The sequence below is a fragment of the Coffea arabica genome, chromosome 4e (assembly GCF_036785885.1).
Source record: "Coffea arabica cultivar ET-39 chromosome 4e, Coffea Arabica ET-39 HiFi, whole genome shotgun sequence".
NCBI lineage: Eukaryota > Viridiplantae > Streptophyta > Magnoliopsida > Gentianales > Rubiaceae > Coffea > Coffea arabica.
In genome coordinates this window covers 8,709,699-8,770,145 of record NC_092317.1, presented here as the reverse complement: position 1 = coordinate 8,770,145, position 60,447 = coordinate 8,709,699, and the positions used below count along the sequence as shown (strand labels likewise).

Sequence of the window (60,447 nt, the reverse complement as noted above, 5' to 3'; positions counted from 1 at the left end):
TTTTTTTTTGTAGAAATGTGAACAAATATACCCACAAGCCACAATAAAACTTAAATTTATCACTCATCTCTGAATTTGGAGTTTTAACTCAACTACGAGCTATCTTCAGTTAATTTTTCAAACCACCTAATATTTGTCCCCATTCTTTTAATCTATTTGATGACAGTTTCACCTCATTTAAAAAAAAAAAAAAAAAAAAAAAAAAAACCTACACGTAGGTTAAAGCCTTTATATTCAGTACCCCTGGACAATTGCTAGACAAATGCTTTTTCTATTTTACAGGAGTGCATGAAAGTCAAACGAAGAAAGAATTGGGGGCATTAACCCCTCTACTCCTAAACTTAAACTAGTAAACTAGAAATTATGATGGACGACTTTCATTTCGTAGCCTCAAGTTTATAGGGATGATCAAACTAGATGCTAGATATAAATTTTGGACATTTTCCATTACTAGATAAATGTCTTATTGGCTAAAAAAAAAACTACCCAAGGTGGACTTCATAACTACTAAAGGCAACCATATACCTTAACTACTAAAAAAAAAACTACTAAAGGCAAATATATCTTAACAAAATCTAAAACACCTGATTGTGTACAGACTACAAGATAAACAAGATAATATTCACCCTGCAGCAAAAACATGGTGGACTTCATACTTGGAGATCTAAAGGTGCAGAATGCATGCCAAGGACATGTAAGAGCGTTAGCTTACAAACTAGTTGATCCTAAAGATGGATAGAGTTACATATATTTTGAGGGCTTTGATAAATCATAAACAGCTACCCAGCTGTAGTTTAATTTGGTATCAAGCAATCCATTCTCCTAAGGATCTGTATCCAAAACTACAGGTATCAATTCTGACCACTGCCAGATTTTTGGCAATTGGACCAAGGTGGTCAGGTATAGGGAACTTATACGTCGACAAACTCCCAATTATCATCGTCTGAGATGTAGCTTTCCTTCTTCGCAATCAGCTCCTTTTTCTCTTCGGCGTCCTTCCTCAGTAAGCACCTGATCCAGTTGGAATAAAAGGCTTAGCAAATTTACTCAAGAAGCAGGCAATACACATCAGGCAGTTTGTATGCAGGCATTAAATTTAACAATCAAATGGTTAAGCAAACACTAAACAAGAAACTTTCATATATATAAATATATATATATATATGTCCACTCGAAGGACCTGCAGGTGGTCCTGTTCTGCTAAAATAACAACAGATGAAATTATAACATTCTCTTCTTCTATTAGAACTTCCTTCCGCAAAAGCTATGTCCATCACAAAATACTTTTGAAACAGTGCTCTGATTAAACCAGCTCTAATTGATTCAAAATGCTGTATGATAAAGGGACGTCATTAGTACTTCGACTCTTCATCAAGATTATAACTTGAGGTACCAATTCAAACATGGATCCACTGTCTGACTTTCCACAAGTAGAAGAGGTTATGTATCAGTAATGAAACTCTGAGGCAGGTGGTTAGTTGTTATTCATATACTCTCCTACATGGCCACAATCATTAACAAAACTGAAAAGAAAATGTAGAGAACTAAAGTTGTATCTCCTCATGTTTGCTGCTATAGAATTGTCACCCAAGTCTGATCAAATTTTATGTCCACCCCACCCCCCCCCCCCCCTCCTCCCCAAACAAACAAAAACAATAAAAATTCCAAAAAGAAGATGTTAATGTATCTCCTCATTCCATAACAAGATGCACCCACACAAATAAAGGTTGGGCATATACAACGCCTATAAGTTCCTGGTAGTACAGATAAAGTAACAATTCCATGTGCTGAATGCATAGTAGATCGAGCTTAACTCAACATATCAACTATAAAGCTGTTTTATATCCACGGCCTAGTTTATGCTATACTAATCTTTCGTCAAGGAACTGTAACCGGCCATGTATAATCCTTACCTCGTTAAAGCAGTTTTTTTTCTTTTCGGTAATTCATAAACAGATGCCAACAGTTCCAGTCAAAAGAGGTTTTCATATATTTTTGAAACATCATCAGATAATAATCATAGTCAGTTTATGCACATTCCCCTTAAACACATAACTAAATAGACAAAATTTGAGGGTCCAGATATTCAAGCAAGAAGAGAAAGAAAAGAAATCAAACATCATATGATGGTTCTGATCAATTTTCTGGAAACTAAAACATCCTTCGGCTGATTCATTTGTTAGTATATCAAAATGTTTCAGGAAAATAGAAACTTCTCCATGAGCTTGATGGGCACTCTTTCAAGGTCTCTACAGAACATTTTGAGTATTTTGACAACTCTCTTAGAACAGGAAATTTCGACCTAATTCCTTTCTTTTCTTTTCTCCCTGTATTCCAAACACAAATAATTGCTGCTAATAATTCTCGCCCTTCCCTTTTAGCTTCCCATCGGTTTCCCATTCCATTAACTCAATCCCTCTCCCCAAAGAAATCTGAAAAAACAGAGGAAAGAACACTCAATTGAATCATCTAGCATTCTAATAACAATACAAGGAGAAATGTGGGTAAATTTTTGTTATCCGAGCAAATAGGGGCAATGCAAAAATCATTCTCCTTAAATAAACATCACTAAGGCTCAATTAGAAACCATAATTTCAAGCTCAGAAATTACAATTGGAAAAGACAATCATCAACATTTACAGGCATCTATTACGTCCAAACAGACATTTCAGCATTTATTATCCCAAAGAACAAACAAACAAGCACACCCACGCCAATCCAAAGACAGACTAGTTGAGTTTTAAACTAACTTTTTGGAGGAGCGTCGTTTGGCAGCAATTCGAGCATTCCTCTTCATCTCTTCAATTGGGTTCATCAAGATTCTTGGTTTCTTTGGCTCAGCTTCTCGGAACCTGGCAGCCCTCATCTTTGACCTAATAACAAAAAAATCCAACATCTGGGCTATCATTGATTATCCCAAAAAACACCCAAAAAAAATATGAGAGAGAGAAAGGTCCTAACTCCAAAGAACCTTTTCAGACGTTTGGCAGCGAGCTGAGACTTCATTTTCTTCTCCTCCCTAGGGGTTTGGAAGAATCTCCTGCGCTTCATTTCATAAAAGACGCCAGACCTCGCCGTAGCTCTCATGAAGCGGTCAGCAATCTGATGCTCAGATTCATTTTCGCCGCAGACAATGCGGAAGTTATCTTTGAAGAAGTATACATTCGCATAGGCAAGTGACGGGCATATGATCAGGGACTCAAAAGAGGGAGAAGGAGAATAATCAGCAGCAGGGTAAAATTGGGGATTTATGGGAGTTTTGGGAAGTGGGTTCAAAAGGGATTGCTGGTCGGGTGATGGGTTTGCAGTGGAAAGAAGAAATTGGGGAGGGAAAGACGAGGATGAAGAAAAAGGGAGTTGTGGAGAGCAGGGGTTTTGGTGGGGTTTAAGGGAAAGGGATGGATTTTGATCTGAGAGGGAAAGGAAAGAGAGGGATTTTAGGAGGGATGACAATGCTGCCATGATGGTGAGGTGAGGGAACAATGGGAATGGGAGCAAAATTCTTCTAGTACCAAAAGCATGGCATCAATACGGATGAACTTTTTGGGCAATTTCAGGTTGTTCAATTATTTGACTATAGACTAGTATTGACCTCAAGGTGCCAAGAGTGCTAATTAAAAACAAAATTGATTTTTTGATTATTGCTTCAAATTCTTTAGTGTTGAAAAGTCCAAACTCTGGTGTTTTTAAAAGGCTGATAAGAATTGAGAAATCAATCTTGGATGATTTATATTTTGGTGTCGTTTACTTCGTTTTTTTCATTTTATCTTCTTAATATGCCCACACTAATTATAACCGTAATGGACCTAATTTCATATTCAATAAACATTCTAAAATAAAGGACTTATATTATGTTACTCTCCTATCAAAACACGAATCTTAACATATCAAGTTGTGGCTGAATTTTTCCTCTAACTAAATGTATCATAGTGAATACATTTAGCAATTGCAGCTTAGAGAAGAAAACATAATTGGAGAATTGTATTTGTGCTATAATTTAGTCTTAGGATGCATTTGATAAAATTGAAAATTGAAATCTGAATCTGTTAAGTTACTAAATTGTTAAGTAATAAATATAATATATTTGAGTGTGTATCACATTAAACAATAAGTGAATAGCTTATTAGTACTTATTTTTTGGATCAACTTTTGTTTAGAAAATTCAATGCCACTTAGTGTGCGTTTGATAAAATTGAAGTCTAAAAATTGAAATCCAAAGTATGAATCCATTAAGTGACTGAGTTGTTTACTACTAAATGATTTGAATATATATCACATCAAGTGATAAGTGGTTAGCTTATTACTTATTTTTTGGAACAAGTTTTGTCTAGGGAATTCATTGCCACTTAATTAATTCAGATGTTCTATTTGTTTGTTATCAAATGTATCTGAATATATCAAGATCTGAACCTATTAAATTTAAATGGTGAATTGATTATCAAAGAGGATCTTAATTAATTCAGATGTTCTATTTTTTGATTATCAAACATATTTGAACATCTTAAAATTTGAATCCATTGAATTGGATTATCAAATAGGGCTTAATCTTAAATCAAAGCAAGTTCCTTAACATATCCGCATCATGAGTAATAAGTTGAAGGGTATTAGAAGTTGAATACCATTATATAAGTTTCCAATGATACTAAAAGTAGTGACTTTAATCAATTTACAGAAGTAACAATAAAATAGTTATGGGTTCACATAAATAATTATGTTGACTTAAGATCATCATGTCCCAAGAGTCAAAATAAGTTATAGTATTTCTCACTTGAACATGGATTTAAAATTAAATAATACGAAGCTTATCTCTCCGATTAAAGTTCTTACCGTTTGCATAGAAAAGAATAAGTAATTTAGAAACATTAGTTATTTGATTATTTTGATAAAATTCTTCATGAATGGAGCAGGTTTTGGTGAAATTGTTAAACTTTTGTGTTCTGTAGTGAATAGATAGATACTCATTAGCTTTTAAAGAGAGAGGGAGAAAAAGGTTATAAACAGAATGCCTTAAAAATGCATATGAAGGACTTTTGGTTTACTGCAAATAGAATTAGAAAGCATAATTAGAAAATCAATGAAAAGCAAATAAAATAATTTGGTTCAAAAGCAATATTTGTAGTTTTTATATAATTTAAATGGAAAAGGACATTTGCCAAAACTAGTTAATGATATAGAATGGGAAAAATACTTCCCAGTTTAGCTAACAGAAGCAGCTGCAGAATACAATAGGAGGGTTGAGGTCCCTTTTTGTAATTAACTCTTGTACTTTCAAGTGCTAAAATATATATACCAATATTGACGTTTGTTGAAAAAAATATGTTTTCCAATTGGGTTTAGAAGGTCTCAATTCTGCAAGAATCCATTGCACTGATTTTTTTTTTTCACTTTAAAATGTCAGATTATTAACAATAACGGTTATCTGATTATTCATCAAGAAAGCCCTAAATATGAAATTCATTATTGGACTCTACTTGTTCAAGTTCAAATATTATTCATCACAACCAGCTATGATAGGTACTACACATTGAGTCCTGGTTCATTGCTTTGCCAAGAAAGACCCAAAATCATGGTATTCATAGATGGAGAACAATTTTTTATGTCTTCATGTATGGACACTTTGTGCCCCTCTTACATAAACTACTAGCCATTCAATTTTGTTCTCTCTGCACATGCATGTATGATATTACTGCTACCATATTTTTATTTAGTAGAAGATTTAGGATGGATGTAGTAGTTCTTAAACAATGGTACCCTCAATACTTAGGAAGAAGCGTGGAAGCCTTCATATGAAGATTCTCCACTCAAGAGACTACCAACAAAATTTTCATCCCTGTCGCTTTGGAAAGAAGTTGCAACAACGGGGCTTCTAACTTGATGCACCCCATCATCCCACACCAAAGAGCCTGAAGTTACATGCTTGGTAACATTTGCTGTAACTGTCACAGTAAATGACTGCTTTTCCCCAAAAGATTCAAAGGAAAGAGCCGTGGGATTCACATGAATGTTTAGTTCAGGTGCAGAAGTAATAGTTGCCTTGTAAGTTGATCCAACATCGGCAACATTTGTGAGGGTCCTGTGAAAAACCCGAGTGACTAGTCCAGAAGGGGTAGAAAGTGTAAATGCAGGGTAATTCAGATCCCAGACTGATATATTCTTTTCTTTGCTGCAAGAAACACTGCTATCACCAGTGATGAGTTGCAGAGTTGTGATGTTGTAATCCTGACCGCACAAGAAACTCACAAAATCTGCCTCTTCTATATCGTAAACTAAGCCGGGATAGATAGCTTTCAGGGGATTTATTTGACCAGATCCATAAGCAAATTCAGCATCTACATCCCTTTCTGCACTTATAATTGTTGCTGTACAGAACGGTAAAGAAAGTCACACGTAGCCAGCATGATGAACATTTTCTTAGATTGTTTAGAATTTGTAATCACGTTCTTAAGTGGGCAAGAAAAGCAAGGAAAATTTATGAAAAAACTGGAGGGCTACAGGGCCTAATTAATTATTAACGAAGAGGGTATAATTTTGCAATCATTTTGTACATGTAGGATCCTCTTCACATAACATTTCAGCCTGCTCTAATTAATGAGCAGAAGACATTTTCTTGACCTAGTTCTTGATCCAGTAATTAGTTACCTGTCGTCATAAGTGCCGATTTGATAGCAGCAGGGGACAAGGTAGGATTATAGGATTTAACAAAAGCAGCTGCACCCGTAGCATGAGGACAAGCCATGGATGTCCCAGAGTCGAAGTTGTATTTAACTACCCTTTTATCTCCTGCGTAGCCCGTCACTGTGGTGGCCTCTGACCATGCAGCTAGAATGTCCACCCCAGGTGCACTTATGTCAGGCTGCAAAAGTAGAAAATGCTGCTAAAAACTTCCCAATCCACAAAAGCATGCATGGAGTATAAAAGACTCGAATAATTTACCTTGAGAATGTCAACGGTGATTGGATTTGGTCCCCTTGATGAAAATGAAGCGATAAATGGAGCAGGTATGTCCCCGACTTCAATACTCTTGTCGATGGTTGCAGTCGCATTACTGCAAAAAATCAGTACAATCCAATTATGGATTATCATGAAATATTAATAGTGGATTGCAAGTCTGACAATGCAAGGAAGGGATTGAATGCTCTTGTGTAAGGTTCAACCTTGTGGAAGTAATGTAATTAAGAACTTTATTGCCAGGATCTTGGTCCAAAACAGCTGCAGATATGGGGTAAGTCCTGGCATCATCGTTGCCAGAATCCCATTGCATTATACTTCCGACTGCACCTCCATCAGTTGCGAACTCCCAACCATTGGAGAGCTCGCTAAAGACAATTTTTCCGCTGTACTGAGCGTCGCCGCCCAATGATCCTGGCATGCCATACCTGCTTCAATTGATGAATTAGAGTAGCAAAAATTTAGGATCTGGTAAAAGATACAAATCGTTCAGTTTCTTTTGCATATTATTACCTGGTTTTATTTCCATCACCACCAGTTTTAAGGACATCCTCACCCTTGACGAGCGGGTAATATTCGCCATTGAGGTCGAAAGTATTTATGGAGACTCCCTGCTTGTCAACATCTTTTTCAGAATTAATAAGATTATTTCGATCTAATGAATACTTGAGTTTACACACCTCTTATCTGCGCAATATGCAGTAGTATATATAATGTCCGAGCAATCACAGCGGGTGTAAACACTTTTTGTCATTTTTTAAACTTTCGCTATTACCCTTTTAAAAATTAATTTTTATCTTAATCACCTAATTTCGTTTTGTCAATGTATACAATATATAGAGCATGAGAAATGATGATTGTTGTAAACACTTTTTGTCATTTTGAACTTTCAATTTTAGCTTTATAAAAATTACTTTTTATCCTAATCACCCAACCACAGTTTACCAATATAATTACTCATACCCACTCTAAATGTTGTCTTTAATTTTATAAGTCAACACATCAATTGTCTTTAATCAATAATTTTGACTTTGCATTTGGGTCTCCAAAGTTTGTGATTTTAGGCTTTTTTATTACAAATAATGGAAAATAATCATGACTAACGATCAACATAAAATAGTCCCCAATGTTTGTGAATTGAATTAAACATACGACAAATATGATCCTAAATTTTTATAAAACACTTTATATTGGTACAACATGATCATAGTATATATAGCATATCTTTGTTAAATAAGTTATAATTAGATGATAATATACCAATAATAAGTAAAACAGACAGTAGCGGAAGAAAAAGAGAATTCTAGTTTTATAATTTAAGTTTATTGTAGTTACTTCTACAAAAATTATTGTATGTCTTCTGTACATAGGTTTCAAATTCTTGTAATTAGCTAGCAATTGTACTTATAAAAACTTGAGATGATAAGTATCAATGTGAAGTAATTTTACAAAATTCTTAAGAAAGTTATCTTTCTTTTTTTTTGTCTTTGCTGTCAATTAAAGTCTAATGTTCCAATATTGTAGTTTTAAAGCATATATTTTAATATCTTTGATCCTTGATAATCATTTAATGATAATTTAACGTGTGTAAAATGTCAACTTCATTTCAAACTCAATTGATAGCTTATTAAAATGCCAAAAAAAAGATCAACACAATTTATAAAAAGTATATATTCCTCATATTTTAAAGAGATATTTAATTAAGTTATTTAATTATCATTAGAAATAAAAGTAATAAAACTCATTATCAATTATTATTAATAAATAGAAACAATAATATACATATATTATACTGAGTTTTAGACTAACAATGTAAAGAAAAGAAATATATGACACATTATTAGCATAAATAAATGAAATAAAAATTAAAAAAAAAAAGCAAAAAGATTAGTTAGAATTCTTAATACCCACTTAATACTATTTCATTCTAATTTGCAGCTTAATTCGTGCTAAAACCCTTAATATCACTATTTAAAATTTAGAAAAAACATAACGATTTGAAATCAAAATATTGTGGATCAAAAGTGTAAAGTCAAAGCGACGTTGATTAATGGCAATGTGATGTTGACCGTTAGTCATTGTTTCGTTTCCGTTAATTGTCCTAAATCGATTTAAAATCATAAATTTCGGAAACTAGATTTATTTTGACGGAAATTCTAGCTAGGGATCAATTTGGCAGTACACAAACCAAATACTAAGGATCAAAACCGCAATTCCCCATTCTCCGGGAACATTTTGACATCTTTCATCGCTCCACACAGTAGTTTTGCAGAGATGAAGTAAGAAGAAGCTATTTCCTGAGTAAATTAATTGAATTTTGCATACCTTATAGACTTCGCCATTTCCCAATCGCACATTTGTGACAAATTTCCTATCTATGGTACTTGCAGCGACTGTGAGGGACCAAGGTGAGTAATTAGTGAGGTAACCCCCCCGTGTACCGTATCCCAAATTACCAGCTGAGACTGATGTGAGGATTCCATGCTTCATAGCATGAAATGCAGCAATGCTGATAGAATCTTCGAAGTAATCAACAGACATTTTTCCTCCAACTGATATGGATATTATGTCAACACCATCGGCTATTGCATCGTCGAACGCTGCAAGAATATTAGCGTCCGAACAATGATCTTTCCAACAAATTTTGTAAACGGCTATTCTTGCAGAAGGTACCCCTCCTCGAGCTGTCCCTGAACGAAGGCCGTACAAACTTGCCCCTTTTACCATGCGTCCGGCAGCTATGGATGCAGTGTGGGATCCATGACCTGCAGAATCTCTAGGTGAAGCAAATTCTCCTTCATCTAATGGCTGATCCCCATCTAGATAATAGTGTTTTGCTCCAATAATTTTGCTGCAAGAAAAACGTCGAGATCTTATTTAACATGGCATTTGGTGTTGCATGTCTGTCCAGGTCAAATTTGTTTTGATATAGCCAATTTAGTCCTCTAACATTTTCACTAAAGTTAATTTAATCCCTTAATTTTTATTTTGGCCAAAATCTTGTCCTCAAACTTTAATTTTGTATCTAACTTGATCCTTTTATAGTGGCGCCGCCAATAAAAATTTTATCGAGACAAAAAACTACCAACTAATCAAGGGCATTTTAGGCACTACAAGCTAGGTTCTAATTAAAAAATAATATAAAACAAAAACCTTCAAACAAACAAGGTAGAAAATAAAATATCCATTGAGTTTGGGCAAAACATAAACTGTCAATTTTTTTCAGGGACTAAAATCTAAGCTGTCGCTTTAATCTTCTTCACTGCTCGAATCACCATCTAGTTCTCCCCTCACATGGAAGCAAGCACCAAGTACATACATACATGTCCCATTGAAGGGAAATCTGCCAATTTGGTCTTGCACGTTTTCAGAAAAAACTTTTTTAGTCCTTCACATTCAAAATTAGCCAAAATAATCCCTCATATATTAAAAAAAGAGTTTGCCTATTTGGATCTAAAACTCATTTTCGATCACTTATTCGGTCAAAACGCTGGGAATGGAATGAAAACGGATGAGTTTTAGAGAACAAGGCGTGGGACGGGGAAAGGGATCCTCCCCTTGCCCCACCGCCCCGTTGCTATCCCTAATCACATCCGTAATAGAGGCGGACTCCTCGTTGAGAAATGAGAAGTCTGTCTCGAGGGGTTAGGATATTCCACTCAAGATCAGCTATAAGAAAAGAACGCAACAACAATTAATGTGTTTACTTGTTACAGGTGAAGTTGTCTGAAGTTTCGCAAGTGCCTTTCCATTTGCTTGGAGGTGGACCGAATCCCGAGTCATCGAAGCTCTCAGATTCCGGCCAAATTCCAGTGTCTAGCATGCCTACGATGATATCGCTTTCAACAGTATTTCTCTCAGCGTTCTCAGGAATGCCCAAGAAGTCCCATGACCTTGATGTATGGAGTTGTTTTTTCCCATTTGGAAAAACTGAGACTACCCCCTCCATGTCTGAATTTCAACAGTTACAAAGGAAACCTTGCAAAAGTCCAAAAACAAGAGACGTATGTATATATATATATATATTTGTGGAATTATATACTTCACCCACCGGCTAGTTTTTCCATCTCTTCTTCAGTCAGCTTTGCGACGAAACCATTGAAGCTTCGCTTGTAGCTGTAGACTAGGGAATCTGATGCCCTAGTGCTTTAATATTCATTCCACCAGAGAGGTTATAAGATTCCTAGCTAGGGGAACAAAATGTTGAAGTTATGAAAATTTAATTAAAGATCACCTGCCCAGTGCTGCTTGTAGCAAGCTTGAGTGTTGGGATGAAGCTGAGAAATCTCCTTGGGGACGATCGCCCATGTAAACAATATATTGCTGCAGCTAAATATCACAATAAGTTTTTCTAATTCTATGCATCCCTTTTCGTTTTATAGGAAAAGAAAAAGAGAGAGAGAAATAATCCAATGCTATGTAATTTATGTCCATATCTAGTAAGTACTCAAGGATGAAGTTTGATAAGCTAAAACCTCAAAATCTAACCAAGAAATGTTGTGGAAAAAAAAATTGTTTTGACCTTTTTATTGCCATCAGGCTCTGCGCTAACGAATGAACTGATAAGTGCTGCAGCAAGAAGGAAAAGCCAAGGTCTTGATACTGGATTTGATTTGGCCATATGTAGATGATATCTTATGGATTTTATTGTTTGTTTAGGTTGTCTACATATATAAGTGAGTTTGATGAAAATTTTAACATGCAGGGAGAAAGAGAGTTATTGAACAAGAGGCTTCTTTTAGTTCAATAAAATTGGTACACAAACCTGGTACACAGTACATTCCTTTATATAGCCATTTGAGACCTTCAATATTACTACATGAAACTTTGTCCAAAGACATGCCACCGACAGTATTCTCACTTTCCTCATTTTCTTTTTTTTTTTTCTGGACATAATAAATTGTATTCTACACCTATTCTTATGTTATATTAGAGGGAGGAAGGGAGCCCAAAAAGATTTAAAATGCAGGTCAAGATATTTGATTTTTAGATGTACACCTAAATAGAGTTTTAAAACTCTCTTAGTGTCAAGAAATTTAAATATAACGTTTCTATTACGAAAGTATACAAACAATTGACAATACGTTACAACTTAGGTATTAAATTTCTTACATTGTTTAAAAGTACTTCGATTTACAATTGTTTCCTACCCCTTTACCGTAACAGTTTAATTAGTTCCTTTCTTTTTTCTTCATCCGTTGCCCCCAATAATGACACATTACCATCGACCAACATGCCATCAACCTTAGATAGGGGTTGCCTCAAGTCATGACACCACCTGCCCATCCCACGTATTCCCTTATCCATTCTCATTATTGTGAGCCCTACATTGCAATTATTTTCTTTCAAATCATCTTAAACTACTTTATTCCCAAACCAACCATAAACTTAATTATTGTGAGTCCCACATTGCAATATTTGTATTCATAAAGCAAAGACACGTCTTAAGTGCGGAAATTTGAACCTAGTCAATATAATGGCCGACGCTGTGTGCTGTTGGGGTAAGTACTTTGTTGTGTACCGTTTTAGAGATACCATCTATTGAGAGATTAGATATCTCACGGCTTGGTTCCAACCTGGTTCCAAGGGTAGACGAACTATTCGACCCAGCCGGGGCTTGGTCGAAGTTAGTTCCATGCTAACCTTGGGATTTCGTTCTTTGTTAAAGCTTTGATGAAATCTAAGTTATTTTGTTTCACTCGAGCTGCTGTGTGCTGTTGATTGATCAGCGGGGGTTAATAAGGGAAAAGTTAAGTGGAGTCTACGGTCTATGAGTACTTTGGTTGACGGAGTGTCAACAGGCGTTCAAGCTCGGGGAATTGAACTGGCTTTGGAGCCACCTGTATCCTACCATTGTGTTGTTACCTTTTTGTTATTGAGGTAAAATAACTTGATTACTTGTTATTTGGATGTGAGTTTACATTTATACCCCTAATTACTCACTAAGCATATAACTTACCCCATTCTATTTGTTTCCTTAGCAGGCGGCTCAAAGACACCAATATATTACTCTACAAGCTTTAAGATTAAATTTTCAAGAGCACCTACCCTCTCTAGAAAAAAATTCCCATTCTGTATTAAGTACTTGGTCATACAGATGTCTATTTGAAATGCAGGTGCATTAGTAAATGTTTTTTTTTTTTTTGGGGTGCTGAAGTTTGGCCTTGTTTAGACACCCATTTTTCGCCGAAAAATTGCATCGTTTTTCGTGATCATATTTTCTTATTACTTTTTTTTCTTACATATATCAAATCGTTACAGTAATTTTTCTACAAAAAATCTTAGAAAATGCAATCCAAACACAACCTTAGATTATGTTTGTTGAAAATCACAACACAACATTACTATATTAGTACATGGTTATCAATCGAGTTAGCAGGCATTTCTATAATCACGATAAATCTTTATAGTTTCGAGTCTTCTAATCTTATTCTACGTTAAAAGGAAGGGGTAAATGCAAGGGATCAATGGGAAATCCAAAAAAAAAAAAAATTTTATAGCTTCGAGTCCCCCAACTATGACTTTTAGAGTTGCTAAAAGTTCAATGGTCTTAGCATTAAATTATTGGTCACAGTTCAAATTGTGACTTGTCATGGTGTCAGATCACAGATGTGGCTGGTTTCTCTCTTGCGAGTCCGTCCACATAACGATAGAGTCGATGATAGAAGACTCGTTTATTTCATTTATTTTGAGGATTTGAGCCTTGACATATTTAGAATTGTTAATTATTTTCCCGGGTCCACCTATAAAAAAATGATTCTAAATCGTGACACAACACACCATAAATCCGAGAATCCATGACCCAAAATCCACCAACACAAATCTTTTGTGATACGCTTTTAAAGGTAAATTCTGTAGTGTATTCACATATTTCAAAGACAGGTGTGGAAAGTAAATTATATGGCAAAGAAGCAGGCACGTGGAAAGGTAAAAAATATGTCAAAGAAACTGACATGTACGGATGATGAAAGGAATATGTTTACAAAAGCAAATAGTGACTTATAACAGGCACGGGCCGGTTTGGAAATGTTGTGTATGGCAGAAGTTGAAAATGTATTGGGGTGTCACGGAATTAACATATATATAATGGGTCTAGAAATAAAACACCAAAGAGAAAGGGTAAGCAGTACTAAACACAGCCATGCTTGGTACATAAACTGATTTTTATGAAAGTAAAAAATATATTGCCCATAACATACCTATTCTTTATAATTTTTTTTTTTTGCATTACATCAACAAAACACTAGCTATTTACGGGTATTTTATTCTGAATCATTACATTTATATAAAATACATAAATATTTGTAACTAAAATTGAAAAAGTGTTACACTAATATTTTTACGAAAGGGAAACTAGTAAATTTTATATTAAACAAATTTTAAATATGTGAAAGTAAAAAATTTTTGCCCATAACATACCAGCTCTTTATGAGTTTTTTGCATTACATCAACAAAATACTAACTATTTATGGGTATTTTACTCTGAATTATTACATTTATATAAAATACATATATGTTTGTAACTAAAATTGAAAAAGTATTATACTTATACTTTTACGAAAGGAAAACTAGTAGATTTTGCATTTAACAAATTTTAAATATTTGAAAGTAAAAAAGATTGCGCCCATAATATACCAGCTCTTTATGGATTTTTTTGCATTACATCAACAAAATACTAGCTATTTATGGGCATTTTACTCTGAATCACTACATTTACATAAAATACATAAATGTTTGTAACTAAAATTGAAAAAGTAATATACTTATATTTTTACAAAAGAGAAACTGGTAAAATTTGTATTTAACATAAATTAAATATGTTAAAGCAATATTAAAGGTGATTTTATTAGTTACTTAATTTGTTGGTAAGAAACAAGGTTTCTTTTGCAAAATTTGTTCATTAGATTTTTTTTTTCAAATAATTAGGATATAAAGGTAAATTTTCACAGTCTTTTGTTAGCAATAGACCCCAATTTCCTCCTAGGCAGTGACGAAACCAAGATTTTTTCCTTGATGGAAGGGCCAAAATGATTGATAAATAAAATTATTTTAATATGTTATGTTCAAAATAATTTTCATCTATTTAAATATATGACATCCAAAAATATCAAATATTAACTTTAATTATAAAGGTATGTCTATTTAATAAATATGTAGCATAGTCATAACTAAAATTAAGACAAGAAATAACATTTGATTAAATATCTTATACGAAAAAATGCACTTTTCATCCTCAAAATTTCACCCCAAACATATTGCATCCTCAAAGTTTCGTAATTTTGGCCAATTAAGGACAATTGACGGGAAATGAAGAATTAATCGTTAGAACCAACGATTTTACCCAACAAAAAATGGGTAAAATCGAATAGAGCCATTTTTAATAGAACAATTGCAACGGACAAAAAACTCAATTCTTCTCCTTCTTCGCTCTGCCTTTCTGTAACCCCAAAATTTTTTTGCCAATCTTTAAAATTTTAACAACCGTTATACAAATTTCAAAACAAATAAATTCATTCTAAATTTTTATTTGGGATTATTTCATAAACCAAATCGCGGTCACTTTGTGTAAAGTATCACTTTCCCAAAAAAGACCAGCTCTTTATGGCTTTCCTCCATTATAAGAACAGAGTACCCATTTTTTCATAACTAAATTTATTTATCGAATAAAATAAAAATAAATCCATTTTCTAATAAAAAATCAGCTCTTTATGGCTTTTCTATATTATAAGAACAGAGTACCCATTTTTCCATAAACAAATTTATTTATCAAATAAAATAAAAATAAACCCTTTTTTTCAATAAAACACCAGCTCTTTATGACTTTCCTCCATTATAAGAACAGAGTACCCATTTTGAAGGCAAAAAGAAATTTGTTTATCGGATAAAATAAAAATAAACTCATTTTTCAATAAAACATCAACTCTTTATGACTTTTCTGCATTATAAGAAAAGAGTGCCCATTTTGTCATAAACAAGTAACTTCTTTAATTAGAAACCATCGACCCCATAGCAAAGATGATCAAATGCAGCAAGATGATTTTTTTGCAAGAAAGTTGCCAAAAGTAGCTTTGTGACTGTAGTTGCTACTTTTTTTTTTCAACCATTTATTTAGCAAGAGGTATCATTAATGTCAATATTGAGATATAGCAAAAATTTTATATGAAATAACAAACCAATTTGTCATTACAAATACAAAACGAGCAACAATATATTACAACCAATACTATCAACAGTACAAAGCACAAAGATACTCAAATCAAATCATAACATGCATCTGCCTCTCTCTTCCCTTGAAGAGTTATTCGAACTAAGTCTGCTCCTTTATCAGCTAACCCCATCACCTACAACAAGTAACACTTAACCCTGAGGATAAGTGCTTCAGTGGACATCATTAAAGGATGACAAGCATGCCATTGCTTCCAAACTATCAAAAACAAGTTAACTGCTTGAATTGTTTGTCACTCCTAGTTTATGGCCAAATTTATGTTCTAAAAAGTTTCAGCTTATATAAACAGTTCAAAAAATCAATTGCAATTCAAACTGCAGCATTCTTCATTCTAGAAATGTTAAGCTTAGATGCACACAAACTTTTAGAGGAGATGCGAAAAGTACAATAGGTGATTACACTCATGCTTCATTTTACAAATTGTCTCTACTTTAAGAAAAAGATGTGTTCTTAATTCACATTAGTTCTGCTGTCTGGTTTCATTTCCAAATCCCATTGTCGAGAACAGAGAAAAGTTGTTAACATCCAGCAAGTTTTCTTTTTTCTCCCGCAAAGTTTTATTGCTTGATAAACCCTATAAAAACCCCTATAAGTTTAAGTACCCCCAATCACACCTAGTAAACAATGCAAGTCAAGACTCAATCAAAGCAAATCCAAAATGGAACATGGCCATCTATACACAGGCATCAACCAGATTCTTCTTCGTCTTCTTCATTCCCACTTTGTTTGTTTGGCTGAGGGGGAATGGGCCCATAAGATGAATGAACTTTTAAATACGCCAAATATATAGCACACCAAGTAAAAACCTCACCAGCCAGATTCTGTAGAATCCAGCAAGAGGAAAGTTGCAGGCTTCCACAGTCTAACCATGTGATACCTGAGTAATTGATAGGATTGCAGTCAAGAAGTTCTCACGATGTAATTTCTTATAAGGATTAGAAGTCCATCAAAAACTGAAAATTACTCGAGATAGAAAGAAAAGATAACGATTCCATAATACTTACATTTCGTTCAGCCAAAAGAAGTACCAACAAAATAATGTATGGAACTATAAAATACATTGCTTGCTTGTTGATTGGACACAAACAGTTTCCTTACACCTCGGTCCTTTTACAAGAAAGCAGTCATTTTTCTTCAATCCTGTACCTTAACAAATACTATAAAATGCCATATAAAATCGGCAACTCTGCTCCAAGGAAGTTGATTCTGCAGCTAGCTAAAGAACTACAAGCCACGTCCACGCCCACCACCTGCTACCAACATTCAACCAGGGAAATCTTTCAATAAACAAACATAGGACTTGCTCTCCATATCAAGACGTATCACTGAATAAAAATGTATTACAGAAAACCATCATGGAAGCAGAAATAAATAGCACCTGTTCAACTGTTCCAGCAACATCTTTAGTGTCTATTGTAGTCATGGTTTGAACTCGTATAGGATGCTCACTACCGAGAGCCACGTTGCCAACCATCACCGTGCGAGTTTTTCTCCTGATAGTTTTGTGCACAGACTCACAATATTTTTGTCTAGGAACTACAATAAGAAATTTGTTATCAGACTTCGATGCAGGCAAGCACAATTACAGTCAACCAAACTTTCTGCTTTCCCACCATCAAGAAAACATTCAAAAGAAAATCAAATCTTGATGAGCGATTTAATTTTCATGTAGCTACCCAAAAATTTCTTAGTTCTCAAGCAAATTATTGTAGGTCCCAGCAATTAAAACCAAACAATTTACTGGGTCTGTTTAGGGATAGGGACATCTAAATTAATTAAGCAAGTAAACTGCGAATATAAATTTTCACAAAACTCCATCTTAGCATAGTCCATTTTGAAAAATTATACCTAATAGTGGACTCCCTTCTGATGCAGGCTGAAGCTCAACAATTTCCTGTCCAGGATTTGAATTTTTTATTACGGAAACCTTGGTTCGACGAAATTTAACCCTTTGAGTGTTGGAAACTCTAACAAACTCCATGCTTTTTGCAAAACCCAGTCCATTTTCCCTGCTCTTTAGACCTGTAAAAGAAGCCGGAACTGCTCCAGTCGCCATTTTATCTCCAAAGTCTGAACCTTTTCCCCTCCTAAACCATCAAAACAAAGGAACTCCATTACTTTTAGCCCAAAAATTTACCTTGCGCTCAATTAAACATGTAAAACCCATTAAATTCTGTAAAATGGTTTTTATTTGAAACTTAAAATCAAGCTTAAAACAATCAAATTCACAGAAACCTTCAACCCCACAAAAGAAGCTTGCATCAAAAATAACTTCAGCAGTAGAATTCAGCAAAGGACAACTGCTGAGAAAAAACTTACCAGAATCTGAAAAAACTGTGCTAAATAGCTAATCAAAAAAATGTATGATTTTAAGACAAAACCCCTCTTATTATGAAGCTTGATTCCGTTGGAGATGGAAGAATCAAGAGGGGGAAAAAGGACAATAAAGTTTGGTGGTTGGAGGAGTTTTGAGAGGAGGAAAAATCAGCAACGGGTTTCAGACAAATTTGGAGGCTTGGACTGTACTTATATTATTCAGTAGAGTTGGAGCCGCACTTCTTTTGGCAAGAATCAGTATTTGGAGGGAAGTTTTCCCGCACTTCTTTTGGCATTTGGCAAGAATTTTAACCGAAAAAAGTCCTTGCCCTTGCAGAGTATATGATGGATCCAATTTTTGGTGAAGTATTGTCCTTTTCCTTGCTATAAGCCTCTTAATAGCGTCAACCTTTCTACTTCTTGCTAAAGTTGTTGTCGCTAATACCCTTTTTTGTTGTAGTGAACGAAGGAAAACTATAAAGAATTGGTGTTTTATTGAAAAATATATTTATTTTTTCAACCAATAAATAAATTTATTTATGAAAAAATGGGTACTTTGTTCTTATAATAGAGGAAAACTATAAAGAGTTGGTGTTTTATTGAAAAAATGGGTTCATTTTTATTTTATTCGATAAATAATATTTTTTTAGAAAAATGGGTACTATATTCTTATAACGGAGGAAAGTCATAAAGAACTAGTTTTTTATTGAAAAAAGAGTTTATTTTTATTTTATTTGATAAACAAATTTGTTTATGGCAAAATGAATACTGTTTTCTTATAAGGGAAGAAAGCCATAAAGAGCTGATGTTTTATTGAGAAACGGGCTTATTTTTATTTTTTCGATAAATAAATTTTTTTATTTGATAAATAAATTTGTTTATGCCAAAATAGGTGCACAATTCTTATAATAGAGGAAAGGCATAAAGAGTTCAAATTTTATTGAAAAACAGATTTATTTTTATTTTATCCGATAAATAATTTTTTTTTAGGAAAAGGGGTACTTTGTTCTTATAATGGAGGAAAGCGATAAAGAATTGATTTTTTTATTGGAAAACGGGTTTATTACAATTTTATTATATATTTTACAAGGTTACTTTTCATAGTATTTTAAAATATATAAATACAAAAAATATTAAATTATACCTATAATCATTTATTATACAGGTATATTATGAGTACTTACTAACTAAGATTTATCCCCACATTTGTATAGTTTGTTGTGACAATCAGGTTTGTCCCCACATTTGTTTGAGTTTTGATTAGAATGGATATAAGCTATTCCCTCCAAACCCCAAATTTTGAATTATAACATTCAACCAAAACATGCTCAAACTCTCAGGCTCGGTCATACAAGGACAGCTAGTGTGAATATCCGTGCTACACACGGTGCTTACATTATTAAAATAAATCAAAAGATTATACCATTTTAATTTGAAAAAATTTTAAAAAATTATACCAACATAATTAAAATTTAAGATTTATCTAACAATAGTTCAAAGTATGAAAAAAAACTGTAAATGATTCAAGAATTGTGTTTTTGCAAAAGATGGATCTTAAATTAATAATAATAATTTATATTAGAAAATGAATGATTTATGGATAGAAATAAATGTAATTGCATGTTTTTTATTTTAAAATGAAATACTTACCAATATTATGCATTCGATTTGATAATCTTATATATATATGCATTATGAGAATATATATATATATATGTATATGTGTGTGTATGTGTGTGAATTAACTACCTTTGAATTAATTTTTATTAAAAAAATTATTTATTTTTAATGCCTTTATAATTTGTGAATGATTGTGAGAGTAAAATATATTATGACAATAAGATACGTTGAATTGTGAAAATTGTAATTTAAACAGGCTCCCAAATTTTGGATATTTGACTTTCGTAGTTACGAATTTCTTAAATTAACGGTTAGTTATTACTCTAAGTGATATGATAAGTGTCAGTAATAAATGTGAGATGTGAATTGGAATTTGCAGATATCATTTTACAGGGGTGGTTATTATCCGTTAGTTAAAGTTTAGGAGTTTGAATTTTATGGGGTAGTGGAAAAAACATGAGGGAAATGTGGAAAAAAATATAAGCATGATTATAGGATTTGTAGGGCCGGTTACATGATTAGTTAAGAGATAAATATTTTTTAATTATAAAAATGTAAAATTCTATTAAAATAGCATTCAGACTTTTGATAATTTTGGAAACTCCTTATCCAAAACCCCCTCAGCAATACATATAGATATAGATACTAAACGATAGTTATGATAGCGAAATAGTTTTTACTTGATATAACATATTGTTGCACTTTTAGCGATCATTTGATTTATTGTTGGACCTGTTCACCTAAATAAAATAACACCTAAAATTATGGAAGCAAGTTTCCTATCTAAAATAGTAAGTTAAGTGTAATAGATTAGTAACTTTTATACCTCAAAGGTAAATTGGAATAAATATTAAACTTAATTTTTAAATAAATAGATTACTACTTGATATCCCAAACTTACTTTTAAAAGAGTAAGTTTAGTTCAAATAACAGTAAGTTTTTATACATAAATAGTAATTCTTACTAATAACATGGCAATAAAAATGATTAAGGATCAAAATTTACCATTTTTTGGAATGCATGTACAATTTTTACATTAAAACCTTATCTCAAAGTAGTATTAGGAAGTTTATTTGAAATAATGATAAGATGTTTTTATTAATGATTAAAACTTAGATGTTTTTTTTAATGATTAAAACTTAGTACCTTAGTTAGTAAGCACTCATAATATACCTTAGTAAGTTTAATTCAAGTAATAGTAAGTTTTTATACATAAATAGTAATTATTACTGATAACATGGCAAATTTGATTAATAATCAAGATTTATTGATTTATGGGACGCATGCACTATTTTACTTTAAAACTTATCTCAAACTAGTATTAGAAAGTTTATTTGAAATAACGATAAGATGTTTTATTAATGATTAAAGTTTAGTACCTTAGTTAGTAAGTACTCATAATATACTCGTATAATACATGATTATAGGTATAATTTAAAATTTTTTGTACTTATATATTTTAAAATACTATGAAAAATAGTGTGAACTAAACCTACTCTCCAAAAAGTAAATTTCGGATATGCAGTAGTAATTTATTTTTAAAAATTTTAAGTTGCATATTTATTTCAATTTACGCTTGAACATACATCGATCGGTGCTTTCTGGATACGTCCAAACTCCAGTGAATGTCTTTAAACTAAATTCTAATCAAAGTAGTATCCAAAATGTAATGATTCAGAGTAAAATGCCCATAAAACTTAGTACAAGGACAACTAGTGTGAATATCCGTGCTATCCAAAATATTTATGTATTTTACATAAATGCAATGATTCAGAATAAAAAACCCATAAATAGATAGTATTTTGTTGATGTAATGCCCATAATCAGTGGTCCCAGGATGGCTTTGTTTAGTAATTATTACGGCTTACGCTTCCTCACAAATGTTTTATTCTTAGGCCCTTTATATTTATATTAATTTCGTGACATCCCAACACATTTTTAGCTTCTGCAGTACGCAACATTTCCAAACCCCGGTTATAGGTCACCAGACTCACCACTTACTTTTGTAGAAATATTCTCTTCTTGATCCATACATGTCAGGTTGCAACGTGCCGCCTTGTTTACCATATGTTTTACTTTCCATACCTCTTCTCTGATTACTAAACATACCGCAGCAACATCCCGCTTTTAAAAACAATAACCCAATTATTGTACCGCTGCCGCCACCTTTCTGTTTGAATTAGCTATTTTTGAGAATATTTTTTAAAAATTTTACTATAACTATATATATAAAAAACTTTTATTGTAAATATTTTTTGAATTGTTCTAAGATATTTTTTTAGGAATTTTTAAAAATATTTTAAGATATTTTTATATTTTGTAACTTTTTTAAGGTTTTTTTTTTTTTAATTTTATACCACCCACCACCACCACCCCCTCCCTCCTCGCCAATCTTTCCTCCCCCTCATCCTCCTACTCCCTCTTTCAACTCCCTTCTCCCCTCCCCTCCTTTTCCCTAACTCCAAACCCTTCTCATTCGCAGGTGGTGGTTGCGACTCTAATCGTGACCTTCTTGGTTGCTACCAAAAAGGTCGAGAGTAGAAGCCATGAGTCGTGGCTTTTGGCCGCGACCTTCTAGTCGCCATCAGATTTGGTCGTGACCAAGAAGGTTGCGGTCAGTAGAGGGGAGGGGGGATTGGGGAGCAGGGAAAGGGAAGGGAGAAGGGAGGAAGGAGAATGAGAGAGAGAGAGAGGAGGAAGAGAGGAGGAGGAGGAGGAGAGAGGAAAGAAAGATGGGGGGAGAGAGAGAAGGAGGAAGGAGGGTCGTAGGCGTGAGGGTGGTGATAGCGGTGGAGAGTGATGGATGGTGGTGTATTTTTTTATATATATTTGAAATTATTTTTGATATCTTGTATAGATATGATGTTTTTGGAGTTGCTTTTGTTTGTGTATTATTATAGCATTGTATATAAAAAATTTGTTTCTCAAAAATTGAGAAATCCAAATAGAGTTACAATAATTTCAAAAAATTTCTTAAAAATTTTAAACTACACATTTCAAAATATCTCAAAACACACAAAAAAATTCCCTTCAATTATTTCTTCTTCTTTTTTCCCTACCTTAATCCATCACCATCTCCGCCGGCGGCGCCAGCACCAACGCCTTTCTTTCTTTCTTTCTTTCTTTCCCCTTTCCCTTTCCTCCTCCCCTCTTCCTCTCTCCTCTCCTCTTCCTCCTTCCTCTCCCTCTCCCTCTCCCCTCTCCCCCGCCGATTGCTTCCCCCTCCCTTCTCCTAATACTTTGTACATCATTTTGAAGAATTATTACGAAATTGTCCCTGTCCCTATCTAGTATCCATGATCAGAGCAATTGTTAAGAAGCCCAATCTTGTGGACAGTACTTGTTCAAGTAGAAGTATTATTCATCACGATCATATTGCTTAAAAACAAAAAGAACAGACAGTTAATACTCTGCCTTAGTTTATTATGCCGAGGATCCTACTACTTATTCACCTTTGTTCCATCCGCGTGCTTGATGCATATAACTACGACAAAGGATAAGATTTAGAAGGGAGGTTGCTAGTAGTTTCAACTTTTCTGGGCATTACGAAAGCAATAGTGCAATACTAAGAAGAAGAGTGGAACCCTTTATATGAAAACCCTCCTTTTAAGAAACTTCCTGTATAATCATCTTTTCTGCGGCTTTCAAAGGAATATGCAACAACTGGGCTTCTAACTTGATGCACCCCATCATCCCATACCAAAGACCCCGAAGTTATATTCTTGGTAATATGTGCTTTAACTGTCACAATAAATGACTGCTTCTGCCCTGCAGATTCAAAGGTAAGAATAGTGGGATTCACTTGAACGCTTAGTTGAGGTGGAGCAGTAATAGTTGCCTTGTAAGTTGATCCTACATTAGCAGCATTTGTGACCATTTTGTGAAAAACCCGAGTAACATGTCCAGAAGGAGCAGAAAGAGTGAACGAAGGGTAACTCAGATCCCAGACTGATGAATTATTGTCTTGGCTGCAAGAAATACTGCTATCACCAGTGATGAGTCGCAAAGATGTGATGTTGTAAGCTTGACCACACAAGAAACTAACAAAATCTTTCTCTTCTATGTCGTATACTAAACCGGGAGTGATAGCTTTCAGGGGATTTATTTGACCAGATCCATAAGCAAATTCAGCATCAATATCCTTTCTCTGCACTTATAATTTTTGCTGTATAGCACAAAAACAATGTCACATATATCCAGCAGTATGGATAGATGGCATACTAGTAAAAGCATATTCTAACCCAATACTTACATTGGGATATCAATGGATGTAGTGCTTGTCATTTGCCAGTGGCACTTTCTTTTCATGCTAATGCAAAATATGTAGCTTCCAACTTAACAAAATTGGGAATATTCGAACACAAAATTTAGCTTTCGCCTTAGCACTCGTATTGTTGATTTACTTTTTACTTAGAAAAGGAATAAACAACAACCAAAAATATCTTTATGTTTCTTTATCATGCTTTTATCAATAGTTAATTATCATCATTCTTCTCTTTTCTGTACTAGAAAAATTTTGCTTGGAAGAGTAACAGTACAATACAATTGTAGTTAATCAAATTTCTAAGGATACTTCAGTATTAAAAAATAAGATTGGTGGAAACTTTTCAAAAAATCTTCCATGTTCTAGTAATTGATTTGAACTGTTAAACCGTCAACTTTTTTTAATCTTTACTGAGATCTTGAGCTAATAATACAATACCAGTTGTCATGAGTGCAGATTTGACAGCAGAAGGGGACCAGGCAGGATTAAAAAATTTGACATAAGCTGCTGCTCCAGTAGCATGAGGACAAGACATGGATGTCTCTGAAATTATATTGTATGGAGCTACTCTTTTATCTCCTGTGTAACTTGTTACTATGGTTGCCTCTGACCATGCTGCTAAAATTTCCACTCCAGGTGCACTCAGGTCAGATTGCATAAGGAGACATAATTCACACGATACATGTAAACCGGAAAGTGCACTAGTTTTTAATTGCACAATAGCAAAAATAGTTCATTTGTAAAATTACCTTAAGAATGTCCACAGTAATCGGATTTGGTCCCCTTGATGAAAACGAAACAATAGACGGAGCAGCTTTGTCTATAATTTCAATACTCTTGTCAATTGTCGCAGTGGGATTACTGTAAAATTAGTATGTACTTCATATTAGCATCCAATTTATGAGTCAAACTCTGGACTTTTTGATTCAGAGGTGAAGCGACTTACCAACTAGACTGTACCTTGTGGAATTAATGTAACTAAGAATTTGATTGCCATCTCTGTTGTACAGAAGAGATGCAGGTAAAGAGCAAGTGTCTCCGTAATCTAAAGGTCCCTTATCAGGCATCACAATACCAATTGCACCCGCATCAGTTGCTCTTGCACCCGCATCAGTTGCTCTCGACCAGCTATTCAGATGATAGGTGAACACAATTTTTCCAGTAACCTGATTAGTGTCGTCCAATGATCCTATCATGCAGTACGTGCTTTGATTCATGCATCACAATAATTAAACTTGGCAGCATATAGTACACGGATAAATTCCATATGAAAATTATCAGTCTAGATTTTGTGCCTCACCAAGATTCATTTCCATCATGACCAGCTGCTAGGCCATCCACACTATAAACTAATGGGTATAATGTCCCATTGAGGTCGAAAGTATTAATGGAGAATCCCTGTTTGCCAATAGATGGAACATCATTCAATTTATTCCAAATATACACTGCATATTTCACGTCAAAAACAGCCTTTTTAGGAAATGATCAGAAAGTTAATATCCAAATTGTAGAAATATTAAACCAAGTATCAATAATTAATGGCCATGTGTCTTTGTTTTATTGGTTAACTAGATAGTTGCATCGTGAGTTGGTAAAGTTGGCCACATTAGATTAGGCCCATAGTACTAGTATTAGAAGTCAGCTAGCAAGAGACCTAGTACTATGTAGCCTCTCGTCCGTCCTCTTTAAGGGATGGCTTTGTTGTTTTGTTTTCTTGCCTGAGTTTCGTTTGATTAATAGAAAACTTCATTTGCCTCAATATCGTTCTTTATTTGATTGTTCCTGTGGGTTGATGATTTATTATTTGTTTGGGTCCTACAAAGTGGTATTAAAGCTACAGTAGATTGAAATATAGCAAACCCTAACCCCAATATTATTTGTTCTGTTCAAAAACTCAAAACAAAGGCGGAGTTAATTTTTGCCAAAAACAAATTGTAACACATCTTAAGGCATGTAAATTACATCGATATATTGAATATGCACTTGTCCAAAATGCTAGTGAGGATGATAAGGCGAAAGACAACTTGGCTTTGTCACAAATTCATCGGGCAATTAATATGTCAGTTTTTGAAAAAATTGCTACGGCTGATACGACAAAGGAGGCTTGAGATATATTGGAGAAAACATACAAATGGATTGACAGGGTTCAACAAAATAATTTGATGATGTTGAAGAGGAAATTTGAACTTGTGGTGATGGAGACGTCAAAATCTATTGAGTCATATTTTTTCATTTGTCAAATGTTAAAAATGAGATGAAATTCAATCAGTATAATCTTCCTGACAGAACATTTGTTGAGAAAGTTCTCAATAGCCTACCCATGAAATTTGATCATATGGTAGTTGTAATTCAGGAAATAAAAGATTTGGAGGATTTGAGTATTAAAGATTTGCATGGGTCATTAATTCTGTATGAACAAAGAATTAATGAAAAATTGGAGGATACCCCGGAGAAGGATATAGTAGAGAAGGCGTTGTAGGTGTAGTTGAATTCGAGAGGCAATAATAAATTATTGTTAGGAAGCAAGGCGAATCCAGTCAAAGGAGCAGAGGTGGTTACAATAAAAAAAAGTGATTTTTGGTAATAATAATAGAGGTCGATAAGGTACATCAAATCCTGGACGAGGTAGAGGTAATAATTTCAATTTTAGAGGTAGTCCTGGTAGAGGCAGGGATGGTAATTTTAGCATAGGAAATAATTTTCAGAATAATTTTGGACAGAGAGTTCAATGTTATAATTGTGAAAAATTGTGCCATAGACAATTTGAATGTAGATTCGGAGAGAATGTAGACAGAAATTTTTAGGGTAATGTTATTGACAATCAGGTACAGGATAATAATAAAAAATATGATATTTTATTATTAGCCTATAATGTTGTTGATGTGGTTGATAAAAATAAATGATACTTGGATACGGGTTATAGTAACCAAATGTCTGGCAAGAAGGAATTATTTGTTGAGTTTGATGAATTTGTCCGTAGTGAAGTTAAATTTAGGAATAACATTGTTTTACCAATGATTGGTAAGGAAAAAATTCCTTTAGTCTGAAAAATGGGTCTACTGATTTTATTTTTGATGTTTTCTATGTTCTTGGGTTGCATCAAAATTTGTTGAGTATGGGCCAGTTGTCTGAGAAAAAATATGATATTCATATCAGTAATGGTATTTGTACTATTTTTTGATAAAAATATTGAAATGATTGCCAGTGTATCAATGACTTCAAATTACCTATTTCCACTGAATTTGAATAGTGCCAATTTTTCTTGTTTGAGTACAATGATAGATGACAGTAATTGGTTGTGGCATATGCGATTTGGTCATTTAAATTTTGACAGTTTAAAATTTTTGGCCAATAAAAGAATGATTGATGGATTGCCTAATACGAGAAATCCTGGTAGAGTTTGTGATATGTGCGTTTTGGAAAAACAACATAAGGATACCTTTCAGACTGCCAAATCATGGAGGGCCAGAAGACCATTAGAAATTATTCATTCAGATTTATGCACTGTGAAAGTTCCTTCTAATGGTGGTTGCAGGTATTTATTACCTTTATTGATGATTTTAGTCGAAAAGTCTGGGTGTATTTTTTGAAACAAAAATATGATGCCTGTGACACTTTAAAATTTTTAAAACTTTTGTTGAGAGGCAAAGTGGGTGTCAGATTAAAATTTTGAGAATAGATAGGGTTCAGGAATATTTGATGTGTAATGATTTTTTTGAGAAAAATGGGATACACCATCAGTTGAGTACCAGGTACACTCTCTAACAAAATGGAGTGACAGAGAGGAAGCATAAGACAGTTATGGATATAGTGAGATGTATATTGAAGGTAAAAAAATATACCAAATTTTTTTTGGATAGAGGCAGTTTCTTGTACAATTTATCTGTTAAATAAGTGTCCCACCAGAAGTGTTTTCGGAAAAACTCTTGAAGAAGTTTGGAGTGGTAGAAGACTATTTGTTGGTCATCTCAGAGTTTTTGGTTATATTGCCTATTCTCATATTCCTGATCAATTAAAAAAAAAGCTTGATGATAAGGGAGAGAAGTGTGTATTTATTGGTTATAGTGAAGTCTCTTGAGTTTACAAATTGTATAATCCTGTGACAAAAAAAGTGATAGTAAGTAGAGATGTGACTTTTGACGAAAGAGGTGTTTGGGATTGGTCTATTGAAAATCTTGAGACAGCAGAGGTGACTCTAAATTATCAACAAGAGGAGGATAATTATGATATTCAGCCATCAGTAGTTGCTTAGGGTCCATAAACTGATTTAACTGGACGTCCCCATCATCAGCGATAGATGCCAGCTCGTTTGCAAGATTATGTTCTTACACCAGATGATATTCCTTCTGACGAAAATATTGTTAATTTTGCTTCGTTTGCAGATTGTGACCCAGTTGTGCGTGAGAAAGCAGCCAGTAATGATCGTTAGGTGAAAGCAATGGAGAAAAAAATTCATGCAATAGAAAAGAATGACACATGGGAACTTACTTCTCTTCCAATTGATAAAAAGTCATTGGAGCAAAATAGGTGTACAAGACAAAATTTAAACCCAATGGAGAAGTTGATAGATACAAGGCGAGACTAGTGGTGAAAGAATACAAGCAGAAACCCGGGATTGACTATTTTGAAGTGTTTGAACTAGTTGCCAGGCTTGACACAGTTAGTATGATAATTTCTCTAACTGCTCAAAATAACTAGAGAATTTATCAAATAGATGTCAAGTCAGCTTTCTTGAATGAAGTTTTTAATGAAAATGTGTATGTGGAGCAGTCAGTAGGATTTGTCAAAAGAAGTCAGGAAAATAAGGTGTATAGATTGAAGAGAGTCTTTTATGGATTGAAACAAATCCCAAAAGCGTGGTATATAAGAATTGATTCCTATTTTCTGACTCGTGATTTTCAGAGGTGTCCATATGAGCACACTTTATATATTAAATCTTCTGTTCGTGATGATATTCTTATTATGTGCTTATACGTAGATGATTTAATTTTTACAGGAAATAATTCAGAAATGATTGCAGAGTTCAAGGAGATTATGATTAAGCAGTTTGAGATGACAAATATAGGACTCGTGTCATTTTTTTTAAGAATTGAATTCTTTCAGTCTGACAATGAAATTTTTATATCTCAAAAGAAATATGAAGGTGACATTTTAAAGAAATTCAAGATGAATATAGCAAAGCCAATTATGACACCAGTTGAAGAAAACTTGAGGTTGAGGCGGTGGTGAATATGTGAATCTCACCTACTTTAAAAGTTTGGTAGAGAGTTTGAGATATTTGACGTCTACAAGGTCAGATATCAATTTTGTTGTTGGTCTGATTAGCAGGTTCATGAAAAATTCACATCAGTCACATTTGCAGACAGCCAAGAGGATTTTGATATATATTGGAGGTACTCGCAGTGATGGCATTTTTTATTCAAAAAATGATCCCATTGAATTATTTGACTACACAGATAGTGATTTGGCAGGTGATATAATAGAGAGGAAAAGTACTTCAAATTATGCATTTCTTATTGGTTCTGGCATGTTTTCTTGGAGTTCGAAGAAGCAACAGGTGATTGCATTGTCGACAGCGGAGGCGAAATATATTGCAACAGCTAACAGTGCTATTCAAGCTTTGTGATTACGTCGCATATTTGGTGTTCTATGACACAAGCAAGTTGATCCTACGAAAACTTATTGTGACAGTAAGTCAGCAATTAAGTTGTCCAAGAATCCAGTGCTTCATGGACGTAACAAGCATATTGACATCAAATATCATTTCATACGTGAGTTGGTTCGAGAGAGGGAGATTGAAGTTAATTATTGTAGAACTGAAGAACAAGTAGCTGATATTTTTACCGAGACATTAGAGACAGAATCTTTTATTAAGTTGAAGAAAATGTTGGACATGTCCAAATTAGAGGAACTTGATTTAAGGGAAGCAATATAGAAATATTAAACCAAGCATCAATGATTAATGGTCATGTGTCTTTGTTTTATTAGTTAACTGGATAGTTGCATTGTGAGTCGGTAAAGTTGGCTACATTAGATTAGATCCATAGTACTAGTACTAGAAGTCAGCCAGCAAGAGAACCTAGTACTATGTAGCCTCTCGTCCGTCCTCTTTAAGGGGTGGCTTTGTTGTTTTGTATTCTTGTCCGAGTTTCGATAAAAAAAAATTTCCTTTTTCTCAATATCGTTCTTTATTTGATTGTTCCTGTGGGTTGATGATTTATTATTTGTTTGGGTCCTACACAAATTGGATTGTCTCCATACCACACCACATAGACTTCTTTGTTTCCCAGGTGCACCTTTGTGACAAATTTCCTGTCTATTGTACTTGCAGCAACTGTGAGAGCCCAAGGTGAGTAATTATTGAGTAATCCTGCAGTACCATTTCCCCAGTTGCCGGCTGAGGCTGATATGAGTAATGCTCCAATGGCTATAGAATCATTAAAGTAATCAATGTAAAAAGAGCTTCCAATTGATATCGATATCAACATCATCGGCTATTGCATCAAACGCTGCAAGAATATCAGCATCCCAACAACCAGCAGTCCAACACACCTTGTAAACTGCTATCTGGCAGAAAGGACTCCTCCTCTAGCTGTCCCCAATCCCAAGCCATACAAGCTTGCCCCGCTTACTACACGTCCTGCTGCAGTCGATGCAGTATGGGATCCATGACCTTCGGAATCTCTGGGTGAGGGAATATCTCCATCATCTAATGGCCTTCGATCTATATGATAGTGTTTTGCTCCAATTATTTTGCTGCAAACAAGAGAGTATTAAACATGGGATTCAACATAATATTTCTGGATTCTAAGCGCACCTTTACTTGGGCAATTATCAGTGCAATCTAGATTGGGAAATAATATCCACGAGAGCGCTTAGTTCTCTTACGTTGTGTGCACCATAAGCATATTCCTAGCAAGTAGGATTAGAATTTTCCATCTAGATCACCTAAGAAAAGACACAGGAAATAGTACACATTTACTTGTTACAAGTGAAGTTTTCTGAGCTTTCACAGGTGCCCTTCCATCTGCTTGGAGGCGGACCATATCCTGAGTCATTGAAGCTTTTAGATTCTGGCCAAATTCCACTGTCCAGCATTCCTATGATAATATCGCTTTCAAGAGTTTTTCTACTAGAATCCTGGGGAAAGCCCACGAAATCCCACGACCTTGTCGTGTGAAGCTGTTTTTTACCATTCGGAAACACAGAGTAGAGACTACACCTTCCATGTCTGAAAAATGTGTCAATGAAGTAAGAAAACAGAAAAGCCACAAAACATGAGTTTTATCAACTTTGTTTGATTAAGCATATGTTTTTCATCCACTAGTTAGTCTCTCTTTCTCTTCTTTGGTCAGCTTTGCCACAAAACCATTGAAGCTTCGCCTGTAACTGTAGAGTAGGGAATCTGATGCCCTACTGCTTTAGTATTCGTTGCATGTAACAAAAGAAGTTAGCTATAATCCAGAAAAACGTTTGTTCCTGGGGAAAAATATGTGAGTTCTGTAAAAGAAATCAGGGTTAAACCTGCCCACGGCTTTTTGCAGAATACTCTTGTGAAGAGATGTCACACACAGACCTTCCTTTGGACGATCCCCCATGTACACAATATATTCCTGATAAAAGTTACATAATTAATCAGTTTTTTTTCTTGTTTGGTTAGTTTAGACTGTTTAGTTCTGCTCATTTTTATATTATATATCAAACCATATAAAAAAAAAAAGATGAAGAAGAAGAAGAAATCCAACATTGTGTGATATATGATAGTGAGCAACGATAATCCAAAACCAAGAAACAGCGTGGGACAAAAAATAAGTAAGTATGCCTTATGATTGCCATCAGGTTCTTCTTCCATGCATCTGAAGAACAAACTAAATGCTGCAGCGAGAATAAAAGGCCATGCTCTTGAGATTGGATTGGATTTGGCCATAAAAGTTATCTTATGGTTTTTGTGTATACAAGTGAGTTCGGTGGTATTTAAGCGAGACTAGTAGTCTAGCAATCAACCGATAAGAGGCTGGCTAGCTTTCCCTTAGATTCAATGGTTGGTACCATGGTTCAAAGTCACGGTCGCGGTTGCGGTCGTGGCCTGGACCGTTCCACATCGGTCTCGGCATATCGGTCGCGGTCTTGGCGAGACGCGAATTTTGAAATATTTAATATTCTAAAAATTGTAAAAATATGATAAACAAAAATAATTAAAAAATTAGTAAAAATAATAAAAATTCGAGTTGACTCGGGATGACTCGGTGAGACTCGGCCGTTTCAACCCTTCACGGTGACGTCTCGGCGAATCACGTATCTCGGTATCGTTTCATCACGGTCTCGTCTCGGACTCGGCCGAGTCTTGTTGGTACACAGCCTAAAAGCAATTTTCATTGCTTTATATAGCCATTTGAGACCCTTAATTATTACACGAACAATCAGCTTGTCTCCTCAATAATTCAACGAGAAACATGTTTCATTTATACCATATATGTCGCAGCTGACATTGTCCCTGTTTTTTTTGAATTGCTGCCTAATGTAGCTTCAGTTAAACACTTGATGTTATCATTTCCACATTTTCATTGACAGACATTGCCATCGAAGTGAGCTCGACCAGCACGTATTTGTAAGGTCGAAGACTGGACCAAGAAGCACAGATAAATTGCTTCATCCGGACCAGAAATGGAAGTGGGAAAAGTTTGCGGGAGGGGAAATGGAAAGCCAAGTTTGGGGAGGAATAATGGTGATTAAACAAAATCGAATGCATGTGTTATAGACATGTTAACGCCTTGCGAGTTACGAGTAGGGTCTACGTTTTTTATTCAGATCCAAACCATTAAATTTAGTTAAATTCAGACTTAGACTTAGATCTTTATAGGTTTAAAAAAGTAAATCCAGACCCAGACACTCATAGATTTGGGTATCTAATGAGTATTTGTTATATTTTTTAAACATACTAAAGTAAAAATATATTAAAAATAATAGAGTTCAAAAATAATATAAATATCACCTAATTTTTATTTTCAAATAATAAAATTAATATTCAAGAAGTTGAATGCAATATTATGAATACATAAAAAGAACTATTATTGACTACTTCTATTTGTTATCAAAACTTGACGTCCAATCTTTCATTTGTTTACTTTTACTTTTTCTCCTTTTCCTAAAAAAATTTATATTAATTACAATGACAATTATGATTAGTTTGGAAAAAAAAATCATGAAATCTTACCATATTCAATCAAACAACTATAAAATATTAGATTATTTTATCAATTTACTAATATATATATATTATTTTATTATATATACATGAGTTTGCATAAGATCTAGTATGAATCTAAAATTTTGTATGAATTATAGAAAATCAGACCCTACACAGGCCTCAAATTCTCTTATAGAATCTAAGTCTGAATAGGGTTTGAAAACTCTACTCAAGTATATTGAATCCAGATTGAATTTGGTTAAAATCCAACCCATTGACATGCCTAATGTATTCATACCATCATATGTTCAATTGCATTGGCTCGTTTAGGTTAAAGGGTCGAAGAATGGATGATTGAAAATTTGGAGGGACACATTTTTTGTAAATGAAACAACTAAGATCTGAGGATGTTACAGCAACCTTCAATCGTTTTCGGTTCATTGCAAGCTGGGCATTCATTTGAAACCTCAAAGATTGAGGTTCAGTCTATTGTATTTCAGTTTGACGCAAAATGTACCTAAAATGCAAGTCGGATCTCAAGCATGCAAAATATCCTCAGAATCAGAGCGGTATTTACGAGCTTGGCTCAATTTGATACACTGCGGATCTAGCATTGCCCCAAGAAAAAAAAAAAAGAATTCCCAAAAAAAAAAAAGAGTGATGTAGAAAAAGTACCAGCAGCATGCAGAATTTACAAAAAAGAATTGCCAAAAAAAAAATCGTAAAAGAATTAGAGGTTGAAGTTAGCTATACACGAGGGATTTTAATCATTCCGCTAGCCAGAGCTGATGGAAGACCAAGAGTTTCAGTTCCAAATGTGCCTTCTGTTGACTCTAGCGCTCGAGAAGTTTGCAAAGCCAGCTCGGAGTGAAGCTGCAAGCATGTCATGGCCAGCTGAAAAATAGATAAAACAGAGGCTGAATGATTTGAAAATCTCCCACGAGAGCATATACAGCAGCAATTGAAGGAAAACACTTTTCAAGCTTTTCCCACGGATTAAAACTTAACAAGATGCAGTATATCTCAGTTTGACTTTCAAAGAACAAAATACAACGACACGACGAATAACAACTTAGCCTATTTGTGCCTACCATGCATAACATGGAAAGGAATGAAGCAAACCATAAAATGGTAGAAGATTCACACATCTCACTGCCCAACATATAAGTAAAGCATCTGGCAAAGATTCTATTAGTCTTAAAAATATTTACTTTGTTTTCTTCCATTCTTTTACGTGGGTTGTAATCTGCTAAGAATTAAGGAGTTTTAAGCCTGATGGACGGTCTGATGGCAAGGAAAAATATTTCTTATAAGAAGGGGGTGGGGCTGGTTACCACATCTTTTCATGAGTGTATCTTACTATTTTTTTTTACTTAAACATGAGCACCAATTTAAGCATACAAAAAATAACTATGACCAATCTTTGTCATTCTCTAAATACAAAGAAATGCTAACCATCTGCAAAATGTGTGCAGGGGTATCTACCACACTATAGCAATGCAAGGCAATGTACTACCAACCCTACCCCGAAGTCTATACATCATCAACACCAATGCTAACTATCTGCAAAAATTCTGGTTCAATACTATGCGGCTTTGGTTACAAGAATTCTCTTTAATTCTCTCTTTACAGCTGTCAATTGTAAGATTATACATTTAAGATCTAATTTCAAACTGACACATTCTTTTCAAGAGTATATATTTTGTCTGCTAGCTGTTTCTCACTTTAGATGCAGCGAATACCCTGAGCCTTATACCACCAGCTACTTTCCTATGACAATATAGAGACGTTTCCTAAGATATCACTAAGTCAGAAATCTAATCTAAAAGGTCCTCATAAATAATAAAGATGTCTAAATCCTGTTTCATGTGACTATCTGGAGCTGATATTGGTGGACAAGCATTTGCGTGTTTAAAGAAAGCTAGCACAAACAGTCATCACCTTAAGAATTTTGCTTACCATGTAACACTCTCTGTCTGTGTCTGATTCAGCTATATCATGAGCCCATGTGCGAATCCATTCGAGTCCTCTAGGAATTTCAGTATTTCCAGCCATTAATGCTGATGCAACATGAGTGGGATGGATGGCCACCAATATACATGAAGCCGCAAAAAGTACAGATCTTCTGACGTATGGTTCAATATGATGAGATATCTCCCTGTGTAATATAAAGAACATGATTGTCAGGTTAAAAGCATCCTCTCTTCACATAGAACAATATTTGTTTCCTTCTTCTGTATTTTCAACTAGAATGTGATAGGAATGATGCTCATCAATAGCACAACTGAGTACTATAATATAGAGCAGTAAAACAACACATAGAGATCTACTACCAGGTGACGTATATCTACCCATGAGTATATATGACATCCTCCTAACTTGCATTGTCTGGTTCAATATTACAACCAACAACGATCACAATTAAAAGCTACACGTCATTTTGGAATGTTCTTTACCTGACTCTTAACATATCCAGAAGAGGGGATGCCAAAACAGATGCTTCTGGATGCATGGCTGCAGATTTTATACAAACTCCAAGCATGAATATTAGTTTACCCAGGACAATAAAATCCCTACCAAGTAAATCAACACCATGCCTTTTCTTATCAAATCCTAACATGGCTGGCAGCATAAATGCTGCTGCATACTGGGGGAACTGATTCTGTGACTGTTCTAACTGGTTTTCATTTACAGATGACTGAAGGCTCCATCGACGTGTTTTTCCTCTCTGGATCTGACCCGGTCTAGGAGGAAGTTCTCTCTCATATGAATATGACCAATTCAATAGAGTTCCAGGTGTTGATATTTCCTTCCAAGAACTCGCTCCTGGAGGACCAATGTTTCTTGGGATGAACCATGGCTTATCTGAGACGGATGATATGAGGTTCCTTGGCTGATATTCTGGTTTTAAAAATTTCATACTCGCTAGCTCTTGTGCTGCACCAGTCATTACATCAAGAATCATAATTCGTTGGCTGACATCTACTGTAGCTGAGTATAGCAAGGTGTGTAGAGCCTCAAGAGATTCGAGTGGACAGGTCACAATCAGTGCAACTAATGCTTTTTGCCTCTTCTCTTCAGCTGATTCTTCTTCTCCTTCGACTGTGAAATCAGAACAACGAACCTGAACCAGAGTTCTAGCCAGGTCACTAGCTACATATTTAAGTTCATCAGGTGATGCTCGAACAAGCTTCTCAGCAACATTAAGTGCTCCTTCGACCTGCAGAGAAAAGAGACATAATTATAGCTCCAGAATGTCTATGGTACAACCTTCAGGTAAGGCTTCCAATAGGTAGAATTATTAACTTCATATAACAGGTATTCATAATTTGCTGAATTGAAGATGTTGTCATTGGGAGAGAAAGGACTGATAGGATAACCTCCTGTAAAGTAGTTTGGATTCTGCATAAGAAACTGCAACACACTGAAAAAAATAAGAAATCTATAGCTAGAAGCTTTACTTTGAAACTCAAAAAAACTATAATTTACATAGTATATTGCGAAATCAGCAGTGTCTTTATAACATAATTGTGCTATCAACAATGACTATAGCAATTTTAAACATATGCAAAAGTACATTAAAGGAGGCACCAAAATTGAAGCTATACATGACAAAGGATTTTAGAATGAAAACCAGATTTCTTCCTCGCCTTACAACATTAGCAAATTTAGAGGGTTCTTTTATTTAAACTTTGTCAAAGTAGAAGAAACTCACCCCATCAACATCATCAGATTTCCTTAATGCCCCAACCACATCAACCAACTGCGAGAATTTTCTTTTCAAATCCGCATCATCATCTGTTAAATCATATGGCTCTAAAGATGTGTCGCTCAAGGAATCAGAATCCTCACTTCCAAAATCATCACCCTCTCCATCAGAGATTAACTCGCCATTTAATGCAGCTGGATCAATAACCTCATCCGGATCAACTAATTTAAATTCCAACAGCTTCTGTTTCCTGCCTTTGACTTTCTTTCCCATATCAGCATCATCGACACCGTTGGCTTCCTTTGCCATGTCTAAACCTTTAACTTTGTCAGCTTCTTCATCCTTGTGATGTGATTTAGCCACTGAACTTCTATCTGACATTGTTGGCTTAAACTCCCAATCAATGGTCTCATCATGGCAGTTATCATCCAGATATAAAGGATTTTGGGGGTCAACAACTTTAGAAAATACTAAAGCAACGCTACTGGCCATTTTGCGGACCAAATGATCAGGGCTTTCCAGCCTACCTGTCACCAATCATTGAGAGATAAGAGCCAGCGAACAAGATAATTTCAATAACTAGCAAAAGGAGGAAAGATTACAGCTAACTCCTTGAAGAATTGAGTGGATAGCATCCTTTGTTGCATCTAAATCTTCCTTTGACATCTTCTCCAGGCAGAGGCCCAAAGCTGCAGTTACATCTGAAAACATTAAGGAGTCACAGGATGAAAAAAATTAAAAATAATAGCCCAAAAGATTGGAATAAAAGAACGTCAACTAATTACAACCGAAGAAAGAATAGAATAGCAAAAGTCCATGCTGAACAAGATTTTTTTTTCCATCCTTCTTAACGGCAGGAACATACTGATCCCCCCAGAGGCAAAAGCATTCCATAACCACATATATTAATGACAAGCAAGCAATTTTGACTGGCAAGTACAGATACTAAGACCAAGTATTTCATTGGACCTCTTCCCCACATAATGGATATCAAAAGAAGATATTGCACCCATTTCAAATGAGAAAACAATAAGAAAGGATACAAGCTTGTTGCTCAAGCCTAGATGATTGCACAAACTCTCGTTTGGACCACACTGAAACAAGACGCTGCATTGTCTCCACTAGGCGATGAGCATGATAAGCTTTTGTCAGCAAAGTATTATCAGGGGAACATTCAAGAATAGCAAAGTGAAGAATCCATCTCAGGCAACAGATAGGAAATACTTTCCAGAGCAAAAATTTGTCAACAAACATAGACCTGAAAAAGGAGGGAATTTAGTAAATTGTCACTGTTACCAGAGATGCTTCCACATTTATGTAATTTGTAAAGATACAGAATTGCCCTAAAGAATATACATTGTATCCTTGATATATATATATATATATATATATTTCATGTGACATGTCTTAAAGGAAGAATCAGAAAATAAATTCACAAAAACTTTTCCATGAAAGCATCTCACATTTTTGTTCCCACTAAGTTTACTAATACTGATTTAGCCATTTGAAACATCCCAATTCATTCTCATTGCAAACAAATTGACTATCACTATCTAGAAAAATCTTTAAAGGCTGGAGAAAAGGAGATGGATAAACCTAATCAAAGGTTGGTTCTCATAACTACGATGAAACAGGATCCACAAAATCCAGTAAGCTTCAATATCATTTGTATTTTGAGCTGCTAGTTGATGCAAGAGCTGCTCAGACAATCTTTCCACAGCATAAGAATCTTTAATCTCCTCTATCACTCTTGACCAAAATCTTAGACCAGGTTTTAACTCAAATGTCTTGTTAACAGACACATTAGCAGTTCCAGACAAAAAATTGCGAGCTTGACAGAGGACTCGGGGGATCAGTTCACTTAGCAGCACATCTGTGAAAAGTAAAGATTCACACCTGAGGCTTATTTTGGTGTAGCAGAGTATTATAAAGTCAGGAGGGGGAAATATCTAGCACTCCATATTTTGAAAAAATTTTACCAGCTGATCCTCTCCGACAAATTCGAGCAACTATTTCTCCAATAAAGACAATTGTATCATGTGTATAAATTTTATTGCAGCTGTCCACTCCATCAGGTAGATTCTTGTCCCATTCTTCTGCTCCAGAGAGGAGTTGGGTAGTAATACTCTTGAAAAACAAACTAAGATATCCAGGTAAGGAATACAGACAAGCAGAGGGACAAAGAGAATGAAAAGTAGCCACAGCTCATAATGATGCATGACCACAACTGATAGATCGAGAACATGAACAAAATCCAAGTTTAGTGGAGGAAAGCAAAACTACAGCAAAAAGATTCCTCTATGACCCATTTAGTTGTTAAGGCAAGAAGAGAAGAACTTGAGAACCAATTCAGTAAGCCAAATGGTAACCAACTACCAATAATAGACACCGTAAGCAACAATATGTGGTCAACTACTTATCTTTGGATCTATGGTGAGTAATCAGAGTAACTTGGCATACTGAACAGGCACTGAAGTTTTACTCACGGATGAAATTGTTTACTATTCCTCTAGTTACAAGGGCACAAATTAGATAAACTCATGAAAAACAGACAGTACCAATACTTAAAGTAATAAGGATACTGTGATGAAAGAGCACTAGAGATTCCTGGTCGAGCCTTGTCAGGAATAGAAGTAACAAGTTGTGCCAACATGGAAATAGCCTGCTTGAGCTTGTCACCAGTAAGCTCCTCACTTTCGCATTGAAAATTAAATTCTTTAACCATTTGAAAAGCACCATCATTTTCAACCAAGCAAAGTACAAGTAATCTGCCATAAATGTCAAGGAGCAATAGGTTCAGCTACTATCTCCTCATACTGGCACATCCAGGAAAAACAAGAATTATAGCATGACAGATATCTTTGTAACTCTCGTAGCATATGGTAGAGACACTCAGAGACAAGCAGCATAGCTACTTGAGTACATATACATGAATGTTTACATGTGAGTGAGTCGGCCTATGAATATATGCACGGGTCAAAACTACAAAATAATTAATGGTCTTCACATGAAATGTTCAAAAAGACTTTAGTAAAATTCCATAATTGGCACATGAACAATAACTTGAGTACATCTCTTGACTTTGTCCGCTTTTACTTTGAGTTAGGCAGTTATTGATTCTCCTAGTCTTCATACCTTTTCTCCCATGCCTTTCCATCTATTGGAAAGCTGGAGGAAGTTATCCTTTTCCCAAAGAGAGCAAATCAAACTACTTTCTTCCTAAATCAGATCTCATTAAAACTAGTGTAATAAATAGTAATATTTGTAACATCAATCTACTAATAGTTGGGGATGCATCTTTCTCACCAATTTTACTCATTATTATTTTTGTAAAGTGCTTCTAGACTTGTGTTTGTTTTTCTTCATTCTCTTCACTCATTTCTCTTGCTGATTTGGCGTATGAAGGAAACCAAAATTTGAACACAGGACATAATTGCAACAAAAGATGTCAACTTTTATTGGGAGAATGAAACAGCTAAAATTAGATAAGAAACAACATCTCAACATGTATAGATAATTTGATACTTGACAGAAAGCAACTCAAATGGCAACAACTGTGTACACTTATAGACTACAGGAATGGCCCATGTATCCATATATACCCTGAGTTTTATGTTAAAACATTTGATAGGCCTTGTGGCCCCTTTATTCATGAAACATAAACAGTATAATAATAAATGCCTTCTTAATTATGTCCAACAGCACCACTAAGAATGGAAAAAGGAAATCAGCTAATCCTTCACGAAGTGACATAGTCAACAAATTGCATAAGAATCATAAGAATCACCAAACAGACCACACAGAAGGAAAATTGAATTCCCACAAACCATTACCTTTCAGCATTTGAATAGACAGCACTAGTGTCATAACTAGTGCTTCCTCTGTTCTGCAGACAAGGAACTATAGCTTGAACAACCTCAGTCATACGGCCCTTGACAAAAAACACATCGTATACATTTTTCCTTGCGGAAATGGGAAAACAAACCAGCCAATCAGAAGCAACATCTACACATAAACACCAATTGTCATCAGAAGTCATGCACAACAGTCACCTGTTAAACAGAAAGTAAAGAAATATAACCCAAAAGCGGATATATTCTCCTTCTTTTCTGCTTGGTTCGCAAAAGCAAAACAAGTATCCAAGGTACCTTAGAAGCGTAAGTTCACACATATACACGTAACATAGCACTATATTCTTTCTTTTTACTTTCTTAGTTTCCATTTTCACTAGGGAACATTTACTGGTACTTCTGTTAGCACCGGCAACCTTTTCTCCTTTTTTTTTTTGTTTGGTTATATAGAAATCAACATTAATATTGTCTCGAACAATAAGAATGCACAATCATTGAGGCTCTTCATCCATTTGTTCTCTTAATTATAGTAAAAAAACTGGATTCCGGTAGAAACTCACAACGAAAAACAAAAAAAACAAAAATCCACACTTAAGCACGCATTAGTAAACTAAACCCAAAAAAAAAAAAAATCAAACTTTCATTGTTTTGTTTGTACCATATAGTAAAACTCGAGCAAGAGCTGGAAATGCAGCTCCTTTGTAAAAAACCTTCCACCATTCTTTTGTCTGATTTTCACTTAGTGCCTCCACGCTGCGCACCTATAGTTCGAAATTAAAAAGAACCATTAAGATCCACAATTCTGTTCTACAATTATTTTGCATGCATAATAACAGATAAATAACTAAATTTTTGAAGTACCTCATCCCTGTATTTTTCACTGATGCTACCTAATAAACAGTTTCAAAAAAAAATAAATCAGCCAAAAAAAAAGTAGTAGCAGGTATTAGTGAAAGGGATTAAGAAACACTAAATTCACCTATGAAAGACAGAGTCTCGAGGGGGAAGAGAAGGGCGGCGAGAGAATAGACGGCGGAGATGACTTGGTCGACGTGTTTGGAGCCGTTGATTGAGGCGACGACGTTTCCCACCTTCTCCAATACGGCTTTCTCCTCCACTTCTCCCATTATTCTTCTTCTTCTTCTTCGAGCTCTTCTGTTTCTGTTTCTCCAATACAAATGAACGGTTTACACTGGAGGGTCGGGTTTATCCAGATTCATCAACCCGCCCAGTTACTAGTTTCTGTAATTTATTATGAATACTTGTAAACCCCCTAATATTAGCCTCGGTAACACTTTTTACCCCAAAATATTTCTGGACAGAAATACCTTAAAATATTTCAACGAGTCAAACTCCAGTAGTACCATACCCGAGCCGGAACTCGATCACGATTAGTGCTACTTGACCTTGAGCTCAAGTATAAATTTCAGCTCGAACTTGACTCGACATAATGGAAATTAAGTTCGAATTCAACTCGTTTGAGCTTGAATAAACTGCAAGTCTTATTTAGCTCGAGATTGAGTAAGTTTTTTTTTTCTTGTTTTAATTTTTTACATTTTAGATTTATCAAATTACCATTTTGTCATCCGTCACTTTTTTTCACTGAACATTACTTCATGTGAATTTATTAAAATACGAACCAATAATAGTCATTCCATAATTAAAATATATAATATATAAATAAAATAAATACACGATTATTCTTGTCAATTACCCGAGTATTTACTACTAATGCTCAAACTCTACTCGTTCACTTATTACATAAAACAAGTAGCTCGAGTTCGAGGTCGAACTCAATCAAATCGAATTCGAGCCAAACTTTTGACCAAGCCGCTCATAAGCTACTCGCAAGCAACTTGGCTCGCCAACGCTCCTATTTTAGACATTATTTTGATGTTTCTCTCCCCTTTTAGGGTAGATTTTGGACATATTTTATATGGATAAAACTTTTCTACACTACCACTAATAGTGTATTTAGCGTATATTAACTTTGGTTAGAACATGTTGCACTGGGATTGACATGTCTAGTTAGAACATTTTGCAAGAAATTTTTTTTTTTTTTGGTAGCAGGGAGTAATGGGATTTAAGGATCAGAAAGGGAGTAATGGGATTTAAGAATCAGAAAGGCGAGAGAGAGATTTGAATTTATGATAACTTCAAAAGAATTCTTTGACACTATATAGGCTTGCCCTTTTTGTGGATAATGGATGGTATGGTGCTGGAAAATGGAGCTTGAACTGATAAAATAAAAGGACGGAGATAAAACCATTTCTGAAGTTGCCCAACAATTTGATTCTTTAAAAACAAATGTTGGTTGAATTCTGTAACTCGCTCAGCTATAGTTTTCACTATAGCGAACCGAATGACTGATTCTTAGCAGTTGATGATGGCAAATTCATTTCCATACTGATTCATCATCCCAAAATTGATTGCATACAAGCCACCATTTCATAACTGAGAACTCTATGGGCATCACCACACAAACATTCTATAAATGAATCTACCAAATAAAAAAAAAAAAATGTTGCGATTCTGTCTCACTGAAACAGCAGGTTCTACACTCTTCAGTATTTGTTGCTATCCCTGATGAACAAGAAAGAGTTTCGAAGACTAATAGAGCTGACACAGATTCATGAGATGGAAGAAAATAACAAGGAAGAATTTGTTCCCCCAAAGCCAAAAGAATTTGACATGGCCGCTTTGATAATCATCTCCTTTGAAGCAGTAAGAGGCATGAAGTCATTACTGAAAACTGGATCTGGTTCTGTTAGATTAAGTGTCAATGGAGCAATCCCCTGCCATGATATTTCCACACGAGAAAAGGAACACAAATATCAGTTCACAATAACCAAAGGACCTCAATCTGTGCCCAAGAAAGTTTTCCAGTAGACCAGACTTGACTCAAATGAAGGGAATTTCCCATGAAAGGCATCCCAAATTTTGCAAAATAACAAAAGTAACTAGGTTGAGAGATGCTATTAATTTGCAGCATTAGCCTGCCCCATATGGGAAGCTTTCACCTATAGAAAGAAATTCCAGCAATTTAATTATATGCGGTAGCACCAGACTTGCATCCGCATAATCACATTCTATTACTGATATTGTGAAAAAGTTCACCAATATGTGTCCCAGGATTTGGTGAGCTCGTGCTAAATGCTTTTTGTGATTAAAGGTAAGAGGGTAATTAAGGAAATGTTGATTATGGTTTGAAGGACATTGGAAATCTTGACTGAACTTCCCTTACATGGTGTATAGCCAAAACAGTGAATATTGCTTCCACAGCTCCAGCTGCCCCAAGAAGATGGCCCATAGCTCCCTGATTCATGTTATTCGAACATTACAAATTTAGGATTTTGCAGGCACGGAAGATAAAACATTGTAACACATTAATCATAATACAAATTTTCTACGCAGTGATGGGCAAAAGGGTTGTTGGATCATACAAGCTACTACAAGATCAATTACGAACCATTTCAATTGCTTTATTTTCCAAGACAAAGTCAAGCCAGTGAGTTTTATTTCCCTTTTTGGGACAACTGAAAATAAAACAAATTTAACAGACTCTATCCCTTTTCTGATCGAAGTACCATACTTTTCTTTTTTTGTGCCAGAAGTACCTTCCCACCTTTCAACTCTCCCCAAATTTCTATCCCAGTCCCAATGAGGTGAGAGATTTAAGATAACCTATAACTAACCCCACCCTTACCAGGCTTTGCAATTTCTCCCTCCCTCTCTTTCTAAAATTTGATAAAAGAGAATTCTTATCAGTTTCAAAATGTGACAAGTGGCATCAAAACAAGCAGAAAATATAAGTTGCAGTTGCCACAAACCCCAACCACAAAGGATAGTCCAATATCAACAATTTGGTAGATTAAGGGCTGGAAAAGTGGTTCCTGGTGCTGGAAATGAAGTTAACAGTGGATTTAAGTTCCCTATTCTTAGTTTTGAGCTTGTGAATTTGAGAACGGATTCCTTGGTGTCAATGGAGGGGTAGAGTTATTGGTGCTGTTTGGTGTTCGCAAGACCTTGGCTGAGGTTGATAAGGGCTTTGGAAATCTCTATTTACGGTGCTTAATAATGATTGTTGTCACAACTTTACAGAATGGAACAAACTCTGAGTGTGAGAAGTGCGGGAAGATGAAACATAATGCGGGAAAAGGGTGATGCATCTGGCTCTACTCTATGGACACATCACACGAGATATCATATAAAAGTAGGTTTAACTTGTTATTCATGAATTTCAAAAGGTGAGTTTCATCACCCAAACAGTAATTCCTAGTTAATCGGAGAAAACAAAAAAACTAAATGCTTTTTGCTCCCCACCCTCCTTTCTGAACTCTAACAATTTGAACAAGAAAACAAAAGCAAGGTAGTGAAATGGGTGCTAAAATGTCAGTCAAAAAAAAATGTAAGATCAACAAATATAATTACAGAAATAGTTGTTCAACAGGATGACAATCTCTAAATCCTGTAATTCAACGTGAAGAAGAAGATCCACATAAAGTTCCTGAAAATTTTGGAACTCTTATCATTTTGACAATGCAATCTCCAAATGACCCTGATATACTGAATGTCCGAGAAAACCCAATAGTATGATATGCATATTACCTTTGTAGAAGACAAGGCCAAAGAACCAGATGTTGCATGTGTTGAAAATACAGATTTTATCGCATTCGCTTCGACAGCGTCACCTAAGTATTAAAGTAACATATGAGTGGAAATATTCAAAAAAAAAAAAAATAGTGCAGAAAATACTCAATACTTTCATGACAATTAGTAAGTTCTTAGTGAATGGTTCTGCAATTGGACAATTTACCCAAAGGTGTAGATGTAGCATGGGCATTAATGTAATCCACTTGGTTAGGATGGAGACCAGACTGCCAGTGTCAGAAAAGCAAACTGTTAGAAACATTTTCATCAATACAGCAACACAAAAATTGTTTAAAGTTTCCCAAGATTCTTAACATCTGAATGCATAAGAACCAAAAGAGTAGGACTTAAAAGGGAGGTCAAGTCCATGCACACAAGTTCTAGGGAGTTCTTCTTATCCTTCAACAAGCAGCTTATATAATTACCTCCCACATCTTCCCCACACTCTCTTACAACCCCAAAAAGAAATCTTACAAAAACCAAATGCTTTTCGCTCCCCACCTAAACCCTGACAGAAGAAAGAACAGAATTTTAGAAACTTGCTTGTGCACCACTAAAATAGTATAGATATGTGAGAGAATAACCCAAAAAGTAACAGGTGGCAAAGCTCCAAAGAGGAATCACCTGAAATCTCGTTATGTTATCTTGTTATGTTGTCAGACAAGATTATGTTTTGTTATGCTTCTTGAAAGTGACCAACTATATGAACAAAGAGTGTTAAAGTAATTGGAAAAATCTATAGATATTTGTCCACTAGTCATGCTTATAAAACCTACAAGAAAACACGAAATGGACAATGCTGACCTGCTCTAAAGCACGTGTCATGGCTAAAATGGCACCCCTTCCGTCAGCATGTGGTTGTGTAATGTGATATGCATCACCTGAAGAAAGAAATATGTGCAGTTACAAGCTCAACAGAAGAATGAATAGAAGGATCAAGGGATAAGAAAATGTATGATTGCAGTACTATCGTAACAAACAATCCAAAGCCCAAACCTGACATCCCATAACCACGGAGTTCTGCATAGATTTTAGCTCCTCGCCTCTGTGCATGTTCTAGCTCCTTAAGAAATTAAAAGAAGTCACTGCAATCAATGAAAGATTTCAAGAAAAGCATATTTAAGAAGCACAAAAAGTTGTTTAACAACTGAATCCATAAAAAGGACTTTTCCTGAGATTTGTACATACCTATGCGAAGTTATCCGTTAGAAATTCATAATAGGGCTTTTCATGAGCTTTGTACATCCAAAAGTTACCTTTCTTTTATCTGTTAATTTCCTCCCATTCTCTCACTTACCAATCAAAAGTAAAAAAAGGAATTACTAACAGACACATGCAATCATTTTGCATCTAATGCATGTTCTGCCATTTTCTCGATTGACATTTATCCTCAGAGTCCACTAGTATGTGTGAACTAGTGAAAAATGTGACTCAATATACATATTGTCATCAAATAAGCCACTAATTGCATGTAAAACATTACATAGACCAACCAAGAAAACCTCAAGACCAAGTAGAAATTGGATGCTACAACTTATTTTCTTAATTGGGATAATGATCTTCACATCTTATATTTCTGCAAAGGGAAGTTTGATTACTATATCTGTGACTAAACTCACCTCCAACACCATGATACCAGAACCTTCAGCTATCCTGTATTTTAATAAAAGTTAAGAGAAGCTGAAAGAACTTGTGTTATGCAATCCAATATACTCAGGATAACAGACAAGCAACTTACACAAATCCATCACGGCCACAATCAAATGGTCTTGAAGCTTCTTCAGGGACAGAATTGTACTTTGTGGTCAATGCCCTCGATCTGCAAACAAAAAAGTAAGTAGCATTAATGCTAGTATTTTCCATGGCTTCATGCAGACTTTTCTTTCCGGGAAGGTGATACTTTTGCATTTTGAAAAAATTGGAAAAGTAGATAAGATTCTTCTCCAGATGTTTAGCAAATGACAGAGTATTGCCTTGTGAAATGGAAAAAAACCAACTACTGTTTATTTTCCTATGTTTCAGCAGACAAATAATGCAATATAGAAGAAAGAAAAGAAAGGATCTAATAGATAAGCCAGCAATAAAAAGTTCTAATTTTTCAAAGCTTAAGGAGCAATGAGTTTCAATGATTATGACTGCAAAAATGAAATAGATAAATAATACAAGTGCTTAACATCAATCGTTAGCACATTGGCCATGAAAATAAAGCTCAAAATGTTTAGACACCTCTACACATTTTATTTCTCGCTCACTTACCTAATGTCAAAAAACATACAATTCCACCCATAAGACATTAAAAAACACTCCCTGCCAAAAGCCAACATATTCTGCTCCTCTTCGTGACTTTGCGACAAATATCTAGGATGTCAATCATATGTTTACCAGACAACAGTACAAACTGTCTATTAAAAAGCAATACAAGCCGACAAAGCTGAAGCATCACTAGAAACAACTTAGATGCGGGAGCTTTAACTATCGTTAATAGTGAAACAATTCAAGTCTAATCCAAATAGAACAGAAAATTAATGATAGATGCATCTGAGTGAAATAGGTTAGCTAATTTTTCACTTATTTATGATGAGCAAGCAAGAGCTCATTGCTATCTTGCCCCACATTTTTATGCATTCAGATATCCCTCAGCAAAATAAAGCAAAAGATGTAAGCCAGGACAATCATCCAAAATCAACAATTGCCTTACCTACAAAATCCTGCTATTGACAATGCATCTATACTGGCTTCAGTACCCCCAGCAACCATGACATCAGCATCTCCAAATTGAATCATCCTAGCAGCGTCGCCTATAGAATGCGCTCCGGTAGCACAGGCTGTCACTGCGGCATGATTTGGCCCCTAAATTCAAAGTCAAGACTAGAATATACAACTACATCCATATTATTACAACTCTCTCTCTCTCTCTCTCTCTCTCTCTCTCTCTGCCTTCATTACATCCTCTTTATGTAAGAGTTAGGAATTGATCACATACCTGGAACCCATAAGTCATGCTCACATGCCCAGAAGCCATATTGATCAGTATCCGTGGGATGAAAAATGGACTGAGCCGGCGTAGGCGCTTCATTCAAAGGAGGAGATGTCATTTTAATGAAAAAATGTCACATTATGTGAGCAATGTCAGAGGTTATTTTCAAGTCTCTAGCTGAGACCAACAGAAATAGACTGAGTAATGACAAAATTCATTTCAGACTGCAGACAAATCAACCAACCTTCTCACAAATTATTCTCGATGCATCCAATATATCACAGATGCTCCCAGTTCCCGCCCCGATGGAGACGCCCTGATAATTTGCATCTTATATACTAAGTATACCAAATAAAAAGTTGAGAGCATAAACCTTTCTATCACAAAACGAAGTCATTACAGTTTTTTCCTTCTCATTTTGTTCACTAGGCAACCAATTCGCAGCTTTAAGAGCCTCATCAGCAGCACATAGAGCATAGCCTATAAACCTTGCAATTGATCTATGGTCCTGAAAACAATGCCAGCTAAAACATTACCATATACATATTGTGGCTTAAGAAATACTCTTTATGTACATACTGCAAAAGCCGTGCCCTCCAACCAGAAACAATTGAGAGGGATGAAGTCTAATCTCAAAAATGGTCAAATTTCACCAAATTGACATCACAAATCTGGTAGGTATCATTTTATCATAATAGTTAGTTTATTTTTAGATTTTCTTTTAACAAGATTTATGTTCAGCTTTTTGGACTTCTAAGTAACTTAATTTACAGTTAAACAAAAAGGCCTTAAGATTTTATATGTTATCATAATTATGATATAGTCAATCAATCAGTTCTCTTAACAGTAAACATGTACAATTTTGGCCATTTGCTTACCTGGTAGGGGAACATTAACCATCAAACATTATGATTATTTGCCAAAAAGTGGTCTTACAAGTCCATCATTGCTATGACATACTAAAAGCATTTAAATTTCCAGCATTGAAATCACACTCAAATTAGAATATGAGAAGAAACAAGTTACTCATCTGAAAAACAGATAAAGAAATAAATAATTGAATTTGGCATTCCTTCACTTAGACAAACTACGTCCAGGATCCAAAGCCTGCAATAGATCAAATTTTGGTCTAAGCTAGTTCATATCCCCTTTCTCAAATTCATTTTAGTTGCCACTCAGACCAAAGCATTATAATCTAGAAAAGACCTATTACCTTAGAATTTAGCCACAACGCCTCATTGAATTCACCCGCGTTGCTCCCACAAGGCACAATTGCAGCAACTTTGGATGCCAACTGATCAAATGTAAGCAACTGGATATCTTTATCAAATCCATCCATCTTCAAATCTTCAGGGGTTATTGCTCTCACTCCACATTGCCCTGCTGTTAGGCACTTCCAAGTCGTCTCTACCCCACACCCCAAAGGTGTCACCAACCCTAGCCCTGCCACAATCCCACCATAAGAAGCAAAAATGCACTTCCTGGTTCCTCATGCACACACGATATATCAACTTCACAGCAAAATATAAGTCCTTTCTTCAAAATTCTAATCATATTAACCTTACAAAATAAGGGCTCGAGTTCAATTCATCCCATACTTTGATCATTAACATCATTGAATTACCTCCCTCCACCTCACAGTTTTCATCAAAATTCAGATTTTTTTCTTTCTTATTTTTCATTTTTTCTAATGACTTTGTATGCTTCATTTATGAAGTAATCTAGTAATTCACAAATCATAAACGATACTCTTGCTACTACTTTAAATAAACCACTCTAGGGAGAATGAATTTCACTACATTTCTTACCTCTTTTTCATTTCACATCTTTCTTTTTAAATCAATTTTAGACACAAAAAAAATGACCACTCCAATAATATCCCTTTAACATATTCTTCTTCCTTCTCATTTCTTTTTGAAAAAAGAATGGAATTTTACATGAAAAACAACAATGAAATTTAACTTTTTCTAGACCCTTAATTCTATCTTATCACCATATTCAAGAAAATAAGAACAAAATGAGTACCCGTGACTACAACTCTCCGAAGGGGCCTAGACGGGGGAGGCCCAAAGGCTGCAGAAGAGGAAAACAGTCTACCGAGCAGCTGATTGTGATGTTGCCGTCTTATTTTACTGAAATAGTGGTGAATTCCATTGCCAAACCCCCACATTTTCATCCCAGAATTCGCTGTTTTCCTCTTCCTCGGAAACCCATTCAGTAGCTGTCCTGGGTTTAACCTCTTTGGTCGAGATTAGTTTGCTGGACATAAGTACCCTTATGAATCGGACTTACTTTTTGCTTGTAAATTTCTGTTTTCTTTTCTTCCTCCATTCTTCTCATTTTGACTTATTAAATCTCATATTTGAGTTTGAATTTATTATTATTTGAGTTCAGTTCAGTCAAATTTTGATAAATTAAACTCATACAAATTTATGTGTATAAGTATGTATTCAAAATTTATGTTCAATTACTCGGATTTAAAATAAATTCAAAAAGATAATAAATATTGAAACTCAATTCAATTATTTGATTTAAGTATATATTTTTCTTGTCAAAAATTTGATCTAAGTACATAATTAATCTATTATCTATTAATTCCATTGGAATCAAATTTAACGTAAGAAATTTTCTTTTATGACTTTTCATACTTTTTGTTTATTATACTTAAATAATATTATATACATATATAATAGGATAAAAAATAGTTGAATACATAAATTATAATTGGTCAAATATATGCCACACAACTAGAAAAATCTTAATAAATTATTGTATGTGAAAAATTAGATGTGCATGATTAAAAGAGAAAATTACTTTTCAAAATTCTAATATTCAGCATGATAATGAATAAATGTCTCTTAAATTCCGGGATTTTACCTTCTTAGGCCACTTGGGTACTTTAGTAATTTCATCTTACGGAAAACTCCTTAAACCTTCTCCCACTCCCCCGGGAATCCCACTTTCTCCGGCCACCTTCTCTATCCTCTTTCTCTAATGGCGACGGCGGCAGTGGCAGGGCCCCGAAAAGTCCCGCGACCCGGTCGCGGCGGCGTAATCTCACACAACTTAACCGAAGAAGAAGCTCGGGTAAAAGCCATAGCCGAAATAGTATCCAACATGGTAGACCTTTCACGCAAGGGCGAAAATGTAGACCTAAACGCATTAAAATCCGCCGCTTGCCGGAAATACGGGCTTTCGAGGGCTCCGAAGCTCGTAGAAATGATCGCTGCTCTTCCGGAATCTGAGCGCGAGTCTCTTCTCCCTAAACTCCGCGCTAAACCAGTTCGTACGGCGTCCGGAATTGCCGTCGTGGCGGTTATGTCGAAACCTCATCGGTGTCCTCATATTGCTACAACGGGGAATATATGTGTTTATTGCCCCGGTGGACCGGATTCTGATTTTGAATATAGTACTCAGTCTTATACTGGATATGAGCCTACTAGCATGCGTGCAATTCGAGCTAGGTGAGGTTTATTTTCTTCAACTTAATTGAAAAATGAGCATTTTATCATGATTTTTAATATCGATTAGGAAATTGTTAGAAAATTTAGTCTTGATTATCCTTTCCTAATGGGTTGTCAGGATGAATTTAAGTAAAAGTAATGGAATTGTGAATATACAGATGCTGGAAAAAGGTTGTCGGATGGTGAGGAATGGGACGAACATATTAGAAGAAGAGGGAAAGAGTGATTCTGCTAAAGCGATGTAATTTTGCTTGAATTTTTAGTTTTACCTGTGCATTGGAGTCTTAGCTTTGACTGCATTCAAATTACACTAAAAGAAAAATCTTGATGAAAACTTGCTAATGGGATGTTGGGCAATGGGATCAATTTAATGAAGAAATAATGAAATGGGTAAAAAGATATAGAGTTGTTATGTTAAGCTTGATATATAGTTAAAATTGATGTTGTATACCTTCTAATTACCTGTTGTGTAGATTAATCCATGTTTACTTGGTATGGGACGAGAGACAGAAGAATTGTCCTTCACTAACAGTTGAAATGGATGGTAACAGGACAGGTCTGGTTGGTGCAGTAATACCCGTTCCTATGGGTTGCATGGGTGCAGTAAACTCATGTGACTTTGTAATGTGAAGCGAAAATGATGTTCTCACTAATACCCGAGCAACTATTTTGTTGCACTCGGATGCCAAGGGAACAACATTGTTCTGTTAAGATGGTTATCAACTGTATTGGCAAGAGATTAAGACTTGTTGTTGGCTTTGTTGGTATTTTCAATTGAGTTCTGGATTTTCGGGGGAAGTATCTGATCTAATTGCATGATAGTGGCACCTGTTTCTTTTTGTCAGATGTGTTCCATTTCCACATCATCTTTCAAACTCTTTAAGCTTTTTATGGGAATCTTGAGTGCCATTTTAAGCGAGATTCCATGAAATTCTCTTAATTGAACTAGTCAAAGAAGAACCATACTAGTGCAAGTAATAGAAGAAAGCATGAGAGCCCACTCAAGGTGTCTTTCTCAATGTAGTTTTCTTAGAAGTACATGTTTATGTTTAGATAATCTGATAAGCAAATAGAGGCCGTTCAGGTTGGGCAGAACAGCAAATTGTCTTGTAGATTATCATATGGGGAGGAATGGCAATTATTTTTCAAGCCTTTAGGGATATAAATGTTCCGTTTTGACTTCCTTGAGAAGGGGTCCAGTTTATCAGACCCCTAACATTTTATTTATTTATTTATAAATCACTCTTAGCACAGTAATTTTATTTATTTATTTATTTTTGTAATGCCTTCCTGGTAATTTTGTGAAATGAATCATCTTTTGAGCCTATGTTTTGTCGTGCTTTCAGTAAATTGAACAATGGTGAGAGAAATTCTAAATCCTTGTTTAGAGATAAGGAATTCTCATAGTGTATAATGTTTTGATTGCTGTTCTCATGTTATTTTCAGGTATAACCCCTATGTGCAAGCTAGAAGTAGGATAGATCAACTGAAGAGGTTAGGTCATAGTGTTGATAAGGTATGGCGTCATCTGTCCAGCTTTCTTTTCAGTTTTTCCTCCCTTCCCTCTGTACGGAGTTTGTAATTACTGCTTTCTGATGTCTTTCTCTCTTTCTCTCATATGCAGGTTGAGTTTATCTTGATGGGAGGAACTTTTATGTCCTTGCCATCTGATTACCGTGATTATTTTATCCGGAATCTTCATGATGCTCTATCAGGACATACTTCTGCAAATGTTGAAGAAGCAGTTGCTTATTCTGAACACAGTGCTGTAAAATGCATTGGAATGACTATCGAAACGTAAGTGATAATGTCATAGATGTTTTAACTTTTTGTGGACATCCTGAGATACTTTGTGTTTTTTTGTTTAGCATTTAAACTGAGTATAACCTATGTTTATTATTTCTAAAGCATTTTTTTGTGGATTGTCTGCAAGAATTGGGTTGAGACAACTTATGATCCAATAAAAGCAATTTTGTGGCTGTGAGATCATGTTCTGTGTGACTAATGATTCTCTTTACAACCAACCAGGCGGCCGGACTATTGCCTTGGGCCTCATCTTAGGCAAATGCTTTCATATGGCTGCACGCGGTTGGAGATTGGAGTTCAGAGCACATATGAAGATGTAGCACGTGATACAAATAGAGGTCACACAGTAGCAGCTGTTGCTGATTGTTTTTCCCTAGCAAAGGATGCTGGATTTAAGGTTCTCGTTTGTCTATTCTCATGATTTTAACTGTTATTGTCTATTAAATTTGAGAGAGAGAGAGAGTGTGTGTGTGTGTGTATCATACAATTTTCTTGTAGGAAATCCTGTTTTTATTTCTTCCTGTTTTGAGTTATTGGTTATGGTAGTCACCAATACTTGAATGGCTTGTCTAAAGTACTTGGGAAGAATGAATTTTGTAATTGAAACCTTTCATTGAGGAAAGGGACCAAAATCTGTAGTAAGATATCGATTTTGAAAGGAGAAAGTTAGTTTATGATATAAAAAGCAGAGCAGCCAAGATGGCAAATGGTTAGTGCAAAAGAATATGTCTCCAAATCACATTCTTCTTCAATGGAAAATCCAAAAGCTGGGAAAGAATGTGCACGATTTTGATCTGCAGTCTCTGTCAATTTGAAGGATTTGGGGAGCCAGGAGCCAGCATGTGTGGGAAGACATGCAGGATATAAATACAAAGTTAGAAGTAAAGAATAAAAAGGAGCAACTACATCTCTTTCTGAATTCTAGTTCTTCTGATCCTAAGAGGAAGTTAAGTTTGTTTTGTGTAGCACAGTTGCATGGCCTTTTATATTGATTTGTGCTTCTATGATTTCAGTTTTGGTGGGGCATTGTGTCATGATTCTTCCTATCCTTTCTGTGTTTTGTGATTTGACTTTGTTGTTGAATCACTTCATCTTTTATTTTAGGTAGTTGCTCATATGATGCCTGATCTCCCAAATGTTGGGGTTGAAAGAGACATGGAGAGTTTTAAGGAGTTTTTTGAGAGCCCATTGTTTAGGGCTGATGGTCTCAAAATATACCCTACACTTGTTATTCGTGGTACTGGACTTTATGAACTCTGGAAAACTGGCAGGTACATGATCACGGTTACTTGAAAGTACATATCTCTTTAGCCTGCCTTCTTGAGATTCCAATCATTACTTTTTCTACCAGTACAACTTGGTCAGCACTAGTGTACAAGTTGACTATTTCGTCGTCTTCTCCTTTCTACCATGCTTTTGAACTGTTGAGAATTTCCTTTTTGTATTAAGAGTGCCAGTGTCCGAAGTTTCATCTTCATTCCAAGCAAACTGTTTATGTGAAAGCAATATGAAGAAGGAAAAGGAAAAGGAAAATCTCTTGCTTACAGTATGAGCAGTATTCTAAGCACGGGTATTCAAGCTCTACGGTTTTATGATATCTTTGGTTTAAAACTGCCTTTTGAAGGGTTACACTACTTGCAGGTATAGGAATTATCCACCTGAGCAGCTTGTTGACATTGTAGCTAGGATCTTGGCAATGGTTCCCCCATGGACACGTGTCTATAGAGTTCAGCGTGATATCCCTATGCCTCTGGTAACTTCTGGGGTTGAGAAAGGGAATCTGCGGGAGCTAGCATTGGCTCGGATGGAAGATTTGGGCTTGAAATGTCGAGATGTTCGAACACGTGAAGCTGGAATCCAAGTAAGTGGATTTCATTATTAATGCTTGAAACATGCCCTGTCCTAGAATTAGAATGTATCAAAACTAATTATTCACCTTCCCTTCCTGATTATACTTCAGGACATTCACAACAAAATAAAGCCGGAAGAAGTTGAGCTTGTTCGTCGTGATTATACTGCAAATGAGGGCTGGGAAACTTTCCTTTCATATGAGGATACACGCCAGGTAATTTGAACTTTTTCCTGCACCTTGCATCCTAACTTCAAAAGAAAGGGGGAAAAAGGTGGAAAGAGCAATTTTTGCAAATGTGCCACTTGTCAACATGGCATATATTCTCCTCTGCTTTACTGATGGGCTGAAACATGGTTAGTGTGTTATACAAACAGTTCAATGGTCAGTGCAAAAGATTTCTTATTTCTTTTTTATAGTAAGCATATGCTGACTTTCAGCTGAATGTTATCTAGCACTTCATGATGCGAGAGCATACTTTGCATCTTTGAAGTTAAGTCTTGATGAAGGTATTAAAAACTCTTAAGTCCTATGTCTGATGCCATAACAGATAACGCATAGAGTGGGTTTCTAAGAGCTGCTTTTTTTATTGATGACAAAATCGGAAACTTATGTACATGTTATCTTGGAAATTTTCAACTGCAAGAGATTTTTAAAGCATAAAAACTCACTAGTGTCTTCAAGCCACTTTTTTGTCTGTTTGTAGATATCTATAAACCTAGGAAAATTGATGCAAATACTTAGGCAATGCATTTTGTCAGATCAAAAGATGCTGTGTACTAATCCTTCCACCCTACTTTCATTTTTCTTTATTTGCTGGGCATATAAACCTCATTGAACATTAACTGCCTTTTTTTATGGTGGGTTCTGTTGGTGTGTATCTATAATTACTTTGGATCCAAATAATTTCTTTTTTTCCCTTTAGTTGCTACATTACCCAGTGATGCTATGCCTGATAATGATCTTAATTACCTTTTGGTTGTGGATAAAGAAACCTATGCTTCCTTCAGACTCTTTAATTTGCTGATTAATGCAGGATATTCTTGTTGGGCTATTGCGCCTGAGGAAATGTGGGCGCAACGTCACTTGCCCTGAACTCACAGGAAAATGTTCTATTGTTCGGGAACTCCATGTCTATGGAACAGCAGTTCCTGTCCATGGGCGCGATGCTGATAAATTGCAACATCAAGGTTATGGTACACTGCTAATGGAGGAAGCGGAACGAATTGCTCTTAGAGAGCATAGGTCAAAAAAGATAGCTGTCATTTCAGGGGTAGGGACCCGTCATTACTACAGAAAGTTGGGCTACGAGCTAGAAGGTCCTTACATGGTGAAGTACCTCGCATAAGAAGGCTTGCAAGCAACCGCCCATGGAGTTGCCTGGTTTACTGTCCAGTGCTACTTGCATTTTTTATCAAGTACCAGTGTCGGAAGACGAGCATGGCATGGAACCACACGGATCTTTTTCTAGTTGTTGTAGTTGGGGCTTACTAACCTTACATAAATTACCGTGCGTACGGTGTATGTTGGTGTTGAGTTTGCTTAAACCTTTCTTAGTTTTCAGTTTTAGCATGTACATCTGTATTGACAATTCAGTTTAACACGCATATGGCTAGCATGAGCCATGAGGTTTTACGAGGACACGAAATTTGCATTTTTCTTTTTTTGGAGCTGGAAATTTCTGCCTTTCTTCCTTAGCCATAAGAAAAAAAAATTTCAGCAAAAAATCAGTCATTACACAAGGTTTTCTTCCACAAAAACTCTCTTTTCCCTACACTCACGGCTGGAAGAAGGAAAGAGGAAGGACTCCCTCACTCACGGTTTAAACTTGAAGAAATAGGGAATTTTTGTGGAGTTTTATGATTGAATCAGCCTTGGTTTTCAACTGATGATAAGAAGAAGAGGATGAAGGAAATTTTCTTGCTCTCAATTCTCTCTCTCTCTCTCTCTCTCTCTCTCTCTCCAATAAGAAGAAAAGAAAGTGCTCGGTCTTGCAAAAAGAGAAAAGACTAGTAAATTTGGAGACTTGGTCAAGATGTGTTTGATCAAAGTATTTGGTTGGTCTAAAGAGTTCTTGCAAGAAAAATAAATAATATGCAATAAATTGAAACGGACAATAAAATACAACAATTATTTATTATTTACCAAATAAAAGCATGTAATTCAAAGGGAAAAAAAATATACAAATTTCGTGAGTATCCTTCTACACCCATATCACAAAATTTGCATATATTTTTCCCTTTGGATTACATACTTTAATTTGGTAAATGATAAAGAATTATTGTACTTTATTGTCCGTTCCAATTTATTGCATATGATTCGTTTTTCTTGGGGAGATATACTAATTAGTCCAACTAGTGAGATGAGACATGAAATAAAGAGGGATATGGGTGTAGAAAGATATTTTGTGATACTAAGATATTGGGGTGAAAGCGATATTTGGCAAAAGATATTTTGAGAATTAGATATATATAATTTGTAATTGTGCCAATTGTCAATTTATCAAACAAAGCTTTGACCAAACCTCTTGTGACCCAAAACTATCTTGACTTTTTTTTTTTTTTCAGCAACGATACATTTGTATAACCTACTCTATCCTAATCTAGGGGGAGGGGGAGCCTAAGGAGGCTGTGGTGGGGGCTAGTGGGTATACAGACCCAACTAGACCAAGGGAGTGTTATGGCACAACCCTTAGATTTTTTTCGCTGCAGGTGAGGTTTGAACCCTCAACCTACAGCCCAAGGAGTGACTTAAGTCCCTCCCTGGTAGCCACTGAGCCATTGGCCTAGTGGTTCCCAAAACTATCTTGACCAAGACTCCAAATTTCCTAGTCTTTCTTCTTCTTGCAAGACCAAGCCAATTTCACTTTCTTCTCTCCTTGTTGGAGCCGAGAAAGAGAAAGAAAGAGTCGGGTCATAGCTTGACCAAGAACTCTTTAGACCAACCAAATACTTTGACCAAACACATCTTGACCAAGTCTCCAAATTTACTAGTCTTTTCTCTTCTTGCAAGACCGAGCACTTTCTTTTCTTCTTGTTGGAGCCGAGAGAGAGAGAGAGAGAGAGAGAGTTGAGAGCAAGAAAATTTCCTGCATCCTCTTCTTCCTATCATCAGTTGAGAATCAAGGCTGATTCAACCATAAAACTCCACAAAAGTTTCCTATTTCTTCAACTTAAACTGTGAGTGAGGGAGCCTTTCCTCTTTCCTTCTTCCAGCCATGAGTGTAGGGAAAAGAGAGCTTTTGTGGCCCCAAAAGTCGTGTAAAAACTGAAAATTTTCCTCTCTTCCTCACTCAGCCAATCAAGTGGATTTTCAGCAGTTTCTTCAAGTTGCTCTCCAACCAAGTTATTAAGTTTCCATTAGATTCAATGGTGAACATACAATAGGTATCATACAAGCAGAAATAAGACATGTCTCAACCAAAATTTGCAAACAAGAGCTGCACTTACACAGTTTACTCTCTCGACCAAAGCTGGAGGAATTCCAACAAAAATCACAGCCTTAAAACTCAAGTTTCTCCTTAAAACCCACATACATGTCAATATTATTGTATTAGAAAGGGAGATTAAAAGCACACCTGCAGTTTTACAGCCAAAAGTTATGAAAAAGTTGAAAAATCTCATCATCTTTCTCTCTTAGTCCAAGCTGGAAAATTCCAACACATTAGTTGCTTGAAGAAACAAAATTTTCCCCATCAAAATGCTTTACTTTTACTCTAACTCAGCAGGCATATGATGACTATGGTGTTATGAAATATATTGAATCTCAATGTGAAATTTGCAGCCAAGATTTGAGGAGGAAAACCGTAAAGAAACGAAAAACTCTATCCTACCCTAGACTATAACACAATTTCCAGCAACTTTCTTAAACAATTTTCAGCAAAATCAATGAACATATAACTATGATTCAACCATATAAACATAACTTGTATATACACTGTTGTCATGATATAAATCATGAAATCTTAGCAAAACTTCACTCCAAATTCAAAGTAAAAACTGGCATATCCAACTTTATGCAATCGATCAGTCCACATTCATTAACTTAACAGAATTTTCAGCAAAATTTCTTCACAAATCAAGTCTTATTCCTCATGAAGGTAAACAATACAATACATGCAGGTCCTAGAAAGAGAAATAGGAGATATATACGATACATTTAAATAAATTCCAGCAAGATTTCTTGGGAGAAAGGAACCAAACTTGCAGCTTCACTCTATCAGTTTCATAGGAGTTATTTCAACTTTGTTGCTGCCAATTTTCTCACATCTAAGCCAACAATTTGCTACCAAAATCAAAGACAACGTGCTATATATCATACTAAACAAGAAATATAACACTTATAGCATAACTTCCTATGAAAACTCCTCAAAGGTCAAAATAAGAGACTGTAAATTAAGCTCATGTCCCCCTTGGTCAAGTCTGAAAATTTCCAGCATACAAATCAACTTCTAATGACATTACTTTCCCACTAAATTTTCATTTTCGTGGCTAGAACTAATATATATCAATCATCTTGGTGTGTCTTGAAAAAAATGGAAAGTTTGGCTAGTAAGTTTACCTCTGATCTTGCAAGAATGA

The 60,447-nt window shown here is 35.2% G+C and overlaps 6 protein-coding genes and 1 pseudogene across 13 annotated transcripts; 1 reads left to right on the top strand and 6 right to left on the bottom strand.

Moving 5' to 3' along the window:
• Positions 1-628: 628 nt before the first annotated feature.
• LOC113738750 (uncharacterized) lies at positions 629-3,544 on the bottom strand. Of its 2 annotated transcripts, none has more exons than XM_027266006.2 (3): positions 2,972-3,542; positions 2,751-2,873; positions 629-1,011 (listed from the first exon to the last, which is right to left on the bottom strand). In XM_027266006.2, the coding sequence occupies exons 1-3, from the start codon at positions 3,460-3,462 to the stop codon at positions 912-914; spliced, it is 714 nt and encodes a 237-aa protein (XP_027121807.2). In that variant the 5' UTR covers positions 3,463-3,542; the 3' UTR covers positions 629-911. The 2 variants fall into 2 exon arrangements, with proteins under 2 accessions (XP_027121807.2, XP_027121808.2); XM_027266007.2 differs by lacking the exon at positions 629-1,011 and adding an exon at positions 1,686-2,432 and having other exon boundaries at positions 2,972-3,544.
• A 1,999-nt stretch (positions 3,545-5,543) lies between these two features.
• LOC113739835 (cucumisin) lies at positions 5,544-11,688 on the bottom strand. Its single transcript, XM_072047532.1, has 10 exons — positions 11,471-11,688; positions 11,183-11,271; positions 11,000-11,094; positions 10,656-10,899; positions 9,274-9,799; positions 7,462-7,559; positions 7,155-7,376; positions 6,934-7,045; positions 6,640-6,853; positions 5,544-6,359 (listed from the first exon to the last, which is right to left on the bottom strand). Exons 1-10 carry the CDS (start codon positions 11,567-11,569, stop codon positions 5,761-5,763), a joined length of 2,298 nt encoding a protein of 765 aa, XP_071903633.1. The 5' UTR covers positions 11,570-11,688; the 3' UTR covers positions 5,544-5,760.
• Positions 11,689-17,146: 5,458 nt separating this feature from the next.
• On the bottom strand, positions 17,147-18,846 carry LOC140003921 (4-hydroxy-3-methylbut-2-en-1-yl diphosphate synthase (ferredoxin), chloroplastic-like). Its single transcript, XM_072047531.1, has 4 exons — positions 18,494-18,846; positions 18,023-18,261; positions 17,553-17,710; positions 17,147-17,424 (listed from the first exon to the last, which is right to left on the bottom strand). Exons 2-4 carry the CDS (start codon positions 18,228-18,230, stop codon positions 17,332-17,334), a joined length of 459 nt encoding a protein of 152 aa, XP_071903632.1. The 5' UTR covers positions 18,231-18,261; positions 18,494-18,846; the 3' UTR covers positions 17,147-17,331.
• A 4,805-nt stretch (positions 18,847-23,651) lies between these two features.
• Positions 23,652-31,972, bottom strand: LOC113738907 (cucumisin-like; annotated as a pseudogene).
• A 2,103-nt stretch (positions 31,973-34,075) lies between these two features.
• LOC113739833 (uncharacterized) lies at positions 34,076-42,365 on the bottom strand. Its single transcript, XM_027267190.2, has 13 exons — positions 42,101-42,365; positions 41,983-42,011; positions 41,780-41,882; positions 41,104-41,275; positions 39,853-40,038; positions 39,250-39,410; positions 38,867-39,143; positions 38,314-38,528; positions 37,873-37,971; positions 37,277-37,797; positions 36,018-36,781; positions 35,521-35,719; positions 34,076-34,455 (listed from the first exon to the last, which is right to left on the bottom strand). The coding sequence occupies exons 1-13, from the start codon at positions 42,246-42,248 to the stop codon at positions 34,309-34,311; spliced, it is 3,021 nt and encodes a 1,006-aa protein (XP_027122991.2). The 5' UTR covers positions 42,249-42,365; the 3' UTR covers positions 34,076-34,308.
• Positions 42,366-43,535: 1,170 nt separating this feature from the next.
• LOC140003917 (3-oxoacyl-[acyl-carrier-protein] synthase, mitochondrial-like) lies at positions 43,536-51,271 on the bottom strand. 7 transcript variants are annotated; one of them, XR_011813569.1, is made up of 15 exons: positions 50,774-51,269; positions 49,962-50,191; positions 49,149-49,256; positions 48,993-49,064; positions 48,755-48,841; positions 48,470-48,621; positions 47,510-47,590; positions 47,391-47,424; positions 46,768-46,834; positions 46,576-46,652; positions 46,197-46,279; positions 45,938-45,998; positions 45,730-45,812; positions 44,366-44,437; positions 43,837-43,916 (listed from the first exon to the last, which is right to left on the bottom strand). XR_011813569.1 is itself a non-coding variant. In XM_072047527.1 (14 exons), the coding sequence occupies exons 1-14, from the start codon at positions 50,922-50,924 to the stop codon at positions 43,752-43,754; spliced, it is 1,440 nt and encodes a 479-aa protein (XP_071903628.1). In that variant the 5' UTR covers positions 50,925-51,265; the 3' UTR covers positions 43,536-43,751. The 7 variants fall into 7 exon arrangements, 4 of the variants coding, with proteins under 4 accessions (XP_071903628.1, XP_071903629.1, XP_071903630.1 ...); XR_011813568.1 differs by having other exon boundaries at positions 43,536-44,437; XM_072047527.1 differs by lacking the exon at positions 46,197-46,279 and having other exon boundaries at positions 43,536-43,916; positions 50,774-51,265.
• Positions 51,272-51,657: 386 nt separating this feature from the next.
• On the top strand, positions 51,658-57,508 carry LOC113739831 (elongator complex protein 3). Its single transcript, XM_027267187.2, has 8 exons — positions 51,658-52,212; positions 53,659-53,728; positions 53,837-54,009; positions 54,241-54,415; positions 55,123-55,289; positions 55,660-55,879; positions 55,979-56,083; positions 56,904-57,508. The coding sequence occupies exons 1-8, from the start codon at positions 51,743-51,745 to the stop codon at positions 57,213-57,215; spliced, it is 1,692 nt and encodes a 563-aa protein (XP_027122988.2). The 5' UTR covers positions 51,658-51,742; the 3' UTR covers positions 57,216-57,508.
• The last annotated feature ends 2,939 nt before the right edge of the window (positions 57,509-60,447 follow it).

What these genes read in the sequence shown, in the direction of transcription:
- LOC113739833 (XM_027267190.2), bottom strand. Translation starts at nt 42,248, where the DNA reads ATGGGAGAAGTGGAGGAGAAAGCCGTATTGGAGAAGGTGGGAAACGTC. An exon ending in TAGGCTTGAGCAACAAGCTT is followed by an intron (nt 37,972 to 38,313) that starts GTATCCTTTCTT and finishes TAATGTTTTCAG; the next exon opens with ATGTAACTGCAGCTTTGGGC. An exon ending in CAGACAGAGAGTGTTACATG is followed by an intron (nt 34,456 to 35,520) that starts GTAAGCAAAATT and finishes TCTATTTTTCAG; the next exon opens with CTGGCCATGACATGCTTGCA.
- LOC113738750 (XM_027266006.2), bottom strand. Translation starts at nt 3,462, where the DNA reads ATGGCAGCATTGTCATCCCTCCTAAAATCCCTCTCTTTCCTTTCCCTC. An exon ending in GCTGCCAAACGTCTGAAAAG is followed by an intron (nt 2,874 to 2,971) that starts GTTCTTTGGAGT and finishes TTTTGTTATTAG; the next exon opens with GTCAAAGATGAGGGCTGCCA. An exon ending in AAACGACGCTCCTCCAAAAA is followed by an intron (nt 1,012 to 2,750) that starts GTTAGTTTAAAA and finishes CAACTGGATCAG; the next exon opens with GTGCTTACTGAGGAAGGACG.
- LOC113739831 (XM_027267187.2), top strand. Translation starts at nt 51,743, where the DNA reads ATGGCGACGGCGGCAGTGGCAGGGCCCCGAAAAGTCCCGCGACCCGGT. An exon ending in ATTGGAATGACTATCGAAAC is followed by an intron (nt 54,010 to 54,240) that starts GTAAGTGATAAT and finishes ACAACCAACCAG; the next exon opens with GCGGCCGGACTATTGCCTTG. An exon ending in GAACTCTGGAAAACTGGCAG is followed by an intron (nt 55,290 to 55,659) that starts GTACATGATCAC and finishes CACTACTTGCAG; the next exon opens with GTATAGGAATTATCCACCTG.
- LOC113739835 (XM_072047532.1), bottom strand. Translation starts at nt 11,569, where the DNA reads ATGGCCAAATCAAATCCAGTATCAAGACCTTGGCTTTTCCTTCTTGCT. An exon ending in AGCCTGATGGCAATAAAAAG is followed by an intron (nt 11,272 to 11,470) that starts GTCAAAACAATT and finishes ATTTAGCTGCAG; the next exon opens with CAATATATTGTTTACATGGG. An exon ending in CTACAAGCAGCACTGGGCAG is followed by an intron (nt 11,095 to 11,182) that starts GTGATCTTTAAT and finishes TGAATATTAAAG; the next exon opens with CACTAGGGCATCAGATTCCC.
- LOC140003921 (XM_072047531.1), bottom strand. Translation starts at nt 18,230, where the DNA reads ATGGCGACTGGAGCAGTTCCGGCTTCTTTTACAGGTCTAAAGAGCAGG. An exon ending in AGAAGGGAGTCCACTATTAG is followed by an intron (nt 17,711 to 18,022) that starts GTATAATTTTTC and finishes TTCTTATTGTAG; the next exon opens with TTCCTAGACAAAAATATTGT. An exon ending in TTGCTGGAACAGTTGAACAG is followed by an intron (nt 17,425 to 17,552) that starts GTGCTATTTATT and finishes TGTTGGTAGCAG; the next exon opens with GTGGTGGGCGTGGACGTGGC.
- LOC140003917 (XM_072047527.1), bottom strand. Translation starts at nt 50,924, where the DNA reads ATGAAAATGTGGGGGTTTGGCAATGGAATTCACCACTATTTCAGTAAA. An exon ending in TGACACGTGCTTTAGAGCAG is followed by an intron (nt 45,999 to 46,575) that starts GTCAGCATTGTC and finishes TGACACTGGCAG; the next exon opens with TCTGGTCTCCATCCTAACCA. An exon ending in TGGCCTTGTCTTCTACAAAG is followed by an intron (nt 44,438 to 45,729) that starts GTAATATGCATA and finishes AACATGAATCAG; the next exon opens with GGAGCTATGGGCCATCTTCT.